At 47.7% G+C, this 71349-nt stretch overlaps 1 protein-coding gene and 1 non-coding gene across 2 annotated transcripts; both read left to right on the top strand.

The window, feature by feature from the left end:
- Positions 1-10817: 10817 nt before the first annotated feature.
- Positions 10818-66673, top strand: OGA (O-GlcNAcase). Its single transcript, XM_054035959.1, has 16 exons — positions 10818-11341; positions 16124-16175; positions 16505-16602; positions 18252-18382; positions 19459-19630; positions 26795-26893; positions 27051-27335; positions 27800-27958; positions 29266-29876; positions 30281-30455; positions 34070-34155; positions 35034-35138; positions 44099-44184; positions 45926-46118; positions 56216-56375; positions 57195-66673. Exons 1-16 carry the CDS (start codon positions 11149-11151, stop codon positions 57329-57331), a joined length of 2742 nt encoding a protein of 913 aa, XP_053891934.1. The 5' UTR covers positions 10818-11148; the 3' UTR covers positions 57332-66673.
- Positions 25127-25257, top strand: LOC128841386 (U6atac minor spliceosomal RNA). The gene has a single exon (XR_008445827.1). It is a non-coding gene; the product is annotated as a U6atac minor spliceosomal RNA (small nuclear RNA).
- Positions 66674-71349: the final 4676 nt, after the last annotated feature.

Below are 71349 nucleotides of genomic sequence, written 5' to 3'. Positions count from 1 at the left end.
CATTTCCCTTAAATCATCTAACAGAGGGGCCCAGCCCAGGTTAGCCCCGGGGGTGTCACCGGTAGTGTGGGGGGGTGTATTGGAGAAGCAGAGAGTCCAGTCATGGCCAGCCTCTTTGACCGGCTCTTCAGTTCCTTGCACTCTGTTGCTCCCGGGCCCTGCTCTCTGCTGGATCCAGGCACAACCGGCTTCTTTCCTGCCTGCGGCTCCCCACTGCCACTTCACTCCGGTCAGTCGCAGCGGGCGGCACGCGGCAGGGCCAGTGGGTGGCTCTGGGGCCTCCCCCGCCCAGCTGCTGAGATCTCACCCCCCCAGCCCTGAGCAAAGTGGGGCCAAGGCTGCACCCCAGATGGAGGAAGGGGCTAGGAGCCCAGAGGGTGTCGCTCAGGCACCTGCTGGGGGCCCCTGTGCTCAGGCCGACGTGGGCAGGTGATGGGAGCCGGGGGGCTGCACAGAGGGTCCCAGAGAAGCCCAGAAGCGAGACGACACCATGAGCTGGGCAGACGATCGGGTTCGCGTTGGTTGAGGGGGAAGAGCTCGGCAGCCAGCCGGCCGTCTGCCTCGGGCTGACATGGGGCAGGACAGACTGGGAGCCAGACAGAGCCACGGGGCTTGTGCGTGGCCAGTGCATGCCCTTCCTAGGCATCACAGCCCAGCCAGCGCCGCCAGGGACAGCCTGGTCCCTGGGGTCCCTCTGATGACAGGGGGTGTCATCCCTAGCGCCCCCGAGGGGCAGCACAGACGTCCCTGAGGATATTTTATCACCAGCAGTGGCCAGTGCCTGGGGCTTCAGAGGAAGATGTGGCCCCATCTCCTGCGCTGCACATGGGGCAGGTGCCTCCGGACCCCGCCTGCAGATTAGCTCCAGCCCTGGCTCTGAGACGCCACAGCCGCTGTAATGCTCTCTGCAGACGCGGTTCCTGGTCACAGCGATGGCCTTGTTGGAGCCGTGCTGGGCCAGCTGCCGTTACAATCTCCTGCAGCGGGAAGTTCCACAAGTCAATTGCATGCTGCACCAAGGCGCTTCCCGGGCTCTGTCCCTCAGGCTGGGGCCTGCTCCCCATTCCTAATAGCTGAGTGGAGCTGTTCATCTGGGCAGGGAGGCGGGCTCCACGTGCTCCTAGCCTGGCAGGCCTCGGCAGTGGTGGGAGAGGTGGGTTGAGCGCTGCTGTCAGGGCTGAGGGCTGCGGCACAAGGCAGAGCCAGAGGCAGCCTGGGGAATCTCCCCGGGGAAGCGGCTCCGTGACCAGGGCCCATCAGCTGGGAAAGACGGGTCTGCCGGAGCCCAGGGCAGCAGACGGCCCTGGCCAGCCATCACCACTGGCTTTGTAGGATCATTCCCTGCCAAGCCTGCATGGCTCTCGGCCTGTCCTGCTCTCAGCCTGGGTATGGGAAGGGGAGCGCTGGGCCCTGTGCCGCTAGAGCTCAGGTGGTGCACGGGGGCAGACAACCCACCCAGCCCGGCTGCCCAAGCTGCAGCCTCTTCGTCAGGGACTGGTAGCCGAGGGCTGGGCTGGAGCCATCTTAGCAGCACCCAAGCCGGGGGAGGCGGGAGGGCTTGTGGGGGCCGCTGCTGATTAGCAAAGGAAACGCTCCTGGCTGGAGCCACCCTTTGCATGGGGCCCTGTCCCTAGATGGGGACAAACTAGGAGGCTGGCACCAGCCTTGCCCCACAGGTCGCTGGTGCTCAAGCCCCGCATGCTCTGGGCCCGGGGCAGGACCGTTCCCCTGTGTCCCCTTCAGGGCTTTTTGCAGGCTGGGGAGCCGGGGCTCCCTCCCATGCCCCGTGAGCCGTTCCCCAGCAGGGTCTGGCTCCCGGACCATGGCCGACAATACTCCCTCATCCTCCTGCCCCAGAGATCTCGCTGTCCGGACGGGTTTTTAATGTTCCTTCGTTCCATCCCCCTGGCCCTGCCCCAGGACCCAGCTCTCCCCCTACCCCAGAGCCCGGGCACCCCCCTCACCCACACATTCCCACGCCTCTAGCCTGAGCGAGGGCCCCTTTGTGGGAGGGGCCGAGCCTCACTCTCATCCAGACAGCCCCGCCCCCTTCCACCTGGTGGGGCTGGGGTCGCTCTGTGTTGGAGGGGAGCATTGTCCTTTCGGCTGCCCTCTTGCTCCTCTCCTGCCCCGTGCGACAGCGTTCAGCGCCAGTGCCCTGCCCCGCCCCTGGCCGCATGGCGTGTGCCCCACACCGGGGTGCTGGGCCCCACTAGCCGCTTTGCATTTTCAACTCTGTATATTTTGTATAATAACAATGATCAAAAGTACAATAAAATCAACCACAGTCGCTATGCACCACCCTGCTGTGTCTGGGCATCTGTGGGGCGGGGGGCCCAGCCATAGAGTGCTACCTGGAGGTGGGGTCCCGGCTAGGACCTGGCGGGACAGGGGTTGGTTGGGGGGTGTGCTCTGGGGGTGGGGGTGGGGCTCGGCACACCACCCCGGGCAGCGCTCCTGCCTTCCAAGACCCCTCTCCAGCACTGGGGCTGCCAGGGGTGCTGCAGGGTGAGTGCCCACCCATGTGCGCTGTTGGAGGTGTCGGGCCCACGCGGGCACGTGCAGGGGCTTCACGGGGGGAAACGCTGCAGGGGCCCACGGTGCAATTGTGATGCCCGGCTGGGGGCATTAGAAAGGCCCTTGATTCACCCACGCGCAGGGAGCAAGTCTAACCTACCGGGTGCCCCCACCCTGGGGCCCGAGCCATGCAGGGCCGAGTCCATCCCAGCCCCAGTTGAGGCTCCTTGGAGCTGCGGACCCAGCTGTAGCAGCTCATGCTTGCCGTAGTGAAGGGCCCCGACTCGATCCTGGGGGTGGCCACGGGGCTGTGTGGGGGAGGACCACAGGGGCAATTTACGGAGGGCCCCCCAAAATGGCGGAAGGGTGCGTGAGTGGTGTCGTGACGTGGTGCATGGCGTCGTGGCACCATCAGCGCCAGGAGCTGCTCTCACTAGTGCAGGGAAGGACTCTCCCACCTCAGGTGCCCGTCGCCCCACTGGCATCGTTGTGCTGGCCTGAGGCCACCCACCAGGCCAAGCACCGGGAAGTAGGGATGGCATCTGGGGGGGCCCAGAGCTCAGGGAGAGGCAGGACTGGGAGCAGCCCCCTGGCTACATGTGGGACACAGCCCCCTAGCCCTGGCGGGGGGCGGGGGGGAGGGCAGCAACCCCACAGGCCTGGGCTCTCTTTGACCCCTGCCCCCTTCTTACACTATTTCGTTTACTCTGCACTGTAGGGTTTTGGAAGGGGGGTGGCCTTAGGGTCAGGTTTTACCCCAGCCCCCCCCCTCCCCCCCCGAACCTCTGGGCAGCCATCGGCCCTGCATCCCCATGAGCTGGTGGGAGGTTCAGCGCCTGGGGCAGCCACCTGACGCCAGCGCTTACTGCACCCCCGCCGGGAGCGCCTGGCTCAGGTGGGACGGGTTAAAATTCCCGCTCTAAGCTGGGGCTCATCCGCTGGAAACCCCAGAGGAGGGGCTGTGGCCTGCGATCTGCAGGAGGGCAGACTGGCTGAGATGCTGACGCTAAGATGGCAGCTGGACCATGTGTCCAGTTCTGGTCCCCCAGGTTCAAAAGAGCTGAATTCTACCGGGCGCAGGCGCGGAGCCGGGCCGCGAGGCTGAGCGGGGCCATGCAGCGCTGTGCTTACACGCGGAGGCTAAGGGAACAGCTCTGCGGCCAGGGGGCAGGGGCATGCCCAGCTCAAGGCCACATGCCCGCAGCACCACTTCAGCGTGAGCACTAAAACCAGCATCTGGCATGGCAGGAGGAGGCAGCCAGCCGGGAGCGTCTGGCGGCTTGGCCGGGCTCGTCCTTGCACCACGGCAGCAACGCTACAGGGATGGCTGCAGCACTGGGACTGACGGCCAGCGCCCAGCATCGCTGTCCCAGAGCAGAGTTGGGCTTGTTCTGAACAGTCGAGCGGGCCCCGCTTGCGCATTCGAAATCCGACGGCGGGGAGGCGCTGCTGAAGCTAAGGGACAATGTCGGCCCAACGCATGGGGATAAACCGGCTGTGAGCAATTCAGGCTGGAGTGGAGCAGCAGGCTTCTCATCACTGGAGGGGTGAGGGGCTGGAACAGCCTCCCCCTGGGAGCAGTGGGGCAAACACCCGAACTAGCTTTAAGATGGAGCTTGTGATGTCTAGGAAGGGGCTGCTCCGACGGGGTTGCTGCGATAGGGGCCGGAGGGTCCGGGACGGGGACCGTCTATGGCCCATGTTCTCATGCCCCAGGCGCACTGGGGGGCTGGAACATTTTTTATAGTGGGGGGTGCTGAGAGCCATTGAACCAAACGCTAAACCCTGTGTATAAAGGAAACCAGTTCAAGTCAGGGGGTGCTGCAGCCCCCTGCACTCCTAGTTCCAGCCCCTATCCAGGCGCATACTGGCAAACAAGCGTTCGTGCTCAGCAGATTCCCGTCTGACGGCCGGGCTGATCGCTGGGCCTTGCTAGTCCTGTCAGCAGGGCGAGGGCAGCCTCCCAGCAGCCTGACCCCCCCCTCATATCCTGGGCCTGTGAACCCCCCAAGGGGATGGATTTGGGGGGGACAGACAGGGAGCTGGTCTCTGGTTTTTCCAAAGGCCTGTGCAGAGATTGGGAGAGGGCAGACAGGTCAGGCCCAGCCAGGAGCCGGTGTGAGGGGGAAGGGAGCACGCAGGATGCACATCTGGGGGTGGGGGGCGGCTGTGCCTGCGGAGCACAGGCCAGGGGACTGGGGAGCCGTCCCGGCAGCATGGAGGTGGGTTAGATGGGGGTGGGGGTAACTTTCCGCTCATCTCTCCCCTGCCCCCTGGAGCTCCAGCTGGGCTGTGGTCACAGGGTGGGGTGGGGTGTGTGTGTGTGTGATTGCCCCTGTGAGCGCGGCTGGGGCCGTGGGGGGCTGGCAGTCAGGACGCTGGGAGCCGCCTGGCAAGGCTAGTTTGCGGGGGGCCCAGCTCTTGCTCCCGGGGCAGCTCCATCCCCCTTTCTTGGGGTGCTCTGGGCGTGAACCAGGCCAGGCCAGGCCCTTCACACCCTGCCCAGCTTGGCCAATGGGACCTAGAGCCAGGCCTGCCATGGGCTGGCTCAGAGTGCCCCCTTGTGGCAGAGGGATGCTCAAACACCTCCTCAGCACCCCAAACCCACAGGGCCCTCTTAGCTCCTTGGGTCCTCCCATTGCCAGGCTGGGAGCCGGTGCCCTGCCGCAGGCGATGGCAGACCGTAAAGCGCTGCATGCATCTTAACGGCCCATCTATCCCCCCTTCTCTAGCATGGGGGCAGGGCTGCGGCCTGACCCGGGGAACAAGGGGTTAAGCTCAGACCAGCCTGCCCTGGCACCGTGTTGGGGGAAGCGGAAGGGCTCTGAGAAAGGCCAGCAGGGGGAGGGGAGGGGAGCTGAGCTTGGGTAGGCAGGGGCTGACAGGGGGGCTGGAGCCCCCTCCGGCAGACTTTCCCTGGCTACTTGCAGACCCCCCCTCACAGCTGAGCAGCCGGCCTGAGCCAGGTCAGCACTTGACAACCCAGCACTACGGAAATGAGAAATAATTCTCTGGGGAAGATGCGCCTGGAGCTTTACAAAGCCAGACCGCGAATGGGGTCTAATGGAACAAGCGCTGGCCTGGCAGTCAGGAGCTGTGAGTTCTTGTCCTTGCTCTGCCACTGAGCTGCTGGGCTCCCCTCCCTCCCGCCCATTGTCCGGCCTGTCTAGGCGGGAGCCGCCTGGGACAGGGACTGTCTCTGCATTTGCACAGCATCGGCCACAAGCGGGGCCTGCTCTCGGCTGGGGCCTCTGGACGCTCAGATAACTAATAATTCCCGCAGCTGACACTACTGCATGAGCTGATCAGCAGCAATCAAACCAGCAGCCGGTTCTCTGCCTGGAACAAGAGGGTGAAGCGCGCTACATTCGCCTGCCTCTCTCCCCAGGCCATGCTGTGGTCAGCAAGGGTGCTTGGCCTGGGATGGCTAACAAGGGGCTCTCTGAAGGCTCCGTCACTCTGGAAATTGTTTCCCGTACACCCCCTTGGTCTGACTTTCTGGACATGGTGCCACAGCTTAATTTGTAATGAAAGACGTGCCGGGGCTCAAGCAAATTTTTTTAGTTTCATAACTGATGCGCCAGGCCCAGAGGTGCCGGGGCTCAGCCCTGGCACAAATTAAGCACTGCATGCCGCAGAAGACCCTGTTTGAGAAGGTCTCTGGAGAGGGCTGAGAGTCTGCTTCCTAGCTGATGAAGGGGGAAGGTGGCTGGCCAGCCAAGTTCCTGTGGAGCTGGTGAGTTTAATGCTGCTGAGGTTTAACTGTATTTCCTGTATAAATAACGATGCCAGAGCGCATCCACGTGGCAGAGTTGTCTGCCGAGAAAGCACTGACGTTGCTGTCTGTGTCCCATGCCACTAAGCTGTGCCTGGGAGAGAATCCCCCAGCTGATGCCTGTAGGTGTGCAGGACAGAGTGATGTTAGCACTGGCTCACAGCTGTTTGCTAGCTTCCATTTTGCAGGCAGTGCGGGGGTGACAATCAAACTACTGCATGGCTTGGAGGTCAGCTCGAAATTGCTGCACAGGGGTTACAACCGAAGCCTGAGCGTGCTATTGATCAGCAGAAGGCATTTTCCAGCCCTGAGGGTAGGAATTACAGCGGCCTACAATGCAAGGGAGCCAGGAAACAACGCAGCAGTACTGTTGCTCCTTTTTCTGTTCTCTCCCCAAGGGTATTGATGAACCTGTGGTTCCAGTGAACCTGCACTTTGTCTCCAGGTGCATGTCCGTCCATTGGTCTCTCAGCAGGGTGAATGATTATCTAATGGGGAGTCACCACCAGCAAACAAGATGGGCTGCTGGCTGCAGAAAAATGATAGGCACCAACCCCATCAGCCTACAAGACAAATGGTGATGGTCCAGAAATAGATCCTCCAGGGACCTCAGCTGCTATGAGTGGTGGAGAGGTCGTCCCCGCCTGGCTGGCATGAATCAACTGTCTAAAGACAAGTGATAGGTGTAATCTGGACACACTTGATGGAGAGTTGGCATTGGACTCTGAGTTGTCAGCCTCTTGCATTTCATGACAGCGAACCTCTCAGGAGACTCCTCCCAACTCCCTAACCCCATTGCTTTTATTCTGCAGATTTTATTCTGCAGACCACAGCTTTGGAACGTTTCAGGTTAGCCTGGGTTTTTACAGCTGCTACAGGAAAATTAATTTTCCCTAGAAGTACAGTGGATTTGACCTATGGCCTCCATGTCACAAATTCATAAAGTATAGGTAAACTATAGACAACTGTAACTTGTGTAGATTAGTTATAATTTCTAGCTGTGGTGTATTTAGGACAGCTGGAATTGCAATCTATCACCTCAAGAAGGGGGCATAGGGGTTCCCTGGTCCAGCTTGCAGGCTAGAGGGGTCTGTAGCAAAGTGTGTCAGCAGATAGTTGTCTGGAAAGAGCCTCCTTAAAAGCAAAATTGGATGAGTTGTGTCTCTCTCTGCCTTAGGGAGCAGTCTGCTTTCTCTCTCTCTGTTTCTGGGTTCTTGTATGTTCTCCTTCTGAATTCTCAGAATAAAATAGTGCCACGTTGCAACTTTCAAGCAAGTGTTTTTTTTTTTTTTTTTTAAATCTACTTCTCTGTCTGTATACCATGAATAACACTAGCTTTACCAGGATGAACTCAACCCAAGAGAACTCGCTTTCTCCAATGTCACATATTTACACGGAACACACCTGTTCCCCTGACCCTACTTAAACTCAGGGTTGCCAATCAGCTGTTTCCTCCTGGATACATGTCGATTGCCCGCCAAGGAACAGACACGCAGAAAGCTGAAACGGTATTTTCCTGTCACCTCATCCCCGCTCCTTGTTTTTTGTCTTTATGGGGTTTCAAGCGCTGAGGAATTCAAGCACCATGTCCCAGATCCTTTAGTTGCTCCTGTGAAACCTGCTACCCATCTCTATTTTTTCAGGTTCATTTGATCCTGTAACTGAAGCTCTTCATTTTAGTTCATTATATTTTCAAAGTGTGTTGACTTGTTGCTATCCCGAGAAGTAGCACTGCCTAGTGGGTAGGGCATTGGACTGAGTGTCAGGAGACCTGGATTTTATTCTTGGCTCTGTCATTGACCTGTGACCTTGGGGAAGTCACTCCATGGCTGTACTTCAGTTTCCCCTCCCACTCTTTGCCTGTCCTGTCTATTTAGACCGTGAGCTCTTCATTACAGTGATTCTCTTGCTGGGTGTGTGTGCACAGTGGGGTCCCAGGTGCTGTCATACAGATAACTAATATTCCTTTTACAAAGTTCTCTGTTCATGATCTCTCACACCCCAAATCAACCAGTATCTGGGGCACAGGACAATGTGTCTGCCCCATGCGCTAGCCCGTGAACCCAATGTTATGTTTCAAGCCACGCACAGAGAGGAGCTGGCAACTTCTTTTAAGAGCAGCTTGTTCAAAGAGTATTTTAAACGTAACTGAGGATGTTCTCTCGTAGATGAGTGGAGCTTTGCTGCTTCCTCTGGCTTGGGCTTCATTCTCTCTTTGCTGCTGCACTGTCTATAGGAGAGCTGAACTATTTGTAACTGAAGTGATTGGACAGGACTGGCGTAAGCACAGTTCAAGGAATTCAACAATCAGGCGGGCTGATCTGGTTGAAGAACCAGAGCAGGATTGTCCTGCATCCACAAGACGCCATTCTAAACTGTTTCAGTGCCAATGGCTTCTGGCTGCATACCTAACCCACACATAAGAGAAGCAGTGGATTCTGGGAGACTGCAAAGGACCTGCAGTGCACTGTGGGACAGCCGCAGGAGGACTAATTGAACCGTTTAAATTGGTCCATGTCTGCAGTGGCTCGGAAACCAGAGTGAACTAGTTCTCAGACTTGTGTAAATCAAGCCTATCCCAGACTGTAAAACCAGCCCAAGTACTTTTGTGTTGATAAGTGTTTTTACAAGATTCATCAATTCCAAGGCCAGAAGGGACAACGGTGATCATCTTGTCTGACCTCCTGCATAGCCCAGGCCAGAGAACTGCCCCAGAATAATTCCTAGAGCAGAGTGTTGCCGGCACAGAGGGCCCGAGGACAGCAACAGCGGGGTTCGTTGCCCGGTGTGCTTCGCGCCAATAAACACACCAGGGTGGAGAAGCAGTCAACGTTTATTTGGGATCCCAAAGCGGTGCAAGGAGACTGGCACGTCTCAGATCAATCACACTATAAGCAGTTTCTTTCTTCTTATACATTTTACAGCTAAGCCTCAACCCCCCCTCTACCCCTCCCTTCCCTGGTAACAGTTACTAAGCAAATAGCAATTACATTTAAGCAGTTAAGTCATTCTTGGCAGCTATAAGCCTAGCTTGTTAGTAACTTCTTTAAACCGTTATCTTGTCCTTTTCCCCTTTGAACTGTTATTTTCCCTTCAGCCACAAACATGCAGGCTTCATTATTACCGCTCAATACCGGTATGAGCAGGGGGTTGCACACAGATAACTGGTTGCTTACATATTCCAATTGCACCTGGCTTGTGAGGTCGATTTGAGTTTAAACATGGGATAAGTTTGGTTCTTTTGGGCCTAGTGCAGGAAGGCTTCATTGACACTAGTGGCCTTCCACCCTCCCGAGTTACCTGGGGTTATGCCTAGTGACACCAACACCAACAAGAGCTTGTAGAAAAACATCCAATCTTGATTTTAAAATGGTCAGTGATGGAGAATCCACCACGACCAGGGTTCTAGGAGGTTTGAATGGTACATTTCTGTAGTGTAGACCAGGCTGTGGGACCAGAATTGAGTTCAGTGTCACTCATATTCTCTGTGACCTCACTTTCTCCTGGGAGACTAGAGTCCCTTAGGCCTTTGTACTTCTCATTCCTAAAGAGGGAAGCAAAATGTGCCAATCCTACAGGTCAGTTACAGCAATGAAAGTTCAGAATAACTCCAGCCCTTGTCACATGTACTTTGCATACAGACTCGGAGAAGGATCTGGCCCCTAATGTCCGAGGCCTCATTAGTTCTCACGTACATTCCTCTCAATCCACGGATGCTGCATTTTCACTCCCAGTGATAGCAAATGGGGCAGCAGGCATCTGGTGTTCTTACAAAAAGAAGAACAGGAGTACTTGTGGCACCTTAGAGACTAACAAATGTATTAGAGCATAAGCTTTTGTGGACTACAGCCCACTTCTTTGGGTTAGCCTTAGGGTTTCCTATCCCAGCCCCTGCAAGGGGTGACTTCCTGCTGCAGGGGAGTCTTGTCACTGGCTGGCTGGGTAAGTCCTGTGCAGGCTGTTCCCCTTGGGCAGCATTCGGTCTGTGCTCCTCTTCCTCGTGTAGACAGCCAGGGTTCAAGGGAGGCGAGCACGTGGTCTCCCCTCCAGGGCTGACCCAGCCGGGCCCTGCTTAGCTTGGGAGAGGTGGCAGACCTCGCGCGGCGAGAGGCCACTCAGCCAGCCTTGGGGGCGGGGCAAGGCGGCTGCGGAAAGTGGGTCAAGCGGCGCCTTTCCTCCCCCTGCACATGCGCACTGAGCTACCCCATCCGTCCAGCGGCTGGCCTCTCGCGAAGCCGCCATGGGCTACCCCGGGCGGGAAGCGCGTGCGCGTACGCAGAGTAAACACACGGACCGCTGCGAGTTAACTGCGCATGTGCCCTTCTCCTCTCGACGCTTGCGCATTAACATTCTGCCGCCTCTCCCCTCCCCCCCTCTGGCCTCCGAGACATGCGCACTAGCGCGCTATCGTCTCTGCGCACGCGTAGTGAGCCGCCACTTCATTTCCCCCTCCCCCCTCTGAGCCGACGGGCATGCGCAGTGGCACTCCCCTCGCCGGGCCTCAGGCTGTACGCATGCGCGTTAGGGGGCTGATCCCCTGTGTTCCCCCTGAGGTAACACCTTCTCCTCAGCCCGTTGTCCCCTTCGAAGCCCTGCGGCTCCCGCGGTGCCAGGCCGCTGTCGGGCCGGACGCGAGACCCCCGGGGCGGCGGCGTCTCCTCCCGAGCGGGCGGGGCGGGGCGGCTCCGGGCTGGGCGGCGCGGACCGGTTGGGGCCGGTTCCCCGCGCAGGCGCAGGGCCCCATAAACAGGAAGCGGCGGCTGGGGCGCCCGGGTCGGCGCGGGGGAGCCGGAGACAAAGGGCTGGGCCGGGCCCGGCACAGGCGGGGGTCCCTGGCGGCGCTGGCGGGCGGCAGCATGGTGCAGAAGGAGGGGCAGGCGGCGCTGGAGGAGCGGGAGCCCCAGGGCAGCCCCAGCCCGGCCGGGGTGCCGGTGGCGCCGCTGGAACCGGCGGGGGCCTCCGCGGGGCCGGGCCCGAGCGGGGAGGAGACGGACACGGAGACCGAGACGGTGGCCGGGGCCCGGCGCTTCCTCTGCGGTGTGGTGGAAGGTAAGGGGGGGGTGTCGGTCACCAAGGCAACGGGGGCCCTGGGCTGGTCTCGCCTCACTGGGAGCAGCCCCCGCCCCTCCCCCCACGCGGGGGCCGCGCTGGTGTCCCGCCCCGGGCCGCTCCCTCTGCCCTGGAGCCCGGTCGCCTCCCTCGGGATCGGCTTCGCGTTCAGTCTCCTGGGTACTGCTCGTGCACAGCCCTCGGTCGGGGCTGACTGCAGGGCAGGTCCGCCCCACCCTGGGGTGCCTGGGGGGGGGCACATCCGGCCCCACCCCGCCGATTCTCCCCACCCCGGGGTACCTCGGGGGGGGGGGCACATCCGGCCCCACCCCGCCGATTCTCCCCACCCCGCCGATTCTCCCCACCCCGGGGTACCTCGGGGGGGGGGGCACATCCGGCCCCACCCCGCCGATTCTCCCCACCCCGGGGTACCTCGGGGGGGGGCACATCCGGCCCCACCCCGCCGATTCTCCCCACCCCGGGGTACCTCGGGGGGGGGGCACATCCGGCCCCACCCCGCCGATTCGCCCCACCCCGGGGTACCTGGGGGGGGCACATCCGGCCCCACGCTGCAGATTCGCCCCACCCTGGGGTACCTGGGGGGGTGCAGCTGGCCCCACCCCACAAGCTGCTCTCTAGGCTGGTAGATTAATGGGCTTGTAGTGCAGGCATAGTCTAGCATTCCTGGCTAGCTCTTATATGCGGGGGCGGAGACCCAGTCTACAGGGCTGTCCTGCAGTAAGGAAACCCGAGCCATGCTCCCTGCCTGCATGTTAGAAGTTCAGACTTCTCCTGTGTAAGAAATAGGCGATTCCATGGGCGTCTGATCTCACATTAATACTGAGTAAGTCCCTGTTTTCTGCTGTCACTTGTCATTTTAATTGTATTATGGAGTAATCTGCATTTCTCGCTTGGCATATTGGTTTCACTGAGATCTTGCACAAATTTTATTATGGTGAAAGCTGTAAAATAAAGTAGGCTTCTGTACTTTTCATTAATTGCTGAAAAATTTGAGGCTTTTTTGACAGTGATTGAGGTGGATGCTTGTAATCTGGAAAGATAAAGTTTATTCTGGACATAATTGTTGGCTTGGAATTGTTTGAATTGTTATAACTAGACTGGTAAGTTTTAGATTTGTAGAGAACTTTTACAGTTGGACAACAAAACGATTAGCGGATGCAGTGGGGAGTGAAATGGGTTGTTTATCAAAGTCAGCATTTACATTGCTTTTGTTCATGTCTAAAAGGAAAACACCCTTTGGCTGCAGTAAATATTAACATAACATAAGGATGGCCAGACTGGGTCAGACCAAAGGTCCATCTAGCCCAGTATCCTGTCTTCCGACAGTGGCCAATGCCAGATGCCCCAGAGGGAATGAACAGAACAGGGAATCATCCCCTGTTGCCCATTCCCAGCTTCTGGCAAACAGAGGCTAGGGACACCATCCCTGTCCATCCTGGCTAATAGCCATTAATGGACCTATCCTCCATGAATTTATCTAGTTCTTTTTTGAACCTTGTTATAGTCTTGACCTTCACAACATCCTCTGGCAAGGAGTTCCACAGGTTGACTGTGCGTTGTGTGAAAAAATACTTCCTTTTGTTTGTTTAAAATCTGCTGCCTATTTAGTGGCCCCTAGCGCTTGTGTTATGAGAAGATGTAAATAACACTTCCTTATTTACTTTCTCAACATCAGTCATGATTTTATAGATCTCTATCATATCCCCCCTTAGTCTCTCTTTTCCAAGTTGAAGAGTCCCAGTGTTATTAATTATGGCAGCTGTTCCATACCCTTAATCATTTTTATTTTTGCCCTTTTCTGGATATTTTCTAATTCTAATACATTTTTAAAAAGTGATAAAAAAGATCTATCAATTGTCATTGCTAATATCTGTCAGGCTTTTTGGCACTTATTAGCCCTCAGCCAGCCTGGGGATATTCAGGTCTACCCAAAATGTTCATTACTGAAGTAGATTTTTACCTTGTAGTGAAAGATAGCAGATTGATAGCACTGGAGATAAGCACAGATGGCAGCAGCGAAGGCCTTTTGTATTCTTTCCTGTACTAAGATGAGTCAGTTTTATATAAGATACTGAATAGGTGTCAGATGGTAGTAAGCTTCTGATCACTTCTGATTGATTTGGTTTGAATCCGAGACCTAGAGGTAAAAGGCTTTCTATCAAATTACCCATTTCCCAGTCTCTCCCTCTCTCCATTTTCTCACCTTCCCACAAGACCATTTTGTTTGTTTATATAGTGGTACCAACTAGACTCTAGGTCCCAGCCTCATTGTGCTAGGTACTGTACAGACATGTAGCATGTCTGCTTTGAAGAGCTTTCAATCTAAGTATAGGCAATCCGTGGGAATCAGGGTCTCAGTAACGTATCGGAGAGAGAGAGATGGTGAAGGTTGTGGAGGGGGGTGTAACATGATCAAAGCGATGAGTCAGGAACTGTTGTTGCAGTGGCAAAGTGGGCCACGATGGCATTGGTCAAGGCCAGAGATGAAGAAATTGGTAGCTTAGATACTGAGGACCTGGACAAAAGCTTTTGCTGTAGATGGGGAGGAAAGGCCTGAAGTGGACACATTGCGACAAGAAGAATTGTCAGGGTCTAGACTTTTCCCGAATCTGATGGTCAAATACAGCAACCAGATTAAGACCCTTGGTGACAAGGAATGAGGGTATGTGTGGGAGGATGGGAATTAAAACTCTGTTCTGCCTATGTTTAATCTCACTGCTGGACACCCACAAAGAGAGATGGAAAAGACGGACCAAGTTCTTAGGTCGGAGAGAAGGATGTTAACATTGTCTCCAGCTGACATGTCTTAGTACTTTGATTTAAAGGGATGCTGTCAGGTTAAAATATCTTAATACACTACTAGAACTTTAGTTTAATATATTTTAATCTAAATTTACTCTTCATTGTTTAATACTTTAACCCTACCCATTATCTTTCACTGCCCCCTTTTTTTTTTAAGTTTGCATCTTGATTTCACTTCAGGTTACTATACGATTAGTTTTCAAATTGTGTTCCGATGTTCAGAATGCTCTACATGCATAGAAGTGCCAAGTATTGACTAGGCACCACATTAATTAGGTCCCTTTGTGATTAGGTAGGTCTGTTTGACTAATTTAGGACCAAATTAGCCTGCCAGTGACAATGCAACTCTATTACATTTCTGTAAATGAGAAGAATTTGTCTGTTACCTTGTTTGTTCTGTGCACACTACTGGGCCTCTTTATTTGCTCTGCTGTTTCACTGTCCTCCATTTGTCACTTCACAATTGCAACCAAATGGGAGCGGTAGTACCTAACTTCACCACTTTGTGGCACTAAGTAACTAAAAATTGCTCTGTTAAGAATAACCTTTAAAAGTTGAGCTTATTTAGAGCTCCTCAAACTTAGTCACAGGGTTCACTTTTAATAGGTAATTGGAGTCCATTTTTTAACATAGGACACTCTCAAATTGTACCTTGTTTTAAAAAGTCAAGCATTAGTTTAATGAACAAAGCCTGTCTAATCTTTCTATTTAAAATGAAAGTGCAAGTATAGTGATAGTGGGTGATCAGATCTGGAAATAGGACTGTTTAACTTCAGGCTAGTGATGTAAGGGCTTGTACATGCGTTTGCTTTGCCTTGCCAGTTGCATCATTCATCAAGCAGAGCAGTTATGCTGGATGAAAATGAAAGCTTATTACATTTCACTCTTTTAGTCTTGGGTCTCTCCCTCAGACTGCCAAACTGAGACTTTCTAATATGCAGAGTATCCACTTGTGATTAAAGGTGTGGATCTGTTGGCGCTCAATACTAAATGAAATTGCTTTAATAATGGTAGGCTAGTCGAGATCATTGCTTTTCATGAAGTGTCATTCATAGAGGGTAGATTGGGAGGAACTTATTAAATTTGAAGTTTGAGGCAGATCAAACTTCTGGATTTCCATTGAAATAGTCTGTTTAGGCGCCTCTCCATTTTTCACAAGCTGAAACTTTATATCCTTGGGCACAGTGTAATAAGATGCCAGCATTTCCTAGTTAAAATTAAAAAGGGAACAAATCTTATGTATCCATTTGAGTCTGGCCCTCTATTTGCTCAAACCCCACCTCCTGTATATTTGAGCATAATATGTGTAGATTTAAGTAATATAACCTGTCTTTGTATCAAGAAACACTCTTGCACTGGTAATTATTTTCAGAACTGTTCGATATTCCACTATTAAAGTTAAAACTGCTCATCAGACTTCTAGAATGATAGCATAATTGGGTTATTGCTGTTCGGGCTACTTGTGTAGTAGTGCTGCCCTGACTTGTGAAGGGCATCTGCTGAGGACTTCTGCTTGGATTCTGAAAATTAATTGCTTCAGTGGCTAAAATTATCAGCATGGATCATAAATTATGGAGGGTGTAATTAAATTGAAAATATAGATCTTTTAGTATTTCCTTTATGATTTTTTAGTATGTTATGTTTTTATGCTATTTTGATTTTTTTCCCCGATTGCTAGATTTCTGTTACATTTTAAACTGAATGTAATAGAAACATCTTGTGGGAGGAGGAGGAGGAGGAGAAGAAGAAAAGTGGGTCTCTGAGCTCTGGTCAAGTGTAGGTAGTCTCTTGGTTTATCCAAGGCCATGATCAAGTGTCTAGATGTTTTTGGTCTTGAGATGAAAACCTTGTCTTTGCTTCTGGGACCTTGAAGTGAAAAAAATATTCTCTTAATCTTTGTTTCATGAGACAGATAAAGTCTGATGTATAACTGGATAATTTTAATCTTGTTTCCCACAGGATTTTATGGAAGACCATGGATTATGGAGCAGAGGAAAGAACTTTTTAGAAGGCAAGTCACGTTTCCCCTTGGTTTGCAATGTGCTCCAGAACAGTAAAACTATCATCTTCCACTTAGTAGACTATTAAGGATACTCAGGCCTGACTTCGAGCAGCATTTTACCTATTATTTGTATTTTAGCTGATTACATTTCCCTTCTAATCTTGCTCAGGCTGTTCTGGATTTGTCTAGTTTCTCAAACTTTTGCAATACCATTTGAATTAGTAGCATAGTGGTGAATGTTCTCAAAGACAAATGGATACATTTGAGAATGAGATACTATAAAATGCAGCTTTGTTGCACTTGTAGAATACTAATGGAGGCTTTTCCCCCCGTTACAGGCTTCAGAAATGGGGACTGAATACCTACTTGTATGCTCCAAAAGATGACTACAAGCACAGGATGTTCTGGCGAGAAATGTACTCTGTGGAGGAAGCTGGTAATTGCCTTTATTCCCCTCTGTATTTTCTATAAGTAGTTGCTGAATGAATCACGGTCACTGGTACATGTGCTTGGATGTTTAATCATTGTATCCAGTTTTAAAGGTGAATGGCAATGCAGAAAGCATTAGGTCAAGGTTTATATACTGAATGCCCCTTGCAAGCTTACTTAATAGGGCTTGCAAAATACATTTGGGTTTTCCTTCACTTTAATTTTAGCTTTGCATTTCACCTCTAAAACTCCGTTTAAGACTAGCTTTAATTTTATTCTGGGATTCACTCTCCTTCATTTCCCTCTTCTGGCAGTGAGAAGGGTTCATTTTGAATTTTTTCCTTATCTGTATTGGTCATCGGGACCTTATTGTAAGGAAGGGGAAAATATTTCCTTTTTAAAATGGAATGAGCATTGCTAATGTCTCTGGTTGATCAAGTGCGCGCACACACACTAGTGAGGGGAGCCATGACTGGAACTTCAACTTCTGGCTTAATCAGAACTTTAAGGTAAAAAACAGAAGTTTGACATTTGGGATTTATTTAGTAGCTGGTGGTTTTCACAAGAAGGGGTTACTCTTCTTTCTCTTCCCTGATTTCCCAGCAGCAGAGGAGACCTAGCTAGCATAACTACGGTGTTCTTGTCCAGTAGTGCCCCAGCGTTGCCAGCCCTAACAATCTGAAAATAAGTAAAATTGTACAGTCTTAGGGCCTGCACCTAGGAGTCTTGCTGCTGACTTCATTGAGGAGAGGAGATGGCCCTTACTGAGTTTTAAGGTGCTCTTGTCACCAGTGGAAAAGAGCTATTCTGTCAGAGCACAGAGGTTTGTTGGCTAACAGGGCATTTGTAGGAGTCTCTTCCTTGGGTGAAGGAGAGAGATGATAACCACATCAGAATTAAATCTTGTAGAGGCTACTTTGAATGGCTTTAGGAATAAAGTTAAAGGGATGTTGGCAGATTACAATTATATTTATAAAACAAATTTTCTTACCTGTTACCAATAACACCGTAGGTTATAACAGGTTCCAAAAAAATTATTTGTTTACTTCTGCTTCTCTCAGCTTGGAGAATGAAATTTGCCTTTTTTAGGATAACTTCTACTCAGAGGTTTTTAAAAGCCACTATTGATGCATCCTGTAGCTCAGCAGTATACAAATATTGCAGTTGAAAGCATCAGACAAAGAGTTCAACTGAACAAATCCTGTTTGCAAAAATTGATTACTACATTGGATCAGTTCTTTAATATTTTTGACCCATATGGAAATGAGTAACCGTTTCAGAGCTTTTAGGTTTGATTCCATATAAACAGGTGAAATGCACCCATGTTTGCCACAGGATCAAACTGGCATATTCTCATTCTTTTAAAAGGTTTCTAAAAATAATGATAAATGTGAAATAAAGCTTAAACTACAAGACAAGTATTTGTTACCATCCCTTTAATGTTGTTTCTCTACACAATTTGCAATACAGCTTAGATTAGTGCAGCAGTAAGCACTTAGAACATTCAAAATATTTGTTAAAGCTACCTGAAACCCTTTCTTGGCTTCTAGCAGTGGAGTAATTTGCTTGTTATAATGTATTTCTTAATATTTATGAGGAGGTATCTTAGCTTTCTTATTGATGAAACCTTCTGAAATATTTGGATTTAACTCTTAGAGCAACTCATGACTCTAATCTCGGCTGCCCAAGAATATGAGATAGAATTCATCTATGCCATCTCGCCTGGACTTGATATCACTTTCTCAAATCCAAAAGAAGTGTCCACATTGAAACGCAAGCTGGACCAGGTAGGTCTTGTTGAAACTTTCAGCCCATGTAATTTAAGAATGTTTGGAACTTCCAAAATAACTCAGTAACTCATGTGTCTGCTGTACACTTGGTGGCATTTTTTGACCAATTTTGCTTTTACGTATTGAACATAAGTGCCAATGTCTGTATAATACTATGTCTAATAATATTCAGAGTTTCTCATAAAATGAACAATGAGGCTTTGGGATTGAAACTACTGCAAGCGTCAGGAAGGACTTTTTCTCCCATGTTAGATTTTGTACAATTGGCCAGTGCACTATCGGAACTTCCTTAGAGGCAGGATGCTGGCAGTGATCTGATCAGGAATAACAATTCTTACTAACTGTTGTTTGGGAATTTTGGTCCTAAAATCCTTTTTAAAAACCTCAAACTAAGACTCCTATCCAAAGGGAAGGATGGTATTCCTCCAAGAAAAATTTCAATGGGGAAGACCTAAAATGTGCACATACCTTCTAAGTTCCTGTGATGTTCTGCTCCACTTCACCTGAGGTCTGTTGCTGAATTTGGTCTTTCCTAGTTGTCTGCTTCTCCTATGAGATAAGACTTGGATTGGGAAATTGGAACAGACTGCCAGTCTCCAGTGATATCCTTGAGAAAAACATAATGGTGGGTCAGAGTCATGTATTAATTGGCGATAACTGCCAAGGCATTCCTCTTCCTTCCCTCCCCCATTCCTCTAGTCCTTCCTTTATTGGAAAGAGTTTTGAATTTGCAAGGCACACTATGGTAATGGAAGCACTCCAACATTCGTCACTCATCTTGCGATGCTGTGCACTTTATGCAGGGTACTGTGGATTTTATTTAAATGTTGACATATACTTGGGAATTTCAAGTGTATTTTTAGATTACAAATTACAAACTGAAAACCAGTGATTCCTCAAACAGAAATTGACTCATACTTATTTTGTGGGCTATTTTTTTTTTTTGGGGGGGGGGGGGGGGGAAGGAATGTTGGCTGATCCTGTTAAAGGCAAGTTAGCTTTTAGAACTTTTTACTGTTTGTTTTCTTAATTTTCTAAACATTTCTCTTCACTTCTTTCCCCTTCTGCTCTAGGTTTCCCAGTTTGGCTGCAGATCCTTTGCACTGCTGTTTGATGATATTGATCACAACATGTGTGCAGCAGACAAAGAAGTCTTTAGCTCCTTTGCTCATGCCCAGGTCTCCATTACTAATGAAATATATCAGTATTTAGGAGAACCAGACACATTCCTATTCTGTCCTACAGGTAAAACATTAGGACTAATTTTACTTTGTGATAGCTTTGAAATTAATGAGCCTTCTATTTCACTGCACCCAGATCAATGAAGGCTTTCCCTAGAGCAGTCACTAAACATCTTGGAGCAATCTGGAAGAATTGACATTTAAGGAAAGAGTAAAGAAACTAAATGTGTGTGGCTTGGGGCATATGATGACTAAGGGGGATATAAGTCTATTTGAAGGGTGTAAACATGAAGTAGTCAGAAGAATTATGTTGCAAGATACAAGAAAGTTCAACTAGGAATGAGACAAAACAAACTTTTTTTCTAGTTTAACTTGTATGAAGGAATCCAAATCATGTTTTGGAACTCTCCACAGCATGGTCAAGGGATGAATGGGACTTTCCCAAATTTCTCATTTTTAGCTGTTTTGTATCTTGCATCAGCATTTGACTTGACACTGTCAGCAATGGTATTTTTTATATTGGGCTGTAAACAGGGCCACCCAGAGGATTCAGGGGGCCTGGGATCTTTGGCGGTGGGGGACCCCCACCGCCGAATTGCCACTGAAGACCCAGCTTTTCGGTGGCAGGTCCCAGGGCGGAAGGACCCCCCCGCCACAGGTCTTCAGGGCACTTCAGCGGCGGGTCCTGGAGCGGAAGGACCTCACACCGCCGAATTCTCGCCGAAGACCCGGAGCGGAAGAAGCTCCGGGGGCCCGGGCCCCGTGAGTTTTCTTGGACCCCTGGAGCGAGTGAAGGACCCCACTCCAGGGGCCCCCAAAAAAACTCGGGGTCCTGTGGGGCCTGGGGCAAACACAGTCTTGAGTTCTATCAGTAGGCTCCTTTGTGTGGACTAATTCAGTCTTTCTGTCTCCATTTCATACCTCTTTCCCATTAACATTTGTTACAAGTTATTGTAACCTTTTATAAACTTTACAGTTGAGCTCACAGTTAGGATAAATTGGTAGGCTAATTTATCCTAATACTCTGTTTCGTCACAAAAATACCCCCAAAAGAATCTGACTAATTCCATGTTGACAAAACAAACAAACAAAAAAAAACAGATCTACCACTTCTACATTAGCTCAGGATTCAGGTCTTCTGTCCAAGGGCATATTGAGCAGCAGATGTCAGCAAAGACCACAGTCTTTGCGTTGCTAAACTGAAATTAAAACTGAGAACGTTCAACTTTAACACTGAAAACAAGAGTACTGTGAGTAATTCCATCTTGAACTATGGAACAGGTTTGAGGTGCTGCCAAAGCAGAGGAAGGTAAGACACAGATTGGACTTAAAGAAAAGTGGGCAGCAGTCAGACCATGAGAGTCAAGCTGCAGCAGAGAGTTGTCTATCAGCATAGACAGAACAAGACTTGCGTAAGTCAAGAGACTCACTGAGGAAAGGAAAGCATTCAAAGGAGTACAAGGAAGTGAAAAGCAACACAAGGAAAGATATATGGAGATATGTTGAAGACCTTATAGGAAACCATACAGCTGTTCACCAAATGTCTAAAATCGTGTGTGGGAAAACTCAAAATGTATCAATAAAAAGCAACGGTGGAAAAATGTTTACAACTGAGGCAGAGCAGAAAAATAGAGGGCTGGAGCATTTCAAAGAAGGCTTCAACGGATGCAGCCTTACCTCAGCACCAGATATATTAAATGTGTGAATCTGATCAACTTGCCGTTCACATCAATCCAATAGAGATGACAGTCCAACTAGAAGTATAGGCTGCAGTCAAGAAACTGGAAAAATAACAAAGTAGTGGGAGATGATCAAATTGCAGCAGCAATGCTAAAAGCTCTTGATACCACCACCCTAACGAAACTTCCAGAACTGTTTAATGAAGTCTTTAAAAAGAGACCCCTTCTGGCCACTGGAAACATGGAATCTTTGTCAGAACACCCCAGAAGAGCGATCTCACTGACTGTAACAACTGGAGAACAACACAGAACAGTGTAAGTCTTCGGCAGTGCGATACTACTCAGGACAAACGAGGCAGTGGATGCAAGCTTAGAGAACAACAATCTGGATTCAGGCCCAAGGGATCCGGTGTAGATCTGATATTCACACTAAGGACCATCGTAGAAGAGTGTATAGAATGGCATGTTCTCATCGTCCATTTAATTGTGCAGCTGCCAAATGCCTTTTGAAAGTCAGTCATACATTCTGGGCTATGGAATCCCACCTAGAGTTGTCAATGTCATTAAGGCCATGTATAGAGATGTGAAGTGCTCTTTAATGGTGAACATCCAGATGAGTGGTTCACAGTGGACCCTGGTGTGAAACAGATAAAATGCAGACCTGCTGTTTAGTATTACCATAGAATGGATAATGAGGAAGTGTATTAGCAATACAAACACTGCTAAAGTATTGGTAGATAGCAAATGCCTAGAAGATCTAGACTTGCCTGATATTTTGCAACTGAGTGACAGCTCATCTCCACTAGAATCAGAAAAAGCACTGGACATAATTGGGGCATGTGTTATGGATGCCAACACTCGGACTCCCACATGAAGTCATCAAGTGGAAACCTACTGGTGAGAGGAAATGAGTGCCAAGAGAAACTTTAAGAACCCTTAGTAGGGAGGGTAGAGCAGTTGACCTCAACACTATAGAGCAGATGGAAGCAGCAGCAAATGACAGAGAGGAATGGAAAAGACTAGTGTCTGCCTTGTGCACCAACAGTGGTACAGGAAGGATGTAATATAATTAGATATTCTAGAATAGCCTTTCCTTGTGTGTGATCTAGAATTAGCAGTTCCAGTAAGCAATGACTAAGTTGAGAAATGGTTCCTCTAAACTTTGTGCCGTGGTCCCATTTGACCAGTAGTTGACGTTCCCCCTGTGTGTATTTATAAAATGTAAATATTTTAGATTATGCTGTCTGTTTGTACTTAAACTGCACACTGCTTTCTCTAGAATAGCAACTTGACACTTCTAAGAAAAGACTAAACATTTTCAGGTTTAGACTTGACTATTCATAATTTATCCAGAATGTGTCATTTATTTATGGCAGCAATCTATACTCTTAAACATAACTAGTTTGAACACAACATCCATTTTAACAGCCTCTACTGGCTCCCCATCAAATTTCATATTTTTAAAAAACTGTCACTTAATGGTGTGGCTCTCAAGTTTTACAGTCATTCTCCAGGGGATGTAAAACTAAACCAAGTATCTGTTTGCCATTGGGCTTTCCATACTATCATAGAAAGGAAGTGCTGGAAGGCACCTAAAGAGGTCATCAATTCTAGCTGAAGCCAGACCAAATAAACCTAGACCTTCTATGACAGCTTTGTCCAATTTGTTCATAAAAATCTCCAGTGATGGGGATTCCACAACCTTCCCTGGAAGCCTATTCCAGAGCTTAACTACCCTTCTAGTTACAAAGTTTTCCTAATATCTAGCCTAAATCTCTCTTGCTACAGATTAAGCTCCTTACTTCTTGTCCTACTTTCAGTGGACATGGAGAAGAATGGATCCCTATCGTCTTTGTAACAGCCCTTTACATACACCTCTACCCCGATATAACGCGGTCCTCGGTGAGATATTTCAGCTCCCGTGTTATAGGTGAGACCGCGTTACATCGGGGTAAGGAGAGGAACCGCTCCCCGTCCCAGTTCACCTCCGCTCTGCCTCCTCCCTGAGCGTGCCACTGCCGCTCCGCTTCTCCCTCCCTTCCAGGTTTGCCGCGCCAATCAGCTGTTCGGAGGGGAGAAGCGGAGCAGTGGCAGCAGCACGCTCAGGGGAGGAGGCGGAGATGAGCTGGAGTGGGGAGAGGTTCCTCTGCGCCCCCTGTTACTTGCTGCGGCCCTCCTCAGGCCCCCCCCCGCCCCAGCTCACCTCCGTTTCTGCCTCCTCCCATGAGCACGCCGCAGCTCCACTTCTCCCCCCTCCCTCCCAGGTTTGTCGCGCGGCAAGCCTGGGAGGGAGGGGGGAGAAGCGGAGCTGAGCGGTGTGCTCGTGGGAGGAGGCGGAGTGGAGGTGAGTTGCGGCAGGGAGCAGTTCCTCTGCGCCGCCGCCGCCCCCCCACCCCCCGCTGCAGCCCTCCTGCCCCAGCTCACCTCCGCTCTGCCTCCGCCTCCTCCCACGAGCACATCGCTCAGCTCCGCTTCTCTCCCCTCCCTCCCTCCTAGGCTTGCCAATCAGCTGTTTGGCGCGGCAAGCCTGGGAGGGAGGAGAAGTGGAGCTGTGGTGTGCTCGTGGGATGAGGCGGAGGCAGAGCGGAGGTGAGCTGGGGTGGGGGGGCCCGGGGAGGGCCGCAGCAAGTAATGCGGGTGCAGAGGAACCGCTTGCGGTAACACGAATTCGGATATATAGGACTGCATTATATCGGGGTAGAGGTGTAGTTGAAGACTGTTTGTTTTCAGGTCCCCCTCCTCAGTCTTCTTTTCTCAAGTCTAAACATGTCCAGTTTATTAACCTTTGCTCATAGGTCAGGTTTTCTAAACCTTTTATCACTTTTGTTGCACTCCTCTGGACTCTCTCCAGTTTGTCCACATCTTTCCTAAAGTTTGTGTCCAATTTTGTGCAGCAGTATTGTAGCTGAGTAGAGTGGGATAGCTACTCCCCATGTCTTCCGTATGACATTCATGTTAATACGTCTCCGACTATTAGCCTTTTTGCCACTGCATCACATACTCAATTTGTGATCCACTAGACCCCCCCCAGTTCCATTTCAGCAGTACTGCCACCTAGCCAGTTATTCCCCCATTTTGTAGTTGTGTATTTGATTTTTCCTTCCTAAGTGAAGCTTTTTTTATTGTATTTTCATCTTGTTAAATTCAGACCAATTCTCCAATTTGTTGTGGTCATTTTGAATTCTAATCCTATCCTCCAAAGTGCTAGCAACTCCTCCAAGCTTGGTGTCGTCTGCAGATTTTATAATTCTGCACCCCATTATTCAAGTCATTTAATGAAAATATTAAATAATACTGGACTCAGGTCTGACCCTGCAAGAACCCACTAGATATGCCCTCCCAGTTTGACAGCAAGTATGGTCTTTCAAGTTGCTGTGCCCCCACCTTATTGTAATTTCATCTAGTCCACATTTTCCTAGTTTGTTCATGAGAATGTCATGTAGGACTGTATCAAAAGCCTTACTAAAATCAAGATGTACCCTGTCTACTGGTCTTCCCCCCCCATCCACTAGGCCAGTAACCCTGTCAGAGAGGGAAATAGGTTGGTTTGCCATGGTTTGTTTTTGACAAATCCATGCTGATTATTCTTTATAACCCCTTTATCCTCTAGGTGCTTACGAGTAAATTATTAAACAATCAATTTGTGTCATTCCAGGTATCAAAGTTAGGCTAACAGTACCTGTCCTGAAAAAGGGGACAATGTTTGCCCTTCTCCAGTCTTCTGAGGCTTCACCTATCCTCCATGAGTTTTCAAAGATAATTGCTAATGGTGCTGAGATTGCTTCAGTTCCTTAAGTATCCCAAGGTTAATTTCATCAGGCCCTGCTGACTTGAATATACCTGACTTATCTACATTTCTTTAACCTGTTCTTTCCCATTATTAATAGTATGAAAGGAGAGAAGGTTAGCACTCCCCTTGATAAGGATGGAAGAGGTCCTAGTGACCTTTACAGCACGCATATGGTTAAGGCATTGCCACTTACTTGTGTTAAGTATCTGGTCACAATTTATCTGTTTAGTGAAGACTGAAGCATAATAGGCATTAAACACCTCAGCCTTGATGACATCAGTTATTAACTCTCTTTCCCCTCTAAGTAGAGGGACCTACACTTTCCTTAATCTTTCTCTTGCTCCTGATGTATTTAAAGAATCTGCTCTTCTTGCCTTTTATGTTTCTTGCTTGGTGTGACTCATTTTGTGCCTAGTCTTTCCTTGTCCCTACATGCTCACACTATTCTTTTATACTCCTCCTTAGCAATTTTCTCCATGTTTCCACTTTTTGTAGGATTCCTTTCTGATTGTCTTTGAAACTTTATTAAAGAAGTTTTAAAAATTCCATTTATATAGCATCCTTCAGTGGTGTTGGGGGAATCAACTTGTGGAACCGACACAGCTACAACACTGTTCTTGTATGGCATCCATCAATGTACCTGTATACCTATATGTAAAACTTGAAGGGACAATAAGCCATTTTTGAGCAAGAGGGAGACCAACATTAGATAAATCAGAGTAGCAAATAGGGAAATTCTTGTGACCTGTAATTTTGAAAACAGTTTAACAAACCTTCAGATGTGTACAGCCTTCTTTGCCTTAGGAATGTGGGAATTTTCAGGCCAAACCACTTTTCAGGCCAGCATTAAAAGAGGGCAAAAATAGGGTTATATAATGGAAGTTGTCTGCAGTCTTTAACTGGGGAGAGATTGCTGTATCTTCATGAGGCATTTAATATATCTCATTCAAATTTTGGGGGGTGGGGTTTGAGTGCTGTGGAGTATAAACACATTCTGTGCTTAAGATGGAAAACTTCCTGAAATTTTAGGCTGTGGAATAATCCCTGTAAGGGAGCAATTGAGAGCCTCATTGCTTGACATTTAGAATTGATCCAGAGACTAATTTAAAATATACTGAGATGGCAGTAATTCTGAAGTCCTGGTTTCTCTTGTTTCTACAAGTTGTCTAACCCTACCAAACTAGAGACAGAAGGGACTTGACTTCTGATTCATGTGCCCCTCTCAGTATGTGTAGCCACATATGAGATGAGGTGATTGGTGATCCTTTTTGTGGCCAAGATACCATCTTGTGCATTAACTGGATGTTCATGTACTTATTTTCATGTTGCCTTATATGTTGGAGAGGAAGGTGAATACTACTGTAAGGAATTGCTTCCTAACGGGTCTTATGGGAATGACCAGTCAGATTACTGCATGCAGTGGTGTTGTGCCGTGTTGGTCCCAGGTTACTAGAGAGAAAAGGTGAGTGAGGTAATACCTTTTATTGGATCAACTTCTGTGTAGCTTGAAAGCTTGTCTCTCTCATCAACAGAAGTTGGCTCAATAAAAGGTATTCTCACCCGCTGCATCTTAAACTACTTTCTGTACTGCCTAATTTGAAGATGAACCTTGTCCCCCATCCACCTGTATCACTGGGCTATTAAAAATGCCTAGTAAAACTCCATTGTTCCAAGACTGTCATGTCTGTTTTCACAGTACATTTCTTTCTAATGATTGTCATTACTACTAGGATGTATTTTTCTTTTTCCCCCTCTCTAGAATATTGTGGAACTTTCTGCTATCCAAACGTTGCCCAATCCCCTTATTTACGGACTGTAGGAGAGAAGCTGTTACCTGGCATTGAGGTGTTGTGGACAGGTAGGAATCATGATCTTTGAGTTGATTAGTAGCCTTAAATGAACTCAGGCTTTTAGTAAATGATTTTATTGCACCTGTGAAATTACTTTGTTGCTTTCATGTATGAGTGCTTCTTAACTATATGTAAAGTCCTCTAATTATCCAATTGTACCTCTAGGTCCTAAAGTTGTATCTAAAGACATTCCAGTAGAATCTATTGAAGAAGTTTCTAAGATCATCAGGAGAGCTCCAGTCATCTGGGATAACATTCATGCTAACGATTATGATCAGAAGAGGCTGTTTCTTGGGCCATATAAAGGTCGGTCGACTGAACTCATCCCTCGACTGAAGGGAGTCCTGACCAATCCAAACTGTGAATTTGAAGCCAATTATGTTGCTATTCATACACTTGCAACTTGGTACAAATCCAACATGAATGGAGTGAGGAAAGATGTGGTGATGAGTAAGTAGATTTTTATGGTTTAATAGTTCATTGTCCATTGAGTTGGGACAAGGGAAAGACAACTGGACCAACTTGTTATAGGTCTTGTAGAAATGACTTTAGTGGCAAATCATGGTGTTGTACTCTTACTCTAATCAGTGCTTCCAGGTGCCAAGCTCACAGTTCCCATATATTCTGCTCCTTTTTGATCTAAGAGGCCTCCACTCAGATCAAGAACGAACATTGTATGATCGGATTTGTAGTCTTTGTTGCTGTACTTCCATGTTGATGCTGAGGGAGGCTGCAGTTTGCTCCATTTTACACATTTTTGATGCAGCAGTCGGTTCTGTTTTTGCAAAATGAGGCTGTGTCTGGCAAAGCTTGGGTTTCCTGGGCTAGTACTCTTATTGAGAGTTTAAAAAAAAAATCTGATTTGGAATCTTGCGTACTAACTTATGTGCTATTTTCTCAACTTTTTCCTTTAGCTGACACTGAAGACAGTACAGTATCAATCCAGATTAAATTGGAAAATGAAGGGAGTGATGAAGATATTGAAACTGATGTCCTGTATAGCCCTCAAATGGCTCTGAAGCTGGCCTTAACAGAGTGGCTGCAGGAGTTTGGGGTACCTCACCAATACAGCAGTGAGTTGCATTCGCTTGGTTTTCCTCCGGGCACAGTAGGAACACTGTCAAATGGGTATAAAGGTTTAGGTTTGGGGCTAAAGAAAATAGTTTTACAAAACCAAAAATATTTCCATGAGTCATTAAGCAGAAATGGAAGTATTATCAAACTTTGTGTAAGCTGTTAAACCATTTTTATTAAAGATGGTCCTGACTGAGCTGAGGAAAGCATCTCTTATGGTCCCAGAAGTTCCAAGAGGCCATTCTGTCTAGAAAAGAAGATCAACAGAGGTCATACTGTCATATCTGACTGGCCCCAATGCAGTGCACTTCCATAGATACTGGGGGCCTGGGAAAGATGGGGTCTCCCGTGAAGGGGATGTGAGACAACTTAAAACCAATAACAATGTCCCATGGAAGCTGTTGGATTGATTCCTCTGATGCTCATTTTCAGGAATGGTGTCCCCTCAGCACAATACGGATGAGTCCTCACTGCAGTAGGAGCCAAATTCTGAGGTAGAACCCATGGATCTGTGGGGCCCATTGTTCCTGCCAGATCAGAGCTTGGCATTATAGTTCTCATTTCTGAGAGAATCGGGGATCTCACTATGCACCAGTGGGTGACGGACAACAATGTCTTGAGTGATTCAGTTGTCCCTTTGGACAGCTCCATGGTTCAAGTCTTATCAAGGATTTAATCTAACTGGCTTTGGCAGGGAGTGGTGATGAGGCCAAGGTCTCTATCCATTGCCTCTTCTCCCTGTCCCCTCAAAAGACCTACTCTGCCTGAACCCTCAGGATCAGAAGTGCTACCTGATGTGGAGGCACTCCCCTCTCATCAGTGATTTTTAAGGCTATGCCTGGATTTGAAGAAACTGAGGGGCAGTTGAGGGTGGACTGTATTACCCTGGGCTCTAGGAGTAGAGTTCTGTAACCTCATGGCAGGGCACCCAATCTCAATATGGTTCTACAGGGCCATGCAGTCAGAGACCTAATGTTGCTTTAATTGATAACCTTTTTATTCTCACCTTCGTTACAAATGGTGCTGTAAGTGCATAAATATTAACTAGTCTGTTTAGAAAGCTGCTTCTGTCCCGTTTGTGCCACCAATCATATAAGGAATGGGGAAAATCTCCAATTCAGATGTCTGTCTTAGAAGATCTCTTGAACAGGCTTTATACTTTGACAAATTTATATTCTTAGTAGCACTGTAAGGGTGTCACTAATCGTTTTATGTACCTTGACAACTGATCATGCATATTATTCAGAAAGGTTGATTTGGTGTTGGTAGGGATTGCAGACTTTAAACTTGTTTGTTCTATTCTCAGGTAGGCAAGTGGCCCACAGCGGTGCTAAAACCAGCGTAGTTGATGTGGTGCCTCTGGTTGCGCCATCCTCTCTAAACGCAACAACTGTGGTTACTACTGTTTACCAAGAGCCCATCATGAGTCAGGGGGCAGCACTGTCCGATGAGCCACCAGCACTAGTCAAGGAGGAAGAAAAGAAGCAGTCTGAGGAGGAACCAATGGACATGGTCGTGGAAAAACTAGAGGACACAGACAAGAATGTTAATCAAATACTGACCGATATTGCTGAATCTAAAATGTCTGAGGAGCTAAAACCAATGGATACTGATAAAGAGAGCATAGCTGAATCTAAGTCCCCAGAGATGTCTATGCAGGAAGACTGTGGTAGTGACATTGCCCCTATGCAGACTGATGAGCAAATGAATAAGGAACAGTTTGTGCCTGGGCCAAATGAGAAGCCTCTCTACACAGTAGAACCAGTGACTCTAGAGGATCTGCAGTTACTTGCTGACTTGTTCTACCTTCCTTATGAACATGGGCCCAAAGGTGCCCAGATGCTGAGAGAGTTCCAGTGGCTCAGAGCAAATAGCAGTGTTGTCAGCGTTAACTGTAAAGGAAAGGACTCTGAAAAAGTGAGTGTGACTAAGTCTTGTTTTTCTTTCCTTAAATCATAATTCTGAGGTGCATTACACATGTCCTGTAATACAGGGAGCTTGTGTCCCCAGCAACTTCCTAGAAGCCCAGGAGCTGCATGTCATTATTTTTAAAAACTTAGAGTAGATCATATAGCCCAAAGGCATGCTTTGTGTAAGGGCATGCAAAGATTGCTGGCATTTGACCAGAGAAGCACAATTTGGCCTTCCCTGATGTAGCAGTAGTAGTGAAAGGGTATTGAACAATGGTTGTGGGTCAGAACTGTAATGAAAGAACCTATACAACTTAAAAAGGTACAGCATAGTGCAGTGTTTTTGTTTGGAGACATCTAGTCTCTAGAAGAGTATTTTTGATCTTGTGGCTCTTTTGTCTCCCTCAATAGATTGAAGAATGGCGCTCCCGAGCAGCCAAGTTTGAAGAGATGTGTGGATTGGTCATGGGAATGTTCACTCGCCTCTCCAACTGTGCCAACAGGACGATCCTTTATGACATGTACTCCTACGTCTGGGATATCAAGAGTATCATGTCAATGGTGAAGTCTTTTGTGCAGTGGTTAGGTAGGTGCACTGGGAACTGTTTTACACTCCGATAGTGTACCTTTTTTGTTTTTAATTAGCCCACGGAAAAAATATTTCACAAAGTGCATTATTTGTGGTGTATGGTCTAATTTGATCTTCATTAAAATCTTTCCTGCCTCACTATTCTGAAATACTGTTCGCTCTACTTTGAATTTGTACTGATGTTATGAGTAACAGTGTTCAGGCACTTCAGATTTTTTTTCTTGGGCTAATGAAACTTAAATCTCATCTCTGAAACGTAAGTGCTGACTTTAACTTGCTCTGACTGAATGCACACTGGACTATGCCATGTAACTCCCTTGACACCCTGTTATGTGATTGGAAATGACACTATGAAATGTGACCGCACATCAGCCATCTGCTGCTTGCTCTGTCTTGATAACATTATTGCTGTCTTCAACAGAACAATTGCAGAAGTGACCTTTCAATGGGCCTGGCCAAGAGGAAGCCGATCCTCCCAGCCCTTGCGCATGCGAGCTTTAGCATATAAGGCTATTCTGGTGCAAAATGGTTTGCTTTAACATTTTCCAAATAGCTGATTTTTGGCAAAGGGTGGAAATTGGAGAGCTCTGTAAGTCAGCTTTTGTCCAGATGTAATCGGAGACTTTTAAACAGAGCTTGAAAGACATTTTTTTTGTATGCAGCTTTTTTTTGCTGAAACATGTTTTTGGGGGATCCTAAGTTGGCAGATAGCACCAGCATGGCCTGGGTTCTTCTAGTGACCTCATTTTACTTTCAGGTTTCAATCCAACTGTAAGGAATATGCTGTGGACTTGCTTGACATACACAGCAGGCCGCAAAGCTGATGGTCTCATGTCACAATTTTTGTAGCTGTCACAAACCTCACAGTGGATAACCATTACACAGCCTTCGTCTAGTTCTAGCGTTTCAGTTATTCTTAAATCCTACTAACTTGTAGATAGATTTAAATAGTTCATCATTTAGAGACAGAAGACCTAGTAGGTCATCAAGTCAACTCAGCTAGGGTAAGGTGAAGTTCATTTGCACTTTGTGCAGTTGAAATATTCACTGATCCCTTGAGGTATGAAACATTTTAAAAAGAGGTGAGCAAATAAATATCTGCCTTTTACTGTGTAAGGGGAGCAAAAAATAATAGCTGTAAGGTCTTTGAAAAGAGACTGGTAGCATTTAGTGTGTTAACAACATGCCTACATCTCCGTGCAGCTTTAAAGCTTGACTTCATGATTCCGTAAAACCTGTAAGATGCAAAAATGCTTAGTATTGTTACTCTGACTTTCCATTGAGATTTAAGCAGAAAGTCTCTTTGATAGCTCAATTATTTGTTTAAAAACCTAGGCCAAAATTTTCAAAAGCGGTCATCTGAGTTTTGGCTGCTTCGAGTTTTGGATTCAAGTTTCTAATTTGTGACCCCTTAGGCCTGATTTTACAAAGTTGCTAAGCATCTGTTGCTCCCAATTACTGTAGCTAAAGTCATGAGTTCTTCTTTGTGCCTTTTGAAAATCGGATCTAAGCTGTCTCAAGTTATGCACTCAAAAATTGAGGCAATCCACATCAGGGGCTACTTCTGCAAATATTAGCCCTGTTCAGTCTCAGTCCCAAAACTTGTCTTAAGTAGCCAGAAGACCTAGTAAGAGTTCTGACTGTTGTACAGGCTGATTTCCATGCCCCAGGAATGTGATTTGGGAGAGGAGATACTTCAGTCTCCTCATTCTTTTTTATTTTATTTGTTTAATTTTATAGTAGTTTAAAAAATGCATAGTTGAGGAAAAGATCTTCAACGGGAATATATTTCCACAGCTCGTATTAATATAGCTCATGTAGGTTAAATACACTGAACCAAATTAGTTCCCACAATGGTGTGTTCAATGGTCCACTGAAAGTTCATTTTCTTCACCTCTCCTCCCAGTCCAGCTAGCATTCAGTCCCTTTAAATAGTGTGGTTGAACAGTACTATGGATTACTAATGCCTTCTATTGTCTTCTTCCCCACTGTGTACAGATGGGAGAATCCTCAGCACAAGTTTCTACTGCTATTGGATGGACAGCGCCAGATGTTCGCAGCGCGTCGTCATTAATTAATTAAAATGGAAAGGTTTTGTCTGTGAGGCAGCTCAGATAGCTTAGATGTGCACTAGGCATGAACTGAAGTCACATTTGCGCAGCGACTAAGGCATTAACTATGTTTTTCATTTACACAGCTCTTCATTCACGAGGCTCTTTACTGTAATAATTGGAAGTGCTAGTTATGTTGTAGTCTCAAAGGAGAGACAAATATTGTCTTCCAAGTTAATGACTAAATCTTATAGTTGTAAAGGGTATCGTTTTACATCAGACATTCAGACGTGGGAGCAAGCTAAACTTAAATCCTGATATTTGGATTATTTTCTAAATTTATCATACTAAATAAGTCTTTTTAAAATTTATTACTCGACTATCTTATGTCAAACTTGGTACATTTTGGGACTCTCTGACTAGCACAACATAATTGACTGTATTGATCTGAGACTGTTACTTGAACAGGAGGTAGATTGCTGTCCACAAAAGGAAAAGAACTTTTGCGCTGCTTATCTTATCAGAAAACTAGGCAGGTAATTTTAATCTCTATTCCAAACATTCATCTAATCTTTCCCTCTGTCAAAAATGTCATATGTGTTAAAGGCTGTAATGCTTGGCTAATGGAACAGTCTTAAATGCTAAACTTGCTGGTGAAAGTAGATTTTCCAGTACTTAAAATGCTCAGCATATAATATGTATTAATGGGCCTCGTGGCTGGTTGGTAGGAAGCCTAGTGTTTCTGACATGCTTGAGGAGGAAGAAATAAGATGCTAAAAAGAAAAAATAAAACTGTCTATGCTCAACAGTTCTTTACTAATTACAATCAAACTGTGAATTCATTGCAGTTAACTTACTGGCCTCTTCAGCATGTCAGTAGCACTGTAAATACATGGGCCAGAACTGAGCTAAACTGGCCTTTCTCGTCTGTTGCAATGAGACCACTGTTCCATACAGCTGTCGTAGCTGTCTCAAGTGAGTCAGACCATTCTGTGCATTTATTGCCAACCCTAGTTTTCTGACAAGATTAAAACAAATAATACTAAAATGTGACTTCAGACAGGCCCAATTTTTCAAGGGGCTGTGGTAATGGAATTTGTCTTGTATTATCTCTCTGAAATTTGCAATAGTTGCTATTAACCAGGCCATATTGCTTCCAAAATGTCCTCTTTTCACTAAGGACATAATGCTTCTGCCATAAATGTACAGGCAAAAGAATGTACAAACAGGTCTGGGAAGCTTATATCATTGCACAGATCTTATGCCTCCCAGTGTGGGATGAGGTGTATTATTGGCTTTTTAAATACTTAATTGTCTGCTCTTTAGCCCATTATCTGAAAACAGTAACATAGATATTGCAATTTATTTATCCATTAAGGGCATGAGCACTTAGAATCTTTACAGATTGTACAACATTATTACAGCCTCCCCCAAAGTCCTGGACTATAGCTCAGTTAGAGAGCTTTTTCCACAAAGTGTATGTTAGCTTTTTGGACATGTTAGACCCCCCAGGAAATCCCCCTTCTCGTAACGTTCTCCGCTTGGATCTGATCTCAACAGGGTGTCGTAGTCAATCTTCAGCACAGTTCTTAAGTGGAGACCAAGAACCCTGGGCCTTTAGAGGTGGTCTAGCAGGAGAGTTCCAGGTATCAATATGACTTCACAACTGAATGACATTTTCTTTGTTTTATGAGAAACCTTTTGTTGAACAACAGAGGTCTGGAAGGATTGGTCTGCCGAAGGCTTTCTGGTCCAAAGTCCAATTAGCCTTACAGCTTTGTTTTAAAATAATTTTCCTCCCCTTTCCACAGTAATTTCTCAAGGAGATGCTGCGTGTCCCATGCGCCCGCGAAGCGCAGCGGCTTTAGTTGTACATTTCACATTGTTTCTTTGCAGGTCGCACAGCGTTTTTATCTGCGCCCGCAATTGCACAATGCGCGCATGCTTGTCTGCCAATGGGAATTCCATGAGCAAGAGAGTGTCACTGACACATGTTTTGATTCTTCTCTAAACAACGTTGTAACTCATTTTACTGGGAAGCTTTCAATTGGAGAATGTTCTTAAACCTCTGTTACACCATGTTCGAATTTGTTCATGGATTTTTCAAGTGCTGTACTTTTTCCCCCTCACAGGTGCTCTGCGCGCAGCAAATAGAATCAGCGCATTGCTTTTGGGATAAAGTGTCTCCTCTGGCCAGTTAACCCTCTTCAGACCAAACCTTTCCTCCTGACATGCTATGTTCTTACACAGAGATAGTGTAGATATGATTGGTATAAGTATGTTAAAGCAGAAATGAGCTTAACATAAACTCCATTAATGTGCTGTTACAATTGCATATTTTAAAACACCAATTGGATAATTCCTATTCAGATAATAAGGTCTTTGTATTTGTAAAGCATACCAACCCCACCTTCTGGGGTGCCTGCAGTAGCAAATGTTAATTTGGGAGTCTGCAGTGCACATGCCAGAGTGCGATGTGTCTCTTGTCTTTCAAACACTCATATTAAGTCTTTTGTTTTCACAGCGTTTGCTGCCTATTGATGGGGCAAATGACCTCTTTTTTCAGCCGCCTCCGTTGACTCCAACTTCCAAGGTTTACACTATCAGACCCTACTTTCCAAAAGATGAGGTAACTATATGCCCCTGATATTAAGGAACATTACTATTGAGCACTGATTCCACTGGGTATTATGCTACCCCAACCTGCTATATTCCCTTGGTTAATAATGTGCTGCTTTTACATATCGATTTCTAAAAGCAGTTCATGTACTAGTAAGCCTCCTAATCCTCCTGTGAGATGCAAGTGTCCTTGTTTTACAGATTGGGGGGAACTAAGGTGAAATGATTCTCCCAAAGTCACACAAGTCACTCTCAGAGCCAAGTCCACAATTCATAAATCCAGACACTAGTCACCTTTTCTAGCCATTAGCCCATTCTCCCTCTCTAAAATGAAAACTAAGTAGTAACCTATTGCAGGATTTCTTTGGCAGTGTATGTAATATAATGTGCTGTAAGTTAATCTTTTTAGCAACTGTGTGCGCGCGCTCTCTCTCTCCCGCCCCCCACTTAAGGGTCAGTCTGGTAAGTGCCACTGAATGTTCAGCTTCTGCATAACCGAATTACTTGAGTTCATCACCTCTGGTTAGCTGCTCTTCCTGCTTTGTGGACTTACAAAGTAAGCACTTGGATTTTCTTAACGTGCTTAACTTCCCTTCAGGTTGTTTCTCTCCCCTCCATCCCCCCAGGAGTGGTTTCTAAATGGGATTTGAGACTGTCATTCTCAAATAAGTCTTATGCTGTAAATTTACACTGCTTTACTGTCTTTCCAATAAAGATGTTGCCCTGTGCCCCTGAACAGCTCTATAATCTAAGGCCTTGTCTAAACAAAATTACACTGCCTTAACTAAAGGTGTGATTTAATTGGTATAGTTAAACCAGTGCAAATCATTGTGTGGACATGTATCTGTTTAAGTGTTTACATTGGTTTGATTTACATTTGTGTATTGACTGATACAAGCTAAACTGAGAAGCCAGATTCTAATTGAAAAAAGAAGGAACACACAGGGCTTTGCACATGTTTAATTGAATCTTTAGGGGTGGAATTTAATCATCTAAGTGACTTAGGAGCACAGGCCCCGTTGACTTTCAATGGGACTCGTTCCCCCTAAGACCCTTAGTTAGATTTGAAAATCCCAACCTAAAATTATACCTTTAGTAAAACTGAACCTTTTTGCATAGACCATACCTAAGACATGCTGTCACAAAGAATACAAGTTTTGGAGAGGGAGAATCTGATTAATAAGAAGGGTGAAGACGCATCATTTAGTCAACTTGTATTCAAAGCAAAACCTTGTATACTCCTGTAGTCGGTCCTAGCCGGGGCTCGACCCTTCCGGACAGGAGGGGAGCCACACCGACTCACTACTGTGGGAACAAGTAGTCAGTTAGTCCCGAAACTCCGGCTCTTTAGTGCAGAGTCGGAGCAACCACAGTTAAAGCTCAGGCCCTTGACTGCAGGGGCTGAGCAAGCAAATAGTTCAGAGCCCAGGCCCTGGATCAGGGCGGGGCAAACACAGTTAGGCTCAGGCCCTTGTTTGCAGGGGCTGAGCGAGCAAATAGTTCAGAGCCCAGGCCCTGGATCAGGGCGGGGCAAACACAGTTAAAGCTCAGGCCCTTGTTTGCAGGGGCTGAGCGAGCAAATAGTTCAGAGCCCAGGCCCTGGATCAGGGCGGGGCAAACACAGTTAGGCTCAGGCCCTTGACTGCAGGGGCTGAGCGAGCAAATAGTTCAGAGCCCAGGCCCTGGATCAGGGCGGGGCAAACACAGTTAGGCTCAGGCCCTTGTTGCAGGGGCTGAGCGAGCAAATAGTTCAAAGCCCAGGCCCTGGATCAGGGCGGGGCAAACACAGTAAGGCTCAGGCCCTTGTTGCAGGGGCTGAGCGAGCAAATAGTTCAAAGCCCAGGCCCTGGATCAGGGCGGGCAAACACAGTAAGGCTCAGGCCCTTGTTGCAGGGGCTGAGCGAGCAAATAGTTCAAAGCCCAGGCCCTGGATCAGGGCGGGGCAAACACAGTAAGGCTCAGGCCCTTGTTGCAGGGGCTGAGCGAGCAAATAGTTCAAAGGTACGCCTAGGCTTGCTGTAGCCGAGCGTTGGGTGAGGGGGAAGCCTGCCACCCGTGCAGGGGGTGGCAGGGGGGAACGCAGGCCCACCCACTCCACTGCGTTCCAGCCCGGGGCCCTAACAGCGGTTGCTGCCGCTGCTGGTCAGTGGGGTATCCAGACTGCAACACACTGACATAGGCTCACACTCAGTTGCAGCCGGACCGGGGTCGGCTATCCCCGGGCTACTTCCGTGATCCCCCTCACAGCCTACCTCGTTCGTTACGCCGGGATCGGGCCAGTCCATCTCCATGGGCTCCTCTCTGCCCGGGCTCGGCGGCAAGTCTGGTAGCTCTGCCGGGAAGTCCGGCCAATGGTCCTCAGGCGGCTCCTCTGGATAGCAGCAGGGGTGAAGGGGTTCGGGTCCAGTCTCACCCTCAGGGTTAGTGGGGTCCGGTTCCCAGGGGTTCTCCCAGTGGCGGGCGTGAACGGGCTCCGGCGGCTCCTCCTCGTAGTGGGCCCGGGGTAGCTCAGGCCAGCCAGGGTCCAAGCCCCGGTCTTCGACGGTCTCCTGGCCAGGAGCTACCGCCGCACGTCTGCTCCCTGTGGTGGCTGAGACCCAACTGAGTTCTGGCGGCTGGCCTTTATACTTCCTGTCCCGCCCCTTGACTTCCGGGGGGCGGGGACAGGCGGTGGTGGTTCCACCCACTCCGGTGCCGGCACGTGGGCTCCCTCTTCTGGACAGGAGGGGAGCCACACCGACTCACTACACACCCCCCCCCTTAAGACTGGCTCCCGCCTGTTGGGGCCAGGTCCTGCCATCTCCCCCATGCGGGATAGGAAGTCCGCATTCGTATGGTCCTTACCAGCTCGATGCTGGACCGTAAATGCGTAGGGTTGTAAGGCGAGGTACCACCGCATAATGCGGGCATTATTATCTTTCATCCGCATTAGCCACCGGAGGGGGGCGTGGTCTGTGACGAGGGTGAATGGGGCCCCGAGGAGGTAGAAGCGCAGGGCATCGCAGGCCCACTTCACCGCGAGGGCCTCTTTTTCCACCACTGCGTAATTCCTCTCACGGGGGAACAGCTTCCGGCTGAGATATACTACGGGGTGGTCCTTTCCCTCCACTTCTTGGGACAGGACTGCCCCTAATCCTACGCCGGAGGCGTCGGTCTGCAAGATGAATGGGCGTTTAAAGTCCGGGCTATAGAGAACCGGCTCCTGGCAGAGGCACTTCTGCAGTGTCCGGAAGGCCGCCTCACATTCGGGGGACCATCGTACCTGCCGGGGGCTGTCCTTCGTCAGAAGCCCAGTTAAAGGTGCTGCGATGGTCGCGAACTGGGGGATGAACCGTCTGTAATACCCAACGAGGCCCAGGAACTGCCGAATGTGCCGTTTGGTCGATGGGGTGGGACAGTCCAGGAGGGCCTGGACTTTCCCGACGAGGGGCTTGACCCGCCCGCCCCCGACGGTATAGCCAAGATAGTTGGTCTCTTGCCAGGCAATCCGGCACTTTTTGGGGTTGGCGGTCAGGCCCGCCTGTCGTAGGGACCTTAGGACTGCCGCAACCCGGGGCAGATGATCCTCCCAGCCGCGGCTATAGATGACCACGTCGTCTAGGTACGCCGCCGCATAGTCCTGATGGGGCTGCAGAAGTTGGTCCATCAGCCGCTGGAAGGTGGCCGGGGCTCCATGGAGACCGAATGGCATCCGTGTGAATTGGTACAGCCCCGTTGGAGTGGCAAAGGCGGTCTTCTCTTTTGAGGTCTCCTCGAGGGGGATCTGCCAGTAGCCTTTGCTCAGATCCAAGGTGGTGATATACTGGGCCTCCCCCAGGCGGCCCAGTAACTCGTCTACACGGGGCATCGGGTAGGCATCGAAGCGCGAGATGGCGTTTACCCTCCGAAAGTCGATGCAGAAGCGGCGGGTACCGTCCGGCTTGGGCACCAGGACCACCGGACTACGCCACTCGCTCTGGGATGGTTCGATGACGCCCAGAGCCAGCATGGCTCTTACTTCCTCCTCGACCGCACCCCGCATCCGATAGGGCAGGGGCCGGGTCGTCTCTCGAACCACCTTTCCCGGCTCGGTCTGGATGGAGTGTTTGACCAGGGACGTGTGGCCCGGTACGGCCGTGAAGGTTCGCTTGAAGGTTTGCAGCAGGCAGTTAGTCTGTTTACATTGCTCTTCTGTGAGCGATTGTCCTAATTGGGGTGCCGAGGGGTCATCCATCGAGGGTACCTGGGGTCCCAATTCCGGCTCGGGCGGGCATGGGTTGATCAAGAGGCCCTCCCGGTCCTGCCACCGTTTCAGCAGGTTGACGTGATACCGCTGGGTTCCCTTCCGCTTGTCCGGTTGCCGCACCTCGTAGGTGACGGGACCGACCTTACGCACGACTTCGTAAGGTCCCTGCCACCGGGCTAACAATTTTGACTCACTAGACGGGAGGAGGAGTAGGACACGGTCTCCTGGTTGGAACTCCCGGACTTGGGCTCCCTGATCGTAGGTCCGTTTCTGCCGTTCCTGCGCCGTCTTCAAATTTTCGCGGGCCAGGGCACCGGCCTGGGCAAGGTACTCCTGTAACTGGATGACATATTTCAGGAGGCCCTGGGCCGGGGACGCTGACTGTTCCCAGGTCTCTCTCATCAGGTCTAAGAGGCCCCGCGGTCTGCGTCCATACAGCAGCTCGAAAGGGGAAAATTTTGTTGAGGTCTGCGGGACTTCTCGGATGGCTAGCAGCAAGGGTGGAAGGAATTGGTCCCAGTGGCGGAGGTCCTCTGCGGGGAATTTCCGCAACATGCTTTTCAAAGTGCGGTTAAACCGCTCCACCAAACCATCCGTCTGCGGGTGGTACACGGACGTCCGGAGTTGTTTGATGCCTAAGAGGGCACAGACCTGTCGCAACAATTGGGACGTGAAGTTCGTTCCTTGGTCGGTCAGTATCTCTCTAGGCAGTCCTACTCGGGCGAAGATTTTCAGCAATTCCCCCGCGATAGACCGGGCGGTAATACTTCGCAGGGGGATGGCTTCGGGGAACCGAGAGGCATAGTCCACCAAGACCAGGATGTATTGAAACCCCGCGGCACTTTTCGGGAGGGGGCCCACGAGGTCCATGGCGACCCGTTCAAAGGGCGTCTCCATCACTGGCATGGGGACCAGGGGTGCCTTGGGGATCCCGGGCGGGGCGACCCTCTGACACTCTGGACAGGAGGCGCAATATTCTTTCACCTCCTGAGAGATTCCTGGCCAAAAGAAGCGCGCCAGGATTCGAGCGAGGGTCTTCTCTCGCCCCAGGTGCCCGGCGGCTGGCACATCGTGGGCCAACTTCATTACCGCCCTCCGGTGACACAGGGGCACTAACAGTTGGGTTTGTGGTTCCTGGGTGCGGGGGTCACGGTCCAGGCGATAGAGCCGGTCCCGGCGCAGCTCAAAATGGGGCCACAGGGTGGCCCGCTGGGGGTCCACAACACTCCCATCTACTGCCGCGAGCTGCTCGTAAAAGCGGCTAAGGGTGGGGTCCTCTCGCTGGTCCCGACAGAAATCGGTATCGAAGCGGGGCTGAGGGGCCGGCTCCGGTGGCGGTCCCGCTGCGTCCGTGTCGTCTATCTCGGTCGCCGGACCCTGCTCGGGGGTCTCGGAGGAGGACCCCAACCGATCAGCCCCCAGGGCCGGCGTGGACCGTAGGACTTCCTCAAAGGCCGGCCAGTCCCGACCGAGGATCACAGGGTATGCAAGATGGGGAGCTACCCCAACCACCAGGTGTCGGGTGATCCCCGCGATGGTTAGGGGGACACGGGCGCTGGGGTATGGTCGGACGTCCCCATGGATGCATTGCAGATGAATACATCCGAGGCGGGTATCACCCGGCGGTACCAGGTCCTTACGGACCAACGTCTGACCACAACCCGAGTCGATCAAGGCCCGCGTAGTCCGCCCTCCGACGGCCGCCGGGACGGTCAGCTTGGGGTTCATGGCTGGCCTGGCTCGAGTGTGGCCCGCCCACACTTGCCCATAGCTGCAATCCATCTCCGGACAGTCTCGCCGGAGGTGCCCCATCTTCCCACAACTGAAGCAGGGTCCGAGTTCAGGTCGTCCGCTCCGGGGGGGGCTTCGCCGAGCCCTTGGGGGCCCCTGGCCCGGGGCCACTGGTCCGGTCCGAGGGGTCGGGTCCGCGTGCCGGGTCCGGGTCTCCCGGCGGGGGTCGGGCCTCGGTGCGGGGGGTCGTGGTCCGCTCGGGGTTTCCCCTTTCTTTTCGCCGCGGACTGGTTCGGGCCCGGGGCGGCGGAAGGTGGGCCCTACTGCATCTTCGGCGGCCAGGAAGTCCTCCATTAGTGACACCGCCTGGGCCAGTGTCGTCGGCCGGTGGCGAAGCACCCAGGCGCGCCCTCGGGAGGGTAGGGTGTGCACGAACTGTTCCAACACCACCTGCTCGGTTACCTCCTCCGCCGTCCGGGTGCCGGGCTGTAGCCACCGTCGGCAAGCCTCTTTTAAGGTTTGGGCCACTACCCGCGGTCGGGCCCCGGTGGGGTAAGTCTGGCCCCGAAACCTTTGTCGGAAAGTCTCGGGACTGACGTCGAGGGCGTCCAATATCGCGGCCTTCACCAGGTCGTAGTCCCGTGCTTCCTCAGCCGCCAATCCCCGATAGGCCACCTGGGCCGCCCCCGTCAGGTAGGGGGCTAAGAGGGTAGCCCACTGGTCCCTGGGCCACCCGGCGACGAGGGCTACCCGCTCGAACGTGACCAGGAATGCCTCCGGGTCGTCGTCTGGGCTCATCTTAGTCAAGCGAAGGGGGGCAGCTAACCGCGGCATCTCCGCAGCCTCCCCTGCCAGCCCCGGTGCGGGGCGAGGGAGCGTGACCAGCAGCTGCTGCAGCTGGACTCCCAACTGCCGCACCAGCTGTTGCTGTTGCTCGAGCTGGGCTGTGTGCTGTTCCTGCTGCAACTGGAGTTGGGCGGCATCTCGCTGCTGTTGCTGTGCGAGCTGAGCGGCCTGCTGTTGCTGTTGCTGCTGCAGCTGGGCCGTCTGCTGCCGCTCCTGGCTCTCCGTGAGCAGCTGAAACAGCCGCTCCATATCCATTCCTTAGAACGGGGGGGGGCAACTGCCACTCCCCCTCTAGCCCCTTCTCACAGGGGCAGGGGCTCGAGCCCCACGTTGGGCGCCAAATGTAGTCGGTCCTAGCCGGGGCTCGACCCTTCCGGACAGGAGGGGAGCCACACCGACTCACTACTGTGGGAACAAGTAGTCAGTTAGTCCCGAAACTCCGGCTCTTTAGTGCAGAGTCGGAGCAACCACAGTTAAAGCTCAGGCCCTTGACTGCAGGGGCTGAGCGAGCAAATAGTTCAGAGCCCAGGCCCTGGATCAGGGCGGGGCAAACACAGTTAGGCTCAGGCCCTTGTTTGCAGGGGCTGAGCGAGCAAATAGTTCAGAGCCCAGGCCCTGGATCAGGGCGGGGCAAACACAGTTAAAGCTCAGGCCCTTGTTTGCAGGGGCTGAGCGAGCAAATAGTTCAAAGCCCAGGCCCTGGATCAGGGCGGGGCAAACACAGTAAGGCTCAGGCCCTTGTTGCAGGGGCTGAGCGAGCAAATAGTTCAAAGCCCAGGCCCTGGATCAGGGCGGGGCAAACACAGTAAGGCTCAGGCCCTTGTTGCAGGGGCTGAGCGAGCAAATAGTTCAAAGCCCAGGCCCTGGATCAGGGCGGGGCAAACACAGTAAGGCTCAGGCCCTTGTTGCAGGGGCTGAGCGAGCAAATAGTTCAAAGGTACGCCTAGGCTTGCTGTAGCCGAGCGTTGGGTGAGGGGGAAGCCTGCCACCCGTGCAGGGGGTGGCAGGGGGGAACGCAGGCCCACCCACTCCACTGCGTTCCAGCCCGGGGCCCTAACAGCGGTTGCTGCCGCTGCTGGTCAGTGGGGTATCCAGACCGCAACACACTGACATAGGCTCACACTCAGTTGCAGCCGGACCGGGGTCGGCTATCCCCGGGCTACTTCCGTGATCCCCCTCACAGCCTACCTCGTTCGTTACGCCGGGATCGGGCCAGTCCATCTCCATGGGCTCCTCTCTGCCCGGGCTCGGCGGCAAGTCTGGTAGCTCTGCCGGGAAGTCCGGCCAATGGTCCTCAGGCGGCTCCTCTGGATAGCAGCAGGGGTGAAGGGGTTCGGGTCCAGTCTCACCCTCAGGGTTAGTGGGGTCCGGTTCCCAGGGGTTCTCCCAGTGGCGGGCGTGAACGGGCTCCGGCGGCTCCTCCTCGTAGTGGGCCCGGGGTAGCTCAGGCCAGCCAGGATCCAAGCCCCGGTCTTCGACGGTCTCCTGGCCAGGAGCTACCGGCCGCACGTCTGCTCCCTGTGGTGGCTGAGACCCAACTGAGTTCTGGCGGCTGGCCTTTATACTTCCTGTCCCGCCCCTTGACTTCCGGGGGGCGGGGACAGGCGGTGGTGGTTCCACCCACTCCGGTGCCGGCACGTGGGCTCCCTCTTCTGGACAGGAGGGGAGCCACACCGACTCACTACAACTCCATTTAAAATGTCTGATCTATAAATAGGTTAGGTTTTCAAATGGAAAAATTCTGCTGCTGAAGGGCATCTGTCAGGGCATAACTAGCCCTTCAGAAGTACCTTATTTTGGTTGAATATAAAACATCCCTGTAGCTATTTAACATTACAGCCTGTTAAATATACCCAGAGAGCACTTATTAATGAGCATGTTTAATGCTCTTCATGGTTGTGACAGATGTTGACGTGACCCTCAGCATTGTGGGTGTGAGGTTTTTTTTAGGCAGAGTTTTAATTAGTTGCAAGAAAGATCTTTGAAGAGTCTTTAATAGATAAAATATGCTTTACATGGATCCATACAACCAAACTGCATATCAAAACTTGTTCCACAGTGGAGACTACATTAATGAGCTCTGTAAGGCAAATTTGCTAATCAGTGTGTTTATTTTAAATAAAAGGGTGTTTTGGAACTAGAAAAATAATCATTGTATCTGTTTTTAGGCATCGGTGTATAAGATTTGCAGAGAGATGTATGATGATGGAGCTGATCAACCTTTCCATAGTCAGCCAGACTTAATTGGAGACAAGTATGTAGAACATCCTTACTTTTAAAATTGGCATGTATGTCTGCAGCCATTGTAATTTTGGTGTGTTGATACGTGTAGCATCAACAGTGTGCTGGGTGCTTTGAGTCTCTGCATTGAAGAGTTTTCTGTGGAAAGCATAGATAATTGCAGAAATGGTGAAACAAACTCAAAATAGCAGAGTGGTAATAGAAGGGTTTTTTGTTCACTTGTTTTCTTTCTATTCAACAGCTTTAGTTTTCAGAGAAGGGGGGGGCTGAGTTAGGATGTTTGGGCCTCATGGAAGAAGCTTGTGTTCAGAAGTGATTTGTCGGAGAAAGCAGAGATGTCATGGACCAGGTCTTAGAAGGTTGTGTAGGGCATAAAATTGAATGGAAAGGAAAATAGAAGGGATAAAAGGAAAAGTGTAAAAAGATGGGAGAAGAGACAAAACTACACTCCGGAGTAGACTACCACTTCTTTTCCACTTCAACCTCTGAAAGGTACAATTGAATGGCAGTCAGACTTCCAAGACAGTAGTTGTTACTCCATTTATGCTCAAATACCTGTTTTATTGAAGGTTTTACTTCCAATTCTTGTCTCCGTACGTTTCCCTGATGTAGACATTCTCACCAGTGGTTTAGCTGAACTGGTGGTAGCACCAGTGAGAATTCAGGTATAAACGAGGTTCCTGCAAACTGACCCTTTTATCAGTTTTTGGTTAGATCTACTTTCAGCTGCTTTAAAGTCGTGGGAAACCCTTCTAGCTGTTGCTACTGGACCTTCTACACTAGGGCTTCCACCGGTTCAGATCTAGTGATAGCACTGGTGGAAGTTTTCTTTAATGTAAATGTGGTTTTAGTTATCTCTTGGCCTTTTTGCTTTAGCTTCCTTTCAGAGTCTCGTTTTATATTGTTTAAATCCCTGAGTTTGTCTTGTAAAACATTTTACTAGCCATCATCTATCTTTTGAAGGTACATAAATGTGTATTCTAAAAATGTGAGGTGCATCACAGATGAAGACAAGATGTACTCTGCACACTACGGCCTAAATACTAGATGAAAAAATGACAAGTGAGATGAAAGCAGAAGGGAAGATTGAGCTTTTATTTAACTTCTTGAGCATGAGCTATTTGAGTTCTCTTCCTATCTTGTTAATGTTTTGATGTATTGAAGTTCTCTAATGGGGCAGCTCTATCATGTGGGGACAGGAAGAGATGAGTATACATGGGATAAAAAAGAAGGTAGAAGAATGGTGGAGAGCAGCATGGACATGTCTGCAGGACCTATTGGAGGGGGTTGAAAGAGAGGAGAATTACGTTGTGGACGGCTGGCAGGGCATGTCACTAGAAGGTTCTATTCTTGTTCTCTCAGCTCCATGGCTCCATATGGGCAGGGTGGGCTGACTGGGGCCCGGGCAGGAGGAAGCCTGTCCATTGCAATGGAATGGCAGCTGGGTCTTAGTCCCCTTTCTCTTTGCTGCTGAGCCGTGGCCTGAATATTTCCTATTTGATTCTCCACATCTTCATAGCTGCACTCGCAATTTGTGCAGTTGTGTGCACAGTGGTAGTGATTACACGCAGTATGGAAAATTTGGTCCTAAGTGACTGAGTAGATCAATGCCTTCATCTCCCACCCTTGTATGACTCTCGTTCCTTGTGTACAGTATCCGGACTATTAACCTACAGTGACAATACCTAGTTTGAAGTGACTTGTTGCTTTGTTTGTGTGGTGAACTCAACCTGATACTTCTCTCCTCTCTGCAGGTTAGTGGGAGGCCTGCTTTCCCTCAGTCTGGATTACTGCTTTGTCCTTGAAGATGAGGATGGCATATGTGGCTATGCTTTGGGCACTGTCGATGTAACACCCTTCATTAAAAAATGCAAAATTTCTTGGATCCCTTTTATGCAGGAAAAGTACAGTAAGCCAAATGGTGATAAAGAACTGTCTGAAGCAGAGGTTAGTAATCCCATGAGATGGAACTGTGCTAAACGTTACAATCCTGTTTTTTAAAGCAGGTATTTGAGAAAGCTCATAAGGCAAGTAGATAACCTCATTAGAATAGCACGCTTCTATCTGTGTAAACATTTATACCATGCCTATCACCATGGTATCTGGGCATTTTACAAGTAAACTAAAATTTTGTCTTCACTGCAGAATCATATATGAATGTGAGTTGTAATTGATAGTGTAGCCATGATGTCGGCACTATGTGCATGTACAATAATTAACATAATTAGAATGGTATCTTTTGGTGCTTATGGTGTGCTAGGAGCTTTCCAAGCAGAAAAGGTACAGTTGCAGCTCAGGAAACATCACAATTCAAAGAAAAATTAAGATGTCACTAGTCAAACTAAAAAGGGATTTCTTCTCTCTTCCCACTCACCCACCCTCCCAAAACAGCCTGTCACATGAGTGCCTCTGAACACCCTTGCTTTTTCAGACCCAGGAGGTGAAACAAAGTTCTAGAGAGAAGGGTCCTCTGCTGAGACTGCCCTGCCTCCAGTTCTGACATTCAAATCTAAGAGTTGTTAATGCACATCAGTTGTGACAGCAGCATGTAGGGTGGGGGAGGGCCTCTTGTTTGGTATGGCTTAGGTCCTAGGCACATCCTTGAATTGGTCTTGGAAAGGAATAGAAAATCAGCACATGCTTCCGAGAACTGGTATAATACTTGTGTCGTACAGCTATGCAGATGGTCAGAATGCAGCTATGCAGATGGACCCTATCAAGATCCCCACTGGAGAGATCTGGTGTCTTTACCAGATGCAGATAAGACATTGATCATCAGCTACACTTGGAAATCAAGGGCCAGCCTGGGAATCCAAAAACAACTTAAATGAAGTGCAGACAAAACCCTTCAATAGAGGCAGACAACACCATGCCAACTAGTAGCCTTCCTGTTGCCTCTACCGGCATTACCTTAATCTTGTTTGGATTGTGTGTGTGCTAACTGTAACTTTCTATTGTGGTTAGAGGTACTAGAAAAGCATCAAGGAAACACCCTTGATGCCTGACTGAAAAACAAAAAGCTGCCTATCATCCACATAATCATAGCATCGTCGTTCAAATAATCTCATTATGTCCCCAAGCTGCTAGAGACTCATGTTAAATAATAGAGGTGTCAATGGAACCCTACATGAAAGCCTTCAAAGCAGGTATGCAGTTACCAGCGTCACCTTCTGTCATTTGTCTGTGGAAAATTGAACCACTTGAACGATTCTTGTCTACTCTCGGGTCCTCTGAGTCATCAGAACCTTATGGTTGGTATCAAAGGTTGCCAGATGGTCTAAAGGAATAGTGTTCTGCCAAGATCAGTGCAGTCTCTGGCATACCCTGGCTGAACCAACAAACAGTCCAGTGCTCAAGCTCCCTCAGTAAAGCTGGCTGGAAATGGGAGGGGAACATGCATTTCCTCTTCTGACGCAGATCTGCAATACAAAAATGCCATCTGCAAACCCGATCCAATTGACCTTGCCTACAAAATAGAGAATACTGTTTGCTGTGAGGCGTTTCATTTCTAAACAGCTATATACTCCGTAGAATGGGTTTGATTAGCAGCTGTCTTGATTATTTCCTCTCCTATTCTTGAGGGTAGACGGTGTCTGGGAGGTTGGTGCTCCAGTTTATGCACTCATTCTGCAGAGTGGAGACTTCGTCTTGACTGTTCTGGAGTCTCTAATCTCTGCTGTTGTGATGTATTAAGTTTCAACCTTGAGCATTTGATCCATTTAAAACTAGATGGAGCAAAGCATTACTAGAAAATACACTGCAGTAGAGGACAGGTTTTGCTTTTCCAGAAGATTAAAACCAAATTTGGTGTCTTGCTCTCTTTACCAATGGACCAACTTCAGATAGAAAATTCTTCAGTTGGTGAGACCACGCCACTCAGTTGCATGGTGTGCTGCACTTGGTCTTCCAGTAACAGCTAACAGGACAGTGAAACACCTCCAGGAGCCATACAGAGGCAACTGTCTTTGATGATCAGGAAAGGAAGTGCTGCTTTATGGGACAGAATGGGTTGGTTTCCCTTTACAGATTCCCACCTTTTTAGTGATCTCTTGGATTCCACGTTGGCCGACATCAGAAGAATGTTTCTTCCATTCATAGCTTCTCAGACAGTTTGACACAAAGTGCTCAGTCTTCTTGAAGACCTTTTCAGTTATGCACTTCCCACGTCCAATACCTCCTTAAGACCAAACTTTATGCAGGTAGTGGATCCTCTTGTAAACAAGGAGACAAACCCAGATCCACCCAGTCTTGCTGCACTTTGCCTATTTTGGGATTTTCCTTCCAGATTGCAGTCTGAGAGGTAGAATCTTCTTTTCCCAGGACCAGTGATCACTGAGCACAGGGGATAAATGGTCCCCTCTGAACATGAGCTGCTGCCGTTTCCTTGTTCCTCTCACTCATCAAACTGTTCATTTCTCCCTTCTAAACCGTTTTAATTTGAAAAAGAGGGCACGCCTATCTTTGCCCACCTAATTTAACTGCCCCATGTTTTTAATATCTATCCCTTGACCATCTGGTTCCGGAGCGTACTTGAGTTAGCTGTGGTAAAGAAAAGACCAAGGAGAAAAAGGTTCATTCTAAGCCTGAAGTGGTTCAACCAGTTTGAAGTATCAACAATTCTGAATGGAGACCTTGCATACCATTTTGGTAGCTTGGTAGACGTCATAGGGACTCTCAGTTATCTCTAGACTTGAGGGACACATTTAGACTTCCCCTCTATTTAGATCCATCAGTGACATTTGCATATCACCCTGCACAATCCCTACTGCTGTTATTACTCCCAGGCTTTTGTTGCTGACATACTCCAAGCCATGGCTATAGTCATGATGCTTCTCTTTCTGTTGTTCCTTGTTTGGAAAGCTCGCTCACTTGCGCTAGTGTCAAGGAAAGATCTTCGAATACAGTGACCAGGGAAAGGGGAAGCTGACTACATTTCAGGTATCAGGCCCTGTCCTCTTGTTTCAACTTCTGCCCTGTGTCTCCTTTGAGGATGCTCCTCTCCCTCCTGGACTGCATAGTGACCTGTTATGACCTGATTTCATGGACACGGGACTGCTGGGAACTGCAACAGCTGGTGATTGCTACTTTGAGGATCAGCAAAGATGACTTGGGCTGTGTCCCCATTACATGACTCCCCAGCCAAAATGCTTCTGAAATAAATGTAGTCAAACTTTACTAATTCTGGGTCACTGAGAACGAAAATGATGCTTAAAATTGTTGATTGGCTCTAGTTTTCAAGATATGCTATTGGGTCAGTATATATGACCCTTGACTTGGGAATGGCGGAGGATAAGTGAGTTATAAAGGGAAGGGATCTCAATTTAAACCAGAAATGACTAAAATACATCTTTGACTGGATCTGTGAATAAATCTATGACTGGGTTTGGACAGTACTTGCTTTTTAGGCAAAACAATGAATGATGCAATCTGAAGCTGGTATTGCGTCATACATGATATGAATTGCATCATGTTATTCCTAGAAGTCATGGATGATGCAATCGTAACGAAGCTTACATCACTCTGCTGAACAAATTGCCCTATATCAGCTCTAGAAATCATACAGTGTCGTGCTCTTATTTGTCAGTGTTTGATTTTACAAAGGGACACATTTCTGTTTAGCCAAAGTGAGCAGAGAGGCCTCGTACTTGTGTGAACAGTGCAGATAACTTCTGCTATGTTTGTGGTGAAGTGACTTTTGCATCACAAAAGCACAGTATAACCACTATGCTTAAGAAAGCCTATCACCTTTATTTTGGCTGCAAAATGGGAGATCAGGACAAGAGGTGGGCCCCACACATATGCTGCAACACTTGTGCAACAAATCTTCGCTAGTGGTTGAACAGGAAAAGGAAATCTATGCCTTTTGCAGTGCCAATGATTTGGAGAGATCCAACAGATCATACCAGCAATTGTTACTTCTGCATGGTGCCTTCAGCTGGGAAATGTGTGTCAAAGAAGAAAAAGTGGACTGTGCATTATCCAAACATTCCATCAGCTATATGCCCAGTACCCCCACGGAGAAGGGCTGCCGGTTCCTGATGCACCAGAGTCACTCTCTCTTGAGGAAGAGGATGAAACTTCTGGTCCTGAACCATCAATGTCACAGGACCCACATTTTCTCCCATCCTCCTCCTCTGAACCACACCTCCTAACACAAGGTGAACTGAATGACCTTGTCAGGGATTTGGAACTACCCAAGAGTAAGGCAGAGCTGTTGGGCTCCAGACTACAGCAGTGGAATCTCCTGGTAGGTGATGTTAGGGTTTCCATGTTCCGTGACCGTCAAAAGGATCTTGTCGCATTCTTCTTCATGGAAGGTGATCTTGTAGCCTGCAACAACATCGATGGTGTGATGGCAGCCCTCAACATCATTCACGATCCAGATGAGTGGAGACTGTTCATTGATTCATCGAAGACAAGTTTTAAAGCTGTTTTACTGCATAATGGCAATGTTTTGCCATCAGTTCCAGTTGGTCATGCAGTCCATATGAAGGAAACCTATGACAACATGAAACAACTTTTGAGGTGCATAAACTATGACCAACATCAGTGGCAGCTTTGTGGCGATTTGAAGGTTGTTGCTCTCTTGCTTGGTCTGCAGACTGGATACACAAAGTACTGCTGTTTTCTCTGCAAATGGGATAGTCATGCAAGAGATTCCCACTACATCAAGAAAGATTAGCCACTCTGACAGTCATTGGAGCCTGGGAGGAAAAGTGTTCAGCATCCACCACTTGTTGATTCAAGGAAGATTTTGTTACCACTCTTACCCATCAAGCTGGGTCTGATGAAGAACTTTGTCAAGGCCATTGACAAAACACAAGCAGCTTTCAAGTACCTCCGTGGAAAATTTCCAAGGTTAAGTGAAGCTAAGATAAAGGAAGGTGTCTTTGTTGGTCCTCAGATTCGTGAACTTCTTCGAGATGATGCATTTGACTGCGTGGCAAGGAAAAGACGGCATGGAAAGCCTTCCGGTTAGTGGCAATAAATTTTCTCGGAAACAACAAGGCAGACAACTACAGGTTGTTGGTGGAAAACCTCCTCAAGGCGTACAAAAGCCTTGGTTGCGACATGTCACTAAAGATACATTTTTTGCACTCTCATCTAGATTTTTTTCCACCGAACTGCGGAGCAGTGAGCGATGAGCACGGCGAGCGATTTCACCAGGACATTGCAACAATGGAGAAACGCTATCAGGGCAAATGGAGCCCATCAGTGCTTGCAGACTATTGCTGGACAGTGACAAGAGATGCTCCATTTAATGAATACAAGAGACAAGCCAAGATGCGCCAAGTAGACTCTGAATAGGACTAAACTATGTACATAATAGTTTTTTGCCTTTTGTTTCATAATAAATTTTATTTATATAACCCTTTTGCTGATTTTTAAAGTGTTACATAAACAGGACAGGTGAAATATTATCATGTAAAGCAACCATAAACACATGAAAAGACCTAGGTTTACAATTTATGATTAAAACTCTATCTACACAATATACATAGACATAAAATGTAAAAACTTAAATATCTTAGAAACAGTAGCCAATCAGTTGTTTTAATTGTCATATTTGAATTCAGCACATCAAAATACATAATAAATAGCACATTTTATCTCTGAAGCAGACGACTTCTCAAAAATTGTAGACCGACCAGTGTTATCTGTGGGTCAGGTCTTCTCTGATAGGATTGCATGACCACTGGGCCCTTCTGCAGGAAGTTCCCAAACAGACTGCAGATTACAGTAAACCTTGAGGAATAGGACATACTGCCCACGGCATAATACCATGCTGTTGAGTGTCTCCGAGACAAAGGAACCTTCAAATAAATGTCCTAGTACTACATGCTGGGTGACTGACTCTGCCCTTAAGATCAGTGCAGAGGTCGCCACATTCTGATCAGGATGGACAATATGGCATTGGTGGCTTATCTCCGTCACCACTGAGGCAGCAGGAGCAAGATCCTAGCAATGGAATCAAATCTTACTTAGGCAGGCAGGAACTTTCTGGGCCTTTGTGTTTCTGGAAATCCAACATTGGAGTGAATTGACTGGCATGCAGCAGGTGCCTCCAGGGGAGTGCTCCTCTAAAGACTCCTCTTTTAGATAACTGTGGACGCAAGGGAACCCAGGTACTGCAGCCAATAATCAGACAGAAGCTTTCACTCAGGATGTATTTTCGCTAGATGCTTACCCCTTCCCTCAGCTTCTACCGATCAGTAAAGCATTAGTCTCCTGATCCATGTTATACCACACTGACTGAGAAAAATTTAGTTAGCAGATTTCTTGGCCCTGTCCAGAAGACCAGCATCTCTGTAGCTGCTTATTCATAGATTCTAGGACTGGAAGGGACCTCGAGAGGTCATAAGAGTCCAGTCCCCTGCCCTCATGGCAGGACCAAATACTGTCTAGACCATCCCTGATAGACATTTATCTAACCTACTCTTAAATATCTCCAGAGATGGAGATTCCACAACCTCCCTAGGCAATTTATTCCAGTGTTTAACCACCCTGACAGTTAGGAACTTTTACCTAATGTCCAACCTAAACTTCCCTTGCTGCGGTTTAAGCCCATTGCTTCTTGTTCTATCCTTAGAGGCTAAGGTGAACAAGTTTTCTCCCTCCTCCTTATGACACCCTTTTAGATACCTGAAAGCTGCTATCATGTCCCCTCTTAGTCTTCTCTTTTCCAAACTAAACAAACCCAATTCTTTCAGCCTTCCTTCATAGGTCATGTTCTCAAGACCTTTAATCATTCTTGTTGCTCTTCTCTGGACCCTCTCCAATTTCTCCATCTTTCTTGAAATGCGGTGCCCAGAACTGGACACAATACTCCAGTTGAGGCCTAAACAGCGCAGAGTAGAGTGGAAGAATGACTTCTCATGTCTTGCTCACAACACACCTGTTAATGAATCCCAGAATCATGTTTGCTTTTTTTTGCAACAGCATCACACTGTTGACTCATATTTAGCTTGTGGTCCACTATAACCCCTAGATCCCTTTCTGCCGTACTCCTTCCTAGACTGTCTCTTCCCATTCTGTATGTGTGAAACTGATTGTTCCTTCCTAAGTGGAGCACTTTGCATTTGTCTTTGTTAAACTTCATCCTGTTTACCTCAGACCATTTTTCCAATTTGTCGATCATTTTGAATTATGACCCTATCCTCCAAAGCAGTTGCAATCCCTCCCAGTTTGGTATCATCTGCAAAATTAATAAGCGTACTTTCTATGCCAATATCTAAGTCGTTGATGAAGATATTGAACAGAGATGGTCCCAAAACAGACCCCTGCGGAACCCCACTTGTTATGCCTTTCCAGCAGGATTGGGAACCATTAATAACTACTCTCTGAGTACAGTTATCCAGCCAGTTATGCACCACCTTATAGTAGCCCCATCTAAATTGTATTTGCCTAGTTTATCGATAAGAATATCATGCAAGACCTTATCAAATGCCTTACTAAAGTCTAGGTATACCACATCCACAGCTTCACCCTTATCCACAAGACTTGTTATGCTTGTTTGGAGGCCTGTGACTCACCCCAGCCCAGGTGCTCTGAAGCTCTTGGTGTGTGACAGGACACTACTGAAGGACGTGAATAGGGCACTACTGAATAGGACAGCCTTTGCCATGATGTGCTCCAGGAAAAAAAAACTATTTTGCTTAAAATGAGATGTGTGGGATGTCTCCCCGGTTGGTGTAGACAGCAGGGAACTTCAGCCCGGAATGCCAGAATGCCTTCTCTCCATTTCTGCAAGAAGTATTTAAGGATGTCTCAACTTCCTAGACGTCCTGTCTTTCCCCATCACACATTAAGGGATCCAGTGAAAAAAATGATTTTCCAAGGGGGTTTCCTAGTGTTCCTCCAAGACAGTAGTTCTCCATGGATAACCTAGCTTTCTCTTTGACGGTGATGTCAGAATTTCACTTCCAGAAAACTTCCTTCCCAGCTGAAAACTAGGAAAGATCTGGGCTGACTTAAGGGCCTTAGGATTTACCTGCTCTGATCCTAATCCTTTGGGAAGCTTATTTGCCTTGTTCATACTCTGAGAGTTGCAGGAAGGGACTTAAGACCTCTCGAAGGGTTGTTTTGGTGAAAGCACTTCTATCTAAGAGGCTTGTGTGTTAGTTGAAGTGCAAGGCTTGCTGGCTAAGCCTCTGCATCCTGGGCAGAGTGGCACCAGGCTTGAGTGAGTGAACTTTTCAAGACTGCCACATGATACTGCATATCCAGAATGTATCCGCTAGTGCTGCCACTGGATGGAGAGTGCTCTACTCTTAGTGATTCCTCAAGGAGTGTTCCTTTCCAAGAGGGTGGTGCTCTCCCTGTTTCACATTTCCTATCCATCAGTGGCCTTCCTGTTGTGTCTTCCTCCTCTACTTGCAAGGACTGCTAGACAGAACCCTAAGCTGTGCCTTGAGACCAAAACAGAGTCAAATTTTGTTCCTTACCTGAGAATTTGTCTTGTTTGGTCAAAAAGGAATAGTCTTCCCAAAGAGAAACTGTTTGGCTGGGTTGAGACTCAAGACCTTTCCAGAACTGGAGAGTTAGGTAGTGGACAAATTTAGTCCTTTGACCGCTTATGGAATCTTTCTCCTGAGAGTGCAGGTCACTAGTAACTAAAGGGGCAGAGAATCTTCGTTCTGATTGGCCAGTCTGTGTCAAAGAACGAATGCCCCACAGTCTGTCTTTGCCATTGGAGCACAGGCAGCAAATCAACAGGAAAGGAACGCAATTTTTAACTCTTACATCTGTCAGATATGTCCACATCTAAGAACTCTGCTATGGTGTCAGAACAGGCGGCTCCAATAAGTACATGCATCCATTAGTCCAGCTCTTGAACCTGCCAGCTGATGTGGTCTAGTTTCAAGTTCATAAAGAATTGATATTGCATTTGTTACTATTATCACTGTGCTGCCTCGTTTTGTAACTGACTTGCTGCAAAAAATCAATAGAAATCTTCTTTGGGGAACAGTCCTGCACTGAACAGGTGGCGAATGGGCTCTACACTCTTTCTGATTTTGATTGATGTCTGTGTCCACGCTGGATAGAAACTCCCTCATCAGTAGTCAGAATTAGAAGCCTGTCCTGCTTGCATACGTCTGATGGCATGTCAACGTACTGGGGAAGAATTGTAATTTTAGAATAGTAGCAAGCAGCTTAATAACTTACCTTCAGTGGATTTGGCTGCAAACTGTTGGGCAGGACAGCTCATTTTGATTACCCATTACGCTGCAGTCGTTGCTCTAAATGCTGGTTACATTTTTCCCCCCTTGCAAGTGGGTATTGTTTCCCCCGTATGAGAAAACAAATTCTTATTGGGCTTTGTTTTGTAAAGTAGATTACATATTATGGTAACACTTAATCTGAGGTGCATTCCTACTATGCCACCACTGCCACACGTTAGTGTGGTATAAATAACGGTTTTGAGTGCACCTAAGAGCGAGGGACTTCAAATGATCTCTACCAGTAGATCTCTCCCCTACTGTCATTGTACCAGCACCCAGTCCCTAAATTTCACTAATGCAGAGTTCCTCTTCCGAAGTGAGGTCGTCTTCTAAAATTCTTGTCCAACTCCCTGGTAGGACTGATGGAATCTCCTCCTTTATGGAGTATATCAGCTGAGCAGTGTAACTTTCTACGATGTTTGGTTACTCAGTTATTTTTGTCTTTCCAACATTATTAATACAGCCTCAGGCACTTGCCTGACCATTTTATCCCACTGTTAGAATTCAAATCTTTGCTACCTTGGTTGCATTTCTAACTGACTGGGAATCAGACTCCTGAAAAAGAGAACTTGCTTTTATTTTAAACAGCTGACTTATTTTCCTGTGTCAAGAGGTAAAAGGCTAACTAGCACTAATTACAGGATTTTGTGAATGGTAATTTCATGCAATTCCTTACAAGGCTTGTTTTGCTGGTATATCTGAAGTGCCTGGTCTCTGCTGATTTGTGTGTGATGCTCTTAGAGGCATACAACCCTGAACAAAACAGCCCACATCAGCAAAACTGATCATGCTGAAAAGACTGTTCCTTTCTGTCCTCTTTAGAAAATAATGTTGAGTTTCCATGAAGAGCAGGAAGTATTGCCAGAGACATTCCTCGCCAATTTCCCGTCGCTGATAAAGATAGACATCCACAAAAAAGTGACTGACCCAAGTGTGGCCAAAAGCATGATGGCCTGCCTGCTGTCCTCTCTGAAAGCTAATGGTGAGTTTTTGCTCTTGGGATTGTTGGGGGTGCTCTAGGTACAGTGATTTAAGAATGGCCACAGCATTTCATCCCCTTGGTGTTAGGCAAACTGGGAGTTCTAGGATTGGGGGTGCTGATGCATTTTGCATTCCCAGGTCAGTGTGGGAGATCTGATTTCTGCTAAATTGGCACGTGAGGTTGTTTATAAATTGCTTTCCCATTCTAGCTCTAATGCTACTGTCTATCTTCTGTAAAAGATACTATTATTGTAGCGAATATTTTGCAAATTAGGAAATGGGAAGAACTGAGGGAGCAATTTGGCTAACTGAGGTCCACAGCAGCCACACAAATCTTTATATTTCCCGGGCTGAAATCCTTGAAGCCATTTCCGAAGTGTGATCGATTGTATGCTGAGATCTTCCGTCTTGAATGCTGGAGGCGCTTGGCCTTTTGCCTCGCTGCATACCTGAGGCTTGCAGTTATCTTGAGCAATTCACATGCCCTTTTGTGGTGCTGTTCTCTCAGCCGGTGCCTGAGCTTCAGGATGTTTTCATGTGAAGCGGGCCTGTAGAGGCAATTTGACTACAATCTGCTAGGATGCAGTCTACAAGCCAGCAACAGAAACGTACAATCTTTGTGGAAAGGTATCAGCTATGTTACCATAAATCTAGCCTCCGTTTCTGGCAGTAGGTATACCAGGTATGGCACTAGTTCAGTGATATGATCGATTTTAAATGTTAAAATAGATGGAAAAGAATCTAACGATGTTTGCAGAGTTTGGGGGTTTTGTTACAATAACTCTTCTCCTCCCCCCCCCCTTTTTTTTTTTTTCTTCAGGCTCCCGTGGGGCTTTTTGTGAAGTGAGACCAGATGATAAAAGAATCCTGGAATTTTACAGCAAGCTGGGTTGTTTTGAAATAGCTAAAATGGAGGGATTTCCAAAGGATGTTGTTATCCTTGGAAGGAGTCTGTGAAGTCCTTGACAATGAACTGTTCGAATACTGTAGTCCCTTAACAGCTGGGCGGGTGGTGGTGGGGATCTTCATATGGTCTAACTGCACAAACACAGCAGTCAGCCAACTTGCTAGAAGGGGCTATGTGAAAATCCACCCATCACACATTTCAAACGTTAACTTGTTGGATGAAGAGAGTGCTGCTGAAAACCCAGTTCTGAAAAAGAGAAACCTTGTTGTCCTTTCCTGGGCTTGTGTGAAGTGCCAAGGAATCTTGCGTGGGCTGTATCCTCCGGGAGGAGCCCCCCCTTCCTGCCCAGTGACGTGGTTGGTAGCAGTTCTTTGCATCCATATATGCAGTTAACAGAATGGTGTTCTTTTTCTGGAGTAACTGTTAAGATCTGATTTTCTTTTTCCCTGTGTCATACAGCAGGATGTGAGGAGGGAGGGGTGTAATTGGGGTACTTCATGTTACAGAGATGGGAAGGATTACTTGTGTCAGTCAGCAATTTAAAGACCGGTATTGACGGTTCTGTTTTTGGCTATCTTTATGCTTGTTTATAAGGCAGTGACCAGTTGTCACTGCTAATGACCATTGGTTCAGGCTTTGTGCTTTGTAGGGACAAATGTGCAGTTGTCTGTGGCAAAAGTCACTAATGACAGACTTGTAAATGTCAGTGTATATAAACTAGCTGTATGCTTAATAACTTCTTTGTGTTTGCTGGTTTTGTAATTTTTTTCTTCTGAAAAGTGAAATGGTATTGGTCCAAGATGGCACTTTTGACTAACGTCAAACCACAATGGAGAATGACTCTGTCCTCGGCGTTGGCTTTTTCTACTGTGCCTCATACCCAGGGCTAGAAACTGACCATGTTGGGTAAGAGGTGCTGATCCAGAAGGATCATTCCTTCAGAGGACAGGCAGTTCTGTTGCAAGGCTGCCACTGCCTGGTGCTATCATCATTCTCCTGGGACTGAACCAGCAATTCAGTGGGAGGCCTGCTGAACCTGTTAATTTTGGTGGCAGTCTCAAAGAGGAGGTGGATGGAGGAAGTGAGAGGGAACTGGTCCATGGTCAGGATTTGTCCTTGGATCAGTCTCCTGCTTCAAAGACTGTTCATACTGGTTTGACTAAATCAGGGTCTTCAAATCCTGCATGTTTGTATCAAAGAATTTTTGTAGAAGAAACATCACAATAAGCACATTTTTACAAATTATTTAAATGGTTACCTAATTAATGTAACTGCAGATATTCTGAGAGTTTAATGTTTTTACCCAGATCTGATGTATTTGACTAATGTGATGGAGCCAGCATGGTTAGGGGATCTGGTAGTGAGGTAGTCACACCATTTGTGGGGGTTATTGATTTTTCTGTAGAAGCCCTGTGTTCCAGAGATGTAATTGGCCAATAATATACCCTTTACATTACCTTACCTTACCTTACCTTACCTTACCTTACTAATTTCACCTGCTACCATCAACTGTGTTTACCTTCCTTCTTTTTAAATGTCCCTCTTGGTTTTGGTGGCAAACAAAAGACATTCAAGTCCTTATTTAAGCTCCCATCTGTGTAGCTTTGAAGAAGTTTTACAAGCTATAACAAATAGCATTAGACTGCAGTAATGTCTGCAACCTGTAAGGAGAAGCTAACGTTTGGCCTTCCGGTGCAGTCACATAGGATATTTTTCTTTTTCAGAATGTGAATAATTTTTTAATTTAGTAGTGAAGTATTTAAGTTTAAACAAGTTCATTTCATTTACAGAGAGAGGTATAGGGTCATGCTATGGGATCTCATGTAAATCAGAGCTGAATGTCACTAGTTTTAATACAGCTTTGAGTAAGTAGCTGATCCCTTGGTCTTAGCAGGTGGAAGAGTTGTGTGGTTTTGTGTTTTTTTGTGTGTTTTTTTTTTTTTTTTTTTTTTTTATGGATACCAGAGTCAACTTACTACTTGATCTGGATTCATAGCATTACAGGATAGGATGCTTGTGGCCTTATATCTTGGCTTTAAGGAGTTGCCACAATCTTTTCCTATGAATTTTATTGTTACAGAAGTTAGTTGTACAAACGGATGGAATGTCCAGGCCAATACCATCACTCTAGGATTGTAAAGTGATAAGTTGACATATCTTTCATGGTTATGAATTTTCATTAAGGTTGGAATGCCACTTTCATTAATCTGTTTTTAGATCAACAGTATCTGTAGCAGAAAAATGAGCTGTAAAACTGTATTTGAAGACCATGCAAGAAATAGAATAAAAATAGAGAAGTGAATGTAAATAAGCAATGTGTTTAGTTTGTAAAGCTGTCAGGGGTGGATGCAGGGGGAATACACCTCTTCCATCTTGCTAGGTGTTTTGGGCACCCTAATGGTAAACTCTCTTCTGCTGCTTTCCATGTGATTGTCCTTTTTGGGGGGGAGGTGGACGCTGGCTGTTCTGAGAAGCATTTAACCACACTAACATTCTTCGTGGGAGGGGGATGTTGGATGCTGTTGACCCTTCAGAACACTTTGAAATCAACAAGTGAGATCCTTTTAATCCAAATGTAAATAGCACTAGTTCTGCATTTCTACTTCTACAGGCTTTGGGAGGACCATACATAGGCTCACACAAGTAGTTCAGTAAAACGATGTCCTCTTGAGTGTCTGGGAAAAATCAATCTGCGTTCCATTACAACAATGTTTAATAAATGGCCAATCCGTTTTTATAAGGTATTTACCAGCACCCAGACAGCTAAGTATTCTCCCTATTTTACCAATAAGGAAACAATTTGCAAAGTGACTGGCCCAAGGTCAGACAGCAAGCCAGTGGCACAAACTAGTTTTTATAATCCAGGAATCGTTTGCTTGCAGTCCTGAGCCCAGATGTCACTGCCTTGAGGATGCACGAGCCTACAGAGAACTTGGAAAGCATTGTTGCCTTGCACTGACTAGGAAGTGCAGTGGTGACTGCTCCCTAGACCACTTTAGTACACAGTAGTGGAAACCAAGGACAAATAAGCCATGTCCCTTCTGGTATACTTGCCTTGAATATTGTTGATAAGTTAAACAGTTCTCCTTCAAATACTCTTCCCCTTCAGCAGTAGCAAAGGGAGAGGAAGTGTCCGTTAATCCCATCTCAGTAACTACTGTTTAGTTGTGAAGTGGGATCCCATGCCTTTGATTGGAGGTATAGAAGATTTCATTCTTCTCTGCTCAATGACCCAGGGCACTTGAATGGCTTGGGAGCTCCCCTGAACATTTTTTCCCTTAGACTTGCTTCCCTTAAGATTTTCCTTCTTGAAGTCCATTGTCTGTCTTCTGCTGTTTTCCTTCCTACCATTCCTTAGAATTGTGAACTCTACCATTTCATGATCACTTTCTCCCAAGCTGTCTTCATCTTCACATTCTCAACCAGTTCCTCCCTATTTGTCCGAATCCGATGTAGAACATCCTCTCCTCTAGGCACTCTCTCCACCTTCTGTAATAAAAAGTTGCCTCCAATGCATTCCAAGAACTTGGTGGATAATCTGTGCCTTGCTGTATTATTTTCCTAACAAATGCCTGGGCAATTGAAGTCCCCCATCACCATCAAATCCTGTGTTTTGGGTGATTGTTAGTTGTTTTAAAAAAAGGCTCGTACACTACTTCTTCCTGGTTAGGTGGTCTGTTGTAGACCTACTGTGACATCACCCTTGTTTTTTACCCTTTTATCCTTACCCAGAGACTTTGAACAGCTCTGTCTCCACTTCTATCTTGACCTCGATGCCAGTGTATTCAATTTTTATTACAAGGCAACACCACCTCCCTTTTTTCCCTGCCGCCTGTTCCTAAACAAGCTATCCTCTTCTGTACCAATATTCCAGTCTCCTAAATTATCCTAAATCTCTGAATCACAATTATGACATAATTGTGATTATTCACTAGTAGTTCTAGATCTTCCTGTTTATTCCCTATACTACTTGCATTTGTGTACAATCATCTAAGCTGTTCATTAGATTTCCCCTCTATATTCCCTCTCATCTCTCCTCTTTCCCTCTATGCTTGACAACCCATCAGCCCAGTCTCCAGGTTGTGGACTTTTACCTGTGGTCTTTTGTCTCCTGCCCATGTTGAAACTAGTTTAAAGCCTGCCTCGCTAGATTATCCAGTCTGCATCCAAAAATACTCTTTCCCCTTCCTTGATAGGCTACTCCTATCTCCGCTCAGCGGTCCTCCTTGGAACAGCATGCTTGAAAAAGCCCATGGAACAAATATTACAATGAGGCTACGAGGAAGGGGCAAATTGGACAGACTGACCTTAAATGTATAAGGGCTTGAGACTCTATCGAGCTGTCCTGCAGTGGCTTGAGTGTGGGTACCAGCCTTAGGGCCGACGGTTAGGAAACAGATCACAAACCCCCAATTGGGTGAGTTCTATACTTCGATCTCACCAACCAGTTATCAAGTGTGAACCGCCTTAAGATGGAGTCTCAGCCAGTCCCCGTAGGTATTCCGGTCTGTCTCACCACCCAGGTGCGCTGCCTTTGCCTTACACCAAAGATCACAGCAATATTCAGGTTACTTCCAGTCCCAAAGGACCAGTCACTTACCTCAGCTTAGTTGCTCTTCACATCTCACACGAAAGACTATGCTGGTAGGCCGTCCTATAATAAACTATCTAAAGATTTATTTCCTTTTCCTATTTAATGAGTTATCTATACGGTAAAGTAGGTAAACATATATACACACAAATGAGTTCCAGTCTTAAGATTAAAAGAATAGAACCTTTTATAATCAAGCTCAGTATGTCCTTTAGGGCTAACTAGTGGTTATCTTTGCTTACATTTAGTAATCCTTCCCCTAAGGTCCAGGCAGGGGTAAAGATACAGCTTCCTTGAATTAGGAGTTTTTATCCCTTCCCTTCCCTCCCTTTTGCTTCAAATTGCCAACTCAGCTGTGGGGAGGAGTTCACCTGCATGTCTCTTCTTCCTGGGGGTTGAGGGATGAGCTATCAACAAAGTCTTTTGTCCTCTTTGATGTTCCACAATAGCTGGTGTTGATGGGCCTTCCTTGTGGAGCAAGACATACTTTCTGTTAAAGATTAGCACTTTACACTAATATCTGTCTCCTATCTGGTGCTTTATACAGTCAGAGGCTTATGCTACAAATGCTTAATTTGGGGATTACAGTATGGGATACAGCTGGTATAAGTGAGGTTAATCCAGGCAGCAACTACACACCTTCAATAAAGTCTAAACACTAGCACATTTTTATAACTCTAATACCCTGTTTCCCCAAAAATAAGACAGTGTCTTATATTAATTTTTGCTCCCAAAGATGCGCTAGGTCTTATTTTCAGGGGATGTCTTATTTTTCAGAAATGAAAAATGCCTTATTATCGGTGGATGCCTTATTATCGGGGAGGTCTTATTATCGGGGGGATGCCGTATATTACAACGAGAGGCAAAACTGTAAGTAGGCCTTATTTTCGGAGGATGTCTTATTTTCGGGGAAACAGGGTATGTATTTTACACACAGGTGAACCAGACTGATTCCAGCTCTGTGTTTGTCGGTATTCAAGTGAGGCATGGGGACCTTGGCATATGCAGGAACCTGCTTTGCTGGCATCACAGAGCAGCGCACGATATTGATATAAATGATGTGGGTTGAGGCTCTGCATAGTTCCCTCCGCCCAGTGGCCAATCATGTAGCTTTATCGTGGTTTCATCCATAGTGGGAAGAGGGCTTCAGAGCGGAATGACATGTTGGAGTTTAGTTTGATGCGGATAGGTGGCGTGACTGCTCCAGGACTATTAAGCTTTCATGTCTGGATGCCACGTCTCCAGAAAGATGAGGGGAGAAATAAAGCGTGCCCAGGATCTAGGGGGCTGGAGGGACTATGGAAGAAAGATTGAATTTAATAGGTAGAATATCCCATCTATCCTGTGCGAAGTAGACCTAAATTCTGCTGCCCTAGGTGGAGTGTCCTCCTAGAACTGATAATGAAGTTTGAGAAATAAGGTGTTAAACTGCATCTAAAATAATCCCCATAGAGACAGTAACTGCTTTAAGCAGCCAACTTTCTGAGCAACCTCGTAGATTACTACTTCATTTATTTACTAGGTCCCTGTGGTGCTGACTCAACATCTCTCCATGCATAAGCTACTGGGCTAACTTGACAGCATATTGGAATTTAGTTCTGCCAGAATTTCTCAAACCAAACCTCTTCTTGGTGTGGTCAGTGTATGGTTCCACTGTGGGGTTCAGTGAGTTGGGAGCATTCCACCAGTCTAACTTCTACTCCCCAAATTTAGGATTGTTTTGCCTCATGATCCCAACAGGGTTGTTTACCACCTGACCCTATTGTAGTTTTACTAACATTTCCTCATGTTTTTCTGATTTCTGTACATACGCACACCACTGAGCGCTGCAGGCTTTTGCACTTATTACTGTGGTTAGATACTTGGCTGCGTGTGTGTGTTCTTCCTGTGACAGCCAGCACAGCAGACCTTGAGTGAACTGCCCAATGATCATACGATCCGTTAAGGTACAAAGGTGCCCAGCCAGCTTTATTGTCGACGAAGCACAGTAGTAGCACCTGGCAGACTCTACGAGGATACTAAGACATGGATGCCCGTGACAAAGGACACAACTCGGTCAGTGCTGGGACTTTCCACTGCCCCCTTGGGTGGCCAAAGATACTCCCTCTGAAACACATCTTTATACCTTGATATAAACAAGTTACGTACTGTCATCCTGACCTTCTCTTGTTTGAAGGGTCAGTGTGTTTTTGTTACCCTTGGGGAATGTTTTTGTACCATCCTTGATAGCGGGATGTTCTGGTACCACTTGATATCAGGATGTGTTTGCATGAGCACTGCTTAGCAATGTGTATTTCTGCAATATCAGCCCTGTTCTTGCCAGATTCTGTGAGCAGGTCCTGCCTCATACCAGGCCTCTAATACAAGAGTTTGTCTCAGGCTGTCTTCCTACTACAAACACTATGTAGGTGTCGCAGCACCATCACAGCTGTGCATCCTTAGGAAGAACCAGGAATTTATAGAGAGGAATTACAGGCCTGGAAATCCGGCCAAGAACGGGTTTGAACTGAGTTTGTCAGTGATAATGCCTCACAATGCCCCCTGCACACACACTCACTCTCCCAAAAAGCTCCGGATCCTTCCTAGTCTACAGGTGGCTAATATGAGGCAGAGAGGTTCACAGCCTGTTTTCAAAGGTGCTGAGCACTCACAGCTCCTACTTGACTTCAACTGGAGTTGTGGGTGTTCAGCACCTTTGGAAAACAGGGCTCTCCACGATCACATAATGAACCGATTAGCAATTTCCAGACCTGCTCAGAGCCATGATCTGTCTAACTCAGTTGGCTGGCACCAGTCCTAGCCAGTGGCAGCTGCTTCAGAGAAAGGAGGAAGAAAGTCCTGCACTTAGGACGGAAGAATCCTATGCACTGCTACAGACTAGGGACCGAGTGGCTAGGTAGCAATTCTGCAGAAAAGGACCTAGGGGTCACAGTGGACGAGAAACTGGCTATGAGTCAACAGTGTGCTCTTGTTGCCAAGAAGGCTAACAGCATTTTGGGCTGTATAAGTAGGGGCATTGCCAGCAGATCGAGGAACGTGATCATTCCCCTTTATTTGACATTGGTGAGGCCTCATCTGGAGTACTGTGTCCAGTTTTGGGCCCCATACTACAAGAAGGATGTGGAAATATTGGAAAGAGTCCAGCAGAGGGCAACAAAAATGATTAGGGGTCTGGAGCACATGACTTATGAGGAGAGGCTGAGGGAACTGGGATTGTTTAGTCTCCAGAAGAGAAGAATGAGGGGGGATTTGATAGCTGCTTTCAGCTACCTGAAGGGGGGTTCCAAAGAGGATGGAGCTCGGCTGTTCTCAGTGGTGGCAGATGACAGAACAAGGAGCAATGGTCTCAAGTTGCAGTGGGGGAGGTCTAGGTTGGATATTAGGAAACACTATTTCACTAGGAGGGTGGTGAAGCACTGGAATGTGTTACCTAGGGAGGTGGAGGAATCTCCTTCCTTGGAGGTTTTTAAGGCCCGGCTTGACAAAGCCCTGGCTGGGATTATTTAGTTGGGAATTGGTCCTGCTTTGATCACGGGGTTGGACTAGATGACCTCCTGAGGTCTCTTCCAACCCTGATATTCTATGTCTAAGGGGTCTGTGAAAGGTGGTCATTCCCACAGACCAGTGGTTTTCGGCCTGTGGACCTCTGGGGAGCCGCAGACTGTCTAAGATTTCCAAAGAAGTCCCCACCTCCCTCTGAAATATTTTAGGTTGAGAGTCACTGCACTAGACCTCAACAGACCACTGAATATTTGCTGCAGAGCCAGTACCAGGTGTGCACCTTACAGGGCCTGGGGGTGCCATTTATCCAGCGGTCAGAGTCAGTGAAATACACTTAGTGACTGGCTTAGTTTAAGCATGAGAGTCCTGTTGGGAGAAGCAGTTGAGCTTCCTGTATGAAACTGGCCAAGATCTCTTGTGATGCACCTTTGGTTCTCCTCTTGTGTGCTCTCAGCCCAGTGCACCCCAACGATCTAGGTTATTTCCGAAGTAACCAAGTTCTGTGCCTCCCCAATCCCAGGAACAATAAATATCCAAAGCCAAAAAGAAATTTCTTCAGGCAGTGTCTCCCAGCTTTGAATTATTAGTGCTGTCTGCTAAAAAAATTAGTAGTTCCTTTCCTGGGGAATAATTCTTTACATTCCGGGTCTTTCTTTCTGAGCAGCGGAGGAGTTGGAGTTTATAGAGGCCAGCAGTCAAGAATAAAAAGAAATTAAAAAAATATGGTCTTAGGTCAAAGCCTGGTTTAGTCTGTGATCAAAAGAATGTATCTGGTGGAGGTTTAGTATTCGAGTCAAAGCTTGCAGAGCGAGGCAATGGTCGTGGGGAATGGCCTTTGTATAAATGAGAGGTGAATTGATACGGAAATGTGACACAACTTTATTTTGCATAGGGTCTCAAAATGATATGATAGCACCACACAGCAGTGTGGTTGTGGCTACACAGAGCTCCCTAATGCCATGCAGGGTGGGTTGAGTGTTAAAAATCCCACAGAGCTTTTGCAAGCGTTAGCAGCATTAATGTTGCTCTCCTGGTCAAATTCCAACTCCAGTTGTACTCTGTGTCTCTGCTGTTTCATTTGGGTATGAGATTTTTCTGTGTTTTCTTGTTCTACACTCCAGTGTTGCAATGTGCAGTTAAACAGCTGCCACGTACCAGTCCAGAGGTGGGTGCATTTCAGTAATGGGCAAATAGTTCTTAATCTGTAACCTTTATATCAATTTGTAAGGTCCTTTGGTAGCCCTAATGGTTGAATGGTGCTTTAAAGAAAACCTGCTATTAAATAATGTAAACATCTAAAGTCAGAAGCATAATGTTTACTTTATATGTCTTTAAGACTTGTCATAATCCATAAGATTGGTTATATAAAGCGTTCCCAGGTGTCCCTACAAAAACATTCTCAGGGGCGCCATGCCTGCAAGTGTGAGCATACTTCTGCTTACTCTTTTCCTGAGATCAGCCAGTCTGTGGAAATTTACGAGGGTCTCTCTACCCTGTGCACTGTTCCCTGTTCTGTGCTGATTCCTGTTCTCAGGATCCTTATGAAAACTTCCCATGCTCTGGCAGGTCCCACATATAGAGCAGACAGGATTGGGGGTGGGGGCGAAGGAGATGAGTTGGGAGGAGGGGGGGAGTACCATGTGAACCCACCACAATCCAAAACCCAGCTGGGGGAGGTCAAATTTGTGGCTGCCGAACAGCTTGACAGTGTCCCTTTAAGGGATCATAAAGCAAAACTTGGCGTTTTCATCCCCAGTGCACTGGGGTGCGTGGCCACAGAGCGCCTGTGCATGACCCCTCCAGATTAGCCAGCTGGCAGAGGGAAGCAGCTACTGGAAGGCCAATGAGTTTGCAAGCATCGTAAACCCTCTTGGTATAACCATCAGCCAGTGAAGTACTGCCTCTTTCTGGGGCCAGACTCGGCTCCTCATCCCTCTTCAGTTACGTTGTTGTTGAACGGACTCCCGCTGGAACGGAGCAAACAGCGGCTTTTCCCTCCAGCGGGAGTGCGATCTCTAAACGGAATGTGGTGTGAGCTCACTGCTGCCACACGGATTCACCCGATCACAGCCAGCCTAGCAGAACAGAGTCCTATCTTCTCATCTCTGTCCTGCTGGGCCACCTTACATATGGGCACCACTGGGAGCAGTAATACCAGTACTTCACATTGCCACAGTTCCAGCCGTCCTGGGCTCCCCAAGTGCTCTCCCAGCTGCAGTGACCTTAGCCCCATAACACTCCTGTGAGAGAGCCCAGGGTGTTTTACAGATGGGGAAACTGAGGCCCGGCGTTTTGTCCTAGTTCAGGGGTAGGCAACCTATGGCACACGTGCAGAAGGCGGCACGCGAGCTGATTTTCAGTGGCACTCACACTGCCCGGGTCCTGGCCACTGGTCCGGGGGGCTCTGCATTTTAATTTAATTTTAAATGAAGCTTCTTAAACATTTTTAAAACCTTATTTACTTTACATACAACTGTAGTTTAGTTCTATATTATAGACTTCTAGAAAGAGACCTTCTAAAAACGTTCAAATGTCTGACTGGCACGTGAAACCTTACATTAGAGTGAATAAATGAAGACTCGGCACACCACTTCTGAAAGGTGGCCGACCCCTGTCCTAGCTCAGAGCGACGAAGTCACAGAGCCAGGAGGAGAACCCAGATCCCCCATTCCCTTGTCTTTAGACTCAAGGCCACTCTTCTTCTCCCTAAAGGTGCCAATGCTATTTACTAAAGGAAGGGAGAGCAGCCAAGTCCAACAGTTCCCTTCATTTCACTGACATTCACTGGGCCTCTGTTCCTGCAACCTTCCCTTCTCCCACCTCCTCAGCTTTCTGCTCGTCCGCTGCGTAGGCTGGTTCTTCCCTTCTCTGCCTCGCCGCTGCGGGTTCCTTTCTCCCGGGGTCAAAGCCCTGGCGGCAGGGGAAGGGGGCTGCAGTGAAGTATTGGTCTTGATGCTGTAGATCTGCATGTTACACTGCTCATCTACCACGGTGCCGGGGGAAGCAGACCAACCCCGCTAGGCTGAGACGGAGACAGCAGGCGGCCGCGGTTGGGGGCTGCTGGAAAGCATGGCATACAGAGCCAGGACAACGCAGAAACCACGGTGCTGTCGTTATCTGATTGATCTCCGGCGTAGCTAAAGATACAAGTCTCCAGAAGCTCTAGCTCTGGTCGTATACAGAGAGCGGGAAGAGACTGAGACAGCAAAGGTGACTGTTTAGCTACTGCCCCCGCTCAGCATGCCCAGCAGTCCGAGGTTTCCTCCTTCCCCTCGCCGCTCCCCCGTCTCTTCTCTTTCACCGTCGGACAGAAGAGGCCACTTACCAGGAAAACTCATTAGGGGCCCAGCGGGGTAATAACTTTTCGGGTTTTATTGAGAGGAAATAAAATACTATCAGTATGACGTTTCACCAGATACCCCCTCCTTCCCCAACACAGCTGCTCAATCAAATGAGTCCACCTAGAAAGGACCTTTTTTCTTTGTGAAGCCAGCTGGGTGCGCTGAGGCACGAGTGAGGCGGTGGAACTGCGCTGTGTGGCTGTTGGTTTTTAAATCACCAGCTAGCATCAAAGCTGTTACGTTCCTGGGGTACATTCTTACATGGATCTAACTGTCCACAGGCAGCCAGGGCCTGTGATCAGCGGTAGGATGGCAACTGGCTGCAGATCCACTCCGGCGGTAAAGTTAAAACTCCTGCATCCTATGGAGCTGAGACGGTGGGTAATACTAATCATCCTGGATTCCTATAGCGCTGCCTGGAAGGGTCTTAAAGTCCTTTACAGGCTTTGCTACTGGCTAGCACTTTTACTAGCTACAAATTGACCTAAAACTAGAAACCTTCACCCTCCCCTCCCACCCTACCCCCACCCTGTTCCTGGAAACTTCTGCAAGAGTCCTGCATGCAGGTTTTGCCAGGGTCAGGCTCTGTATATACAGTAATTACTGTATTTACCACTGAGTTCCAACCTCTTCTGCGGCAGCACGCAGCACCTGTTTAACAGCATCAGTAGTAATAGCCGGGAGGCTGTTCCGTGAAATTGAAAGGTGGCAAACTCAACTGACAAAAGGAAATACTTTTGACATGATGTGTAATTAGCCTTTGGAACTCAAGGCCACTGGACGTTGTTGAGGCCAAGAATTTAGTTTATATCGATGCTTATATGGATAACAAGAATATCCAGCATTCTAACAGTTAATGCTAACCCGAGGGGAAAGTTTTGGAAGGGATAGAAAACCTCACGCTTTCAGGCAGTAGGATGGGACTTTAATGGGGTTGCAGGGGCAGATTACCTTACATCTGCTACTGTGGGGTTTCTGCTCCTTCCTGTGGAATATCAGGTGCTGCCCCCTATTGGAAACAGGTTACTAGGATAGATGGACCTTGGGTCTGTTCCAGTCTGGCACGTCCTACGTTCTTATATAGAGCTTCTCAGCTGCAGAAGGCTTGTAAAATGAAAAGCTTCACCACCACTGTGGGGTAATAGATGAGTTATACATCTGCTTTACACCTGGAGAAACTGAGGCATGGACCAATGTTCTGGTCCATCTGAGGCTGCTCCTGGAATCTGTGGCAGAACTAAGATTAATTCTTAGGCCTGGGTTTTTTTTTTTTTTTTTGACTAACTCAATTGTGTCCCTGCTGGGGCAAAGCTTTAGTGTGGGAAGTGCTGACTGCATTACCCAATGAATCTCAGGAAGGCGATTCCCCAACGCAGAGCAAACCGCCGCCTGGCTAGTTCTGTGCCTCACCCATACTGTTAATACAGCCCTATTAATCGTGTGTCCTTGGAGAGCTACAGGTGAAAAGCTCTATATAAGAGCTAGGTATTATTACTGTTTTCAGTGTCATGATCTATGGCCTCTGTCCATCTTAAACAGGAGTTTATTCAAGAAAACAGCGACCCGCTTCCCCGCCGCTTGAGTCCCTGTCTTGTTTACCAGGGACAACACCTTGCCTGGAACGGTGTACGCTATGCTGCGTCCCTTCGTGGCTGAACAGCATGCTGCAAGTAAACCCCGCTGCATGCACAATGCACCAAGTACCGAACCCCATTTCAAACGGCAAGAGAGACACTTTTCCCTTCTGAGGCCAAGCCTGATTTCCTTGTTTTGCATTTAGCCGCAGGTGTGTGTTCTGTAAGCTCCCTCTCCTAATCTGGCTTCTGCATGCAGTCCCCGCTGCTATTTCACGTGCTCAAAAAGTGACTTTTCAATCCTTCGGAACTTCCTTGTGAACTTTGTTCCCCTACCCAAGGAAAAGAGACTCCATCCAGGCCAAATTTCAAACTCTGAATAAGTCTTTAAGGTGGGGGAAACTGAGGCACAGAGCACATTCAAATGGGACATTTATAGGGAGAATGGCAACATCTCTTTTGATATTTATTTAGATATCTATTATATTTGAATTTGTCCTATCACACAGAACGCACTCTCCCCTATTAAAACACGTATGCATTTGAAGCCAATCTTTAACTAGCAGAGATCCGGATGAGGTCTAATGTTGAGAAGTTGGGGGGCAACTTTGCTACTGCGGGGTTCTCACACCCTCTTACGCACCTGGTGCGGAGGGCTGTGTAAGGTGGGACGTGCTGGACTACGTGGATGTTGGATCTGAGCCCATCTGGCAAGTCCCACATGAATATCTACAACTCCATTCCAGCTAGACAGGACCTAACATGGGAACCTTTTAGCCCCCAAAGTTGAATGTGTTGGACGTGTGTGAAAATCGGGCGAAATGGAAACATGGGTTGTGTGCAGTTGGGGGTTTGGACAAAAGCTAAAATGCCTCCATCCTGGGGCCTGGGAGGGATATTGAGCAGAAGTGTCTTGTTCCAGGGTTGTGGGGTAAACCCAGCCACGTACCCTGGGCCCGAGGAAACCGGCCCAGTCCCTGCCGAGCCCGGCTAAGCGCGCGGGGCCTGAGGGAGGCGTCGCCAGGGCTGGGCTCTCCGGAGCCCGCTGGGAACGGACAGTG

Source organism: Malaclemys terrapin, chromosome 7, assembly GCF_027887155.1.
Source record: "Malaclemys terrapin pileata isolate rMalTer1 chromosome 7, rMalTer1.hap1, whole genome shotgun sequence".
Taxonomy (NCBI): Eukaryota; Metazoa; Chordata; order Testudines; family Emydidae; genus Malaclemys; species Malaclemys terrapin.
The sequence above is the reverse complement of the archived record's forward strand: the minus strand, read 5'-3'. Positions and strand labels throughout refer to the sequence as shown.

What these genes read in the sequence shown, in the direction of transcription:
- OGA (XM_054035959.1), top strand. Translation starts at nt 11,149, where the DNA reads ATGGTGCAGAAGGAGGGGCAGGCGGCGCTGGAGGAGCGGGAGCCCCAG. An exon ending in ATTCCTATTCTGTCCTACAG is followed by an intron (nt 19,631 to 26,794) that starts GTAAAACATTAG and finishes CCCCCTCTCTAG; the next exon opens with AATATTGTGGAACTTTCTGC. An exon ending in AAGGAAAGGACTCTGAAAAA is followed by an intron (nt 29,877 to 30,280) that starts GTGAGTGTGACT and finishes CTCCCTCAATAG; the next exon opens with ATTGAAGAATGGCGCTCCCG.